Source organism: Macaca thibetana, chromosome 2 (genome assembly GCF_024542745.1).
Source record: "Macaca thibetana thibetana isolate TM-01 chromosome 2, ASM2454274v1, whole genome shotgun sequence".
Taxonomy (NCBI): Eukaryota; Metazoa; Chordata; class Mammalia; order Primates; family Cercopithecidae; genus Macaca; species Macaca thibetana.
In genome coordinates this window covers 2,825,815-2,881,606 of record NC_065579.1, presented here as the reverse complement: position 1 = coordinate 2,881,606, position 55,792 = coordinate 2,825,815, and the positions used below count along the sequence as shown (strand labels likewise).

Genomic DNA, 55,792 nt, shown 5'->3' with positions numbered 1-55,792 from the left:
CTCACCATGTTACTTAAGCTGGTCTTGAACTCTTGGCCTCAAGTGATCCTCCTACCTCGGCCTGGGATTATAGGGGATTACAGGGGTGAACCACTGCACCCAGCCAAAACACTGTTATTAACTATAGTCACCATATTTAACACAATAGATTGCCTAAAGTTATTCCTTCATCTAACTGAAACTTTATGCCCTTTGACCAACATCTTTCCAACCCCAAACCCCAGCCACTGGCAACCATCATTCTATTCTTTTTTTTTGACGGAGTGTCGCTCTGTCACCCAGGCTCTTTTTTTTTTTTTTTTTTTTTTTTTTTCGATACAGAGTCTCGCTCTGTCGCCCAGGCTGGAATGCAGTGGTGCAATCTCGGCTCACTGCAAGCTCTGCCTCCTGGGTTCACGCCATTCTCCAGCCTCAGCCTCCAGAGTAGCTGGGACTACAGGTGTCCGCCACCACGCCTGGCTAATTTTTTTTGTGTTTTTAGTAGAGATGGGGTTTCACCATGTTAGCCAGGATGGCCTCGATCTCCTGACCTCGTGATCTGCCCACCTTGGCCGCCCAAAGTGCTGGGATTACAGGCCTGAGCCACCGCGTCCGGCCCATTCTACTCTTCTGAGTTTTTTTTTTGTTTTTTTTTTGAGACGGAGTCTCGCTCTGTCGCCCAGGCTGGAGTGCAGTGGCGCTATCTCGGCTCACTGCAAGCTCCGCCTCCCGGGTTTACGCCATTCTCCTGCCTCAGCCTCCCGAGGAGCTGGGACTACAGGCGCCCGCCACCTCGCCCGGCTAATTTTTTTGTATTTTTAGTAGAGACGGGGTTTCATTGTGTTAGCCAGGATGGTCTCGATCTCCTGACCTCGTGATCCGCCCGTCTCGGCCTCCCAAAGTGCTGGGATTACAGGCTTGAGCCACCACGCCCGGCCTACTCTTCTGAGTTTTACTTTTTTAGATTCCACACATAAGTGAGGTCATGCAGTATTTGTATTTCTGTGCCTGACTTATTTCACTTAATATATGTCCTCCAGATTCATCCACGTTCTTGCAAATGACAGCATTTCTTTTTTAAGTCTGAATAATATTCCACTGTGTATATACACATTTTCTTTATACATTCAACTGTTGGTGGACACTTACATCTCTTCCACATGCCAGTTTCATTTGCGTTGGATATATACCCAGAAATGGAATTGCTGGATCATACAGTAGTTCTATTTTTAATTATTTGAGGAACCTTCATATGGCTACCCATAATGGTTGTACCAATTTATATTCCCCAAACAGTTTACAAGGGTTCTCTTCTCTGTACATCCTCATCAACATTTATCTCTTATTTTTAATTCTTCAGAAAACTCTCATCAACATACATAATATTATTTTTCTGGAGTCTGGGCAAAAAAGAAAACTAAATGTTCAAAGTACAGTTCTCAAAATTCATTCAAGAGAAAGAAAACAAGCCACAGACTGGGAGAATATATTTGCAAAAGATTTATATGATAAAGGACTGTTATCCAAAATATACAAAGAACTCTTCAAGCTTAACAATAATAAAACAACCAGCTGGGCATGGTGGCTCACGCTTGTGATCCCAGCACTGTGGGAGGTGTGAAGATTGCTTAAGCCCAGGAGTTGGAGACCAGCCTGGGTAACATAGTGAGACCTTGGCTCTACAAAAAAAAAAAAAAAAAAAAAAAAATCTAAAAATTGGCTGGGTGTGGTGGCTCACATTTGTAATCCCAATACTTTGGGAGGCTGAGGTGGGAGGATTGCTTGAGCTCAGGAGTTCGAGACCAGCCTGGACGACATGGTGAAACCCCATCTCTACAAGAAAAACAGAAATTAGCCAAGCACAGTGGTGCATGCTTGTAGTTCCAGCTACTTGGGAGGCTGAGGTGGGAGGATTGCTTGAGTCTTGAGGCTGAGCCTGTGCAGTGAGCCGTGATTGTGCCACTGCACTCCAGCCTGGGTCACAGAGCAAGACTCCGTCTCAAAAAAAAAAAAAAAAAAAAGGACTGGAAAGCTGGGCGCAGTGGCTCATACCTGTAATCCCAGCACTTTGGAAGGCTGTCGCAGGAGGATCACCTGAAGCTAGGAGCTCAAGACCAGCCTGGGTAACCTAGCAACACCCCCTCTCTACAAACTGTTTTAAAATTAGCTAGGCATGGTGGCACATCCCTATAGTCTTAGCCACTTGGGAGGCTGAGGTGCGAGGATCAATTGAGTCCAGGAGTTTCAGGATGCAGTGAGTTATAATTGTGCCACTGTACTCCAGCGCGGGCAACCAAGCAAGACTCTGCCTCTTAAAATAATGTTTTTTACAAAGTGTGATGGCTTGACTAAGGTACCTACAGTAGTGACTGATGATGGTAAGAGATTTAGATACATGATGAAGGTACGGACTGGCTTTGAGTATTTGAGAGAAAAAAATGAATCAAGGTAGACAATGTGGTGCTAAATTATTGATTTTGGGAGAATGTTTGGAGTGGGGGATAGAGCTATTAAGAATAGTTTGGAGGGCCCAGGCATGGTGGCTCACACCTCTAATCTCAGCACTTTGGGAGGCCGAGGCAGGAGGATTGCCTGAGGTCAGGAGTTCGAGACCAGTTTGGCCAACATGGTGAAACCCCGTCCCTACTAAAAAATACAAAAAAATTAGCTGGGCATGGTGGCACGCACCTGTAATCCCAGCTAGTCGGGAGGCTGAGGCAGGGGAATTGCTTGAACCAGGGAGGTGGGGGTTGCAGTGAGTCAAGATCCTGCCACTGCACTCCAGCCTAGGCAACAGAGCAAGACTCTGTCTCAAAAAAAAAAAAAAAAAAAAAAAAAAAAAAAAAAAAAAAAGAATAGTTTGGAGGAAAAATAACTCAGTTTTGAACATGATGTTTATGATATATGTAAGACATGTAAGCAATAGACATCGTGATTCTTCTGTTCTCCCTCTTTTATATATAATTTGCTTTTTGTCACAGTGATTATATACCTTTGTTCTAAGAACCATTTTTTAAATTTACCTTTTCAATGTGTATTCCCCAGCAAAATTCCTGAGCACATACTTGGTGCTTAGTAAATATTTAATAATGTTCTAAAAAACAAACATCTTTTCCTCTCAACTTTACACATTATCAATGTGTCCTCATCTAGTTCATAAAATTTCAGACTCTAGGTCTACAGAACAATGTTTGAAGCTTAGAATAATACAGACTATTATTCTGGGTTCAATTCACTTAGTAATCTGGTCAGTTCCAACCTCCTCTCAGGCCTGTTGAGTCCTAGATTGGATTATATACTTTGTGATTTACCATGAAAAACTAACACTCAAAAGCTAGGCATAGGGCCAGGCGCGTGGCTCACGCCTGTAATCCCAGCACTTTGGGAGGCCAAGGTGGGCAGATCACAAGATCAGAAGATCAAAACCATCTTGGCTAACACGGTGAAACCCTGTCTCTACTAAAAATACAAAAAAAGAAAAAAAAAAGTTAGCTGGGCGTGGTGGCGGGCGCCTGTAGTCCCAGCTACTCAGGAGGCTGAGGCAGGAGAATGGCGTGAACCTGGGAGGCAGAGCTTGCAGTGAGCTGAGATTGTGCCATTGCATTCCAGCCTGGGAGACAGAACGAGACTCTGTATCAAAAAAAAAAAAAAAAAAAAAAAGGCTGGGCATTGGCCGGGCGCGGTGGCTCACACCTGTAATCCCAGCACTTTGGGAGGCTGATCACTTGAGGCCAGAAGTTCAAGACCAGCCTGGCCAACATGGCGAAATGCCATCTCTCCTAAAAATACAAAAAATTAGCTGGACGTGGCGGTGCGTGCTTGTAGTCCCAGCTATGTGGGAGGCTTGAGGTGGGAGGATCACTTGAACCTGGGAGGCAGAGGTTGCAGTGAGCTGAAATCACACCATTGTGCTCTAGCCTGGGTGACAGAGCAAGACTCTGTTCTCAAAAAAAAAAAAAAAGCTGGGTGCAGCTGTGTGTACTTGTAGTCCCAGCTCCTGGGGAGGTTGAGGTGGGAGAATCACTTGAAACCAGGAGTTGAGTCCAGCCTGGGCAACACAGTGAGCCTCTGTCTCTAAAATACACACAAAGACTCAGACACTCTTACTTGGGGAAGCAGGAACCAGTTTGCTTTTCAAAGTTAGCAGTGAACCAAAGCACAGTTCCTAAGATAGTTTCAAGCTAAAGCAGGACTTCCATATTGTGGTTTTGAGCCAGCCCTTCCTTCCCCAGCCCCTTGTCGCCCAGTAAATCAACTTAGGGATTATTAAGACAGCAGCACAAGCTTAAATGGCAACAATCCACAAATCTGCTTCAACTTCTGAAACCCAACATTTGTACTAGGCTTTTGTGTTAAAAAAAAAAAATCATTTGACATTTCTGATTTTTGTGAGAACTAGCTTGCTTAGTAAAAATTTTGAGGTAGGTGACTAGAGACATTGTATTAGTGTGTTCTCACACTGCTATAAAGAACTACCTGAGACTGGGTAATTTATGAAGAAAACAGGTTGAATTAACTCACAGTTCCACAGGCTTAACAAGAAACATGACTGGGAGGCCTCAGGAAACTTACAATCATGGTGGAAGGCAAAGGGGAAGTAGGCACATCTTCACATGATGGCAGGAGACAGAGAGAAAAGGAGTAAGTGCTACACAATTTTAAACAACTAACTCTCCTGAGAACTCACTCATTATCACAAGAACAGCAAGAGGGAAATCTACCCCCATGATCCAATCACCTCCTACTGGGTCCCTCCTGCGACAGTGGGGATTACAATTCAATGTGCTATTTGGGTGGGGACAGAGTCAAACCACATCAGAGATCTTATTTTGGTATTAAGAAAATCCATATAAAACTGATCAATAGTAGTGTCTCGTTAGCCTACCCTTCTCAGTCTCACCTACCAGAAAGGCCTCCTGAGAATGGCTGCAGAGGGCGAGTGTCTCCTTACTCCTTCCTTATTCTTGCAAAGCAGTGCTCTCTCTCTCTTCTCTGCACACCTAAGCTTGAAACTCTTTAAAGCCAGGGAAATAATCTGATGTTCGTATTTCCTGATTTAGCTTGGCACAATGCCCTACGATCAAGTGCTTGCTTATTTTTCAATTGGGAGTGTCTTTTACATAGGAAGATAAAAATACAGAATTCTGACGCTAAGTAACTGCTTACATAGGGATACTTCCGAGACCAAGGAGCCTAACTAAACAAGAATGTAAACGTGGCTTCTTATGGTCATTAGCTCTATTATTGGTAACACTTTTTCAGACTGAACCATTTTATTAGAACAAGGCTTCTATTCAGAAAAAGCTGCTTAGAATCCTCTTTGCTTAATAAGTGAGGTCAAATGATATTAAGATATAAAAAATGAGCCTGCAGAATCCTCTTCTATTTCTAGTCAACACTGTCATCAATCCACACACAATTAAACAGATAGGAACAATTTATAGGAGTTATCTTCCAATTGCAACAATTCCCATTGGTAATAGAACTGAAATGCTAACCACTTGGCAGACTTCACTGAAAAAAATTTCAGGTTGGGCAGTTGGGATAAAATCATGACTCAACACTTGCCAAATCCACCCTCATTTACCTACTCGCAGCATTACCTCCCCCAAATAGTTCCTCAAATAAAAAACCAGATGAGTCAAATCCCAAAACCACTTGGCTGGAGTAACCAAGTTTGGGGGTATGAGCCACAGACCAGAGACACTTGTTATCTGCTCTTCTATTTTCTTGATGGGTAGCAGATGTGCTCTTGCCAACCAGCTATGCAAAGAGTTGATAGTGAGCACAAGACATTCCAGAAAACGGCTTGAGCAGCAGGTCTTTGGAATAATAGTTCTATCAGTACAAAACCACTGCAGCTTAGAACCAACCACAACTACAGATTCATCTGTCCTGAATATATAGTTTGCAGTTTCTTGCATAACTTACCAAAAATTAAAACCTTATGTTTGGCAAGTTGTATCCAATCCATCAATCCTCTGTGGTTATTGCTACCATGTCTTCCTTCTTTCACTGATAAACCATTCTCTTCCTTCTTTAGAAGGAAGTCCAAGTTTGATATATTAGAGACCCTGGCCTATTGCCCTACTTGGGATGTTATTTGATGGGCAAAGTGGGGTGGCTATAGTGAAATATATTTGAAAAAGGTAAAACTAAGTTTTAAATCGTTTCCTATAAGCAGAACTGCTCAGACTCTTTATTATAATAATGTACATAAGTTTCCAAGGGGTAGGGGAATAAAGTACATAGTATGTGCAAAGCTTATTTCTCATACCATTTTCATGGAACACTTTGTGGGATAAGGGTTTGATGGAACACACCGGGAAGTCCTGGGTTAGGTACATGTTGGTTTTTATAGGCGGGCATGGTTCTTGACTTGTTAAGACGTATTCTATGAAAAAAATCATGTTACGAGCTTGAAACAGTCTGCTAAGAAACAAACTCGCAAAACACAACCAAATGACATGCATTCATCTCCAGCCACTGGCTATTTGTGCTTTTGAGCGATTTTTCCTAGATGGCACACAAACTGCAAACAAAATTAAATTATTTCCATTTTTTCAGATTTTAAAAAATCCCAGAAGCTCAAACACCTGAAAAATGCTACTCCTAAAACATACAGTTATGTATCAATAATCCATATACATTTATTTGTAAGGTACAATTTCTAAAATGTTTTCTACATCTAAAAATGTATGAATAAAGACCATGAAATTTAGATTTGGATTTAAATCCTGTCATTTAGCACATGTGAGGCACTAAAACTATTAATATGTAAGTGACCAAAAGCATTTTCCTCACTTACAAAGTGTAGATAAGAATGCTTGCTTTGTGTGGCAGTTTTGAGGATTAGATGTAAGGGACTGAGCACAATGCCACTACGAATAAAAAAACTACTCTGCCACAACGTAATCCATGATCCACTCCTGGTATCCAGAACACTTGGTCAATGGATTATGGTCTTGAGATAGTTAAGTAACAATAAAACAAAATCCACACACAGGCAATTGTCATATTATTGTATTTTATTACAGTATGTGTAGTGTATACTAACTTAAAGGGAAAAAAATGTAAACAAAATGAAAGTCATTGGGAAAATGGCATCTTGCTTTAATCTTCAACTGAAAGCTACCTTTAACAATCCATGTATATCATTATGTCAAATTTTAGTCTTCTCTGCAGAATTTTAGACAAATGAAAATGGACAATGTAACACCAAAGAGTTAAGCACAGAAAGTGATACTGATCAAAAAGCTGAAAGTAAAATCTACCTTGGCTAGAACTGAACATTCAGATCTGTCTCTCCAGAGGAAAATCTAACTTGAATCATAACGGTTCATATTTTGACTAGTTCATACCCTATCAATTAGCTACTTATGACTTGAACATACCTTTTCTCAGCTGCACCTGACAACCTAAAACCCCACTGGGCAATGCTGCTTGGCATGTCTTACTCCTCTGAAATCATCTACTTTCTAAAAACCAGAAAACGAGTTCGCTTGTGATTTAAATTTCAAAAAATAGTTGGTAGAAAACACAAAAAGAATCAACCGTTTAAAGTCTTATCCTTTCCTTCACTCTACAACAGCTACTTCTAAAAAAAAAAAGAGTATGTGGATACTTTCTAAGAACTCAGAAACAAGAAAACCAAAATCAGAGGGTGCATGAATATATGTGCACTTATACAGACTGAATCTCTAATCCCCCAAGACAGATTTAAACAGGTAATCCCAACATTCCAAATTCAGAAAGCAGAGATAAACAGTTTTGTTTCTAAATCAGTGGTATTACTAGCTGAAATGTTTAGTAGAATACTGCACTTATAGTTCAGCAGTACTTTGATTATATGTCATTTAAAAAATCAAAATAATAACCATATTCCTCTAACAGCAAAGAATTCTCCCACTTTTTATTTTGAAACACTGGTATTTCCATAAACCTGCAAGTGGAAGATAAGCTGTTCAATAAAAGCCTTCATATATATGCATATATATACATATATATATATAAAATACAGACATTATTTTAGAAGTCTGTTCTGTTCATATAACAGATTATTTTGGTACTAACAAAAATTGTATACAATCCATCAATTGTATGGCTAGAAATGAAACCATCACTAAACCAAGACACACAGGGCTTTCCTGCACTTTGTTTAAGGAAAAAATTCCACATAATTCTTACTGTGTTAGAAGAATAAAGTACATTTGTCATAGTATACATTATCGTATTCCCTTAAAGCAGGGACTATTTAAAGTTTTTAAATTAAACAATGTCCAGGCTTACTTCTGTCTGTACATTCAGGAATAATCATGTCACTGGTTACATACAATTCTCATGCAAAAAAAAAAACCTCAAAAAACAACCCCTCAGTTGTTTTCTTAAGTCTAATTAAGCCAAACTAATAATAGCAATTTAATTAGTAAGCTTAAATCAGAGAGGTATAGAAATTCAGCAGTTAAACTGTTATTTCCTGCCTATAGTGCTGCTGCTACTCAATCTATTTTCTTCACGTTTAGAAGAATTCATAGGCATCGATGGTCAAAGTAAGAATTTCAACATTGCAGCAAACAACAGAAGAGTGACAAAGTCCCTAATGTCGTGACAATCTTAATGACCTTTAAAAGGTAAAGGATTGTGTGCGTGTGTGTGGAAAGGACTCTAGGAAATAAAAGGTAAAGGATTGTGTGTGTGTGTGTGGAAAGGAGTAGGAAATAAAAGGTAAAGGACTGTGTGCGTATGTGTAGAAAGGAGTAGGAAATAAAAGCAGGAGGTTAAGACCGGTATTTAAAGGGAATGGTGAGATAGCTACATTAGAATATTTATTTTTTAAAAAACTGCTCTGAAGTCTGCCCAGTGTACCAAAAAGGTAAAAAAAAAAAAAAAAAAGAAAGAAACCCAAAAAACAGAGCAGACATTGGTGAAAGTTTAACCTGATAATTTATTTGTGGGGAAAAAAGCTAGTTTTGATGAGAAAAAGTTCAGTCCTTTCCTTGTAAATACAAAGAAACTCAACAGGAATTTTAAAGGTAGTAGGCCAGAAAATGCGACAGTAACTCTTATACTTCTTTTCAATTAAACAGATAAATCAAGTTGAAGACGAGTGTTAAAATACTATTCAGCCTGAATATTTATCAGTCTATATATCCTGTTGTTCAATTGGCTTTTGATTTAAAAAAAACAACAGATCAACAAACTTTATAAGAGCTACCACCACAGTTAAGAGTGATGAAAATAAATTAGTCCCCCCCCGGAAAGATACTGTTTAACTTCTAAAGCATAAAAAGCTATATATCTTATACAAATTAACCAGTGTTTTTACAAAAGTAATGCAGTTTTGGACTGATGATATTACACTGTATTTGTGGTAAAGTACTAGGCACAAGAATATATATATCAATTAGGCATTTTCAGTCTAATCAGTCTCTAAGTTTATCATTTAATTCTTGGCAATATATAATAACTGGTATGCATTTTGGTACTTAAGTCATGAATTGTGGAGAGCAAGAAGCAATGTATTACAGTCACAGGGTTTATATCTAACAAACAATTGCAGTGTTGAACAAATCTCTTCTATGAACTTCGTAATTTGTTTTGCTGTTGGTCACTTGGAGTAGATCCTGCAAAGATAAAAGAAAAAGTCAACATAAATTGTTATATTTTGTCAACCCCGGCTAAAGTTCCCTTCTACTAGCATGCGTGATAAGCAAATATAAAAATTTTAAAAACAAATAAGGTGTATTTCATGTAGGCTGATTTAGACTGAAATAGAAGAATCTATATACTCCCCTAAATAGTCTAAAGAACAGAAGTGTCTACTTTCTGATAAACAGGTTTCAGATTGAACATTTCTGTAAATCACAGTTGGAAAGGTAAGAGTTTACGACAACTCAAATGTCCAGAGCTATAAAAAGATATATATTTATTACCTCAAAGCTATGAAATATCACCTAAGAGTCCAAACATGTCATTTTTCTCCAATGAATTGTGTGAATGGGGGAAGAAGGGGGGAAGGGAGGAGACTGACACTGCCCAAAAACTAATGGGTTCTATAGAACTCAGAGATCTTAAAAGCTGGTAAAATGTTAAGGGCCCAAAAAGGGTAGGGGATAAATAAGGTACTTATTTCCCTAAGTCTTATCCTATTCTTGTGGGTTTTGTAATGCTAAGCAGGATATACTCCTTTGCAAGGTGTACTTCATCTCCAGTTAAGAAAAATCAGGCACTGAGCTAATACAAAATTTTAATCCTCCATTAAACTTAAACAAAAAAATACATTTATGTACTAAATGTGTGAAATGTAATATCTTATAAGCAGAGACGGACAAAATGCCATAGTTATTTTTCCAAAGAAATGGCGTTAAACAAAAAACCCTACCTCTGTAACAAAAAATAAAATAAAAATGAAAATGGATAATAGAAACATACAACAGCTACTACTTAAGATGAAATTTGCTCAAATTAATATAAGTTAAACAGACGATGGAGTATATAATGGAAATGAAAGGCTATATGAAATAGACTAAAAGGCTGAAGCATATTATGGAATAACAAAAAGGACTGTGACCCTGACACTATGAGACAGTGACTCATCAGGCTGTATCATAGAATTATTCATATTTCATACAATGCTTACCAAAATGGTAATATAATAATAATTTAATTTCCTCAGACTTAACCACTCTGGGCACCACAAATAAAATGTTACACCTCCACTGAAAAGTATGAAGTTTGTAAGTACAAGGAGTAGATAGTGGGCACAAAATTTTTTTTTTTTTTTTTTTTGAGACGGAGTCTCGCTCTGTAGCCCAGGCTGGAGTGCAGTGGCTGGATCTCAGCTCACTGCAAGCTCCGCCTCCCGGGTTCACGCCATTCTCCGGCCTCAGCCTCCCGAGTAGCTGGGACTACAGGCACCCGCCACCTCGCCCGGCTATTTTTTTGTATTTCTTAGTAGAGACGGGGTTTCACCGTGTTAGCCAGGATGGTCTCGATCTCCTGACCTCGTGATCCGCCCATCTCGGCCTCCCAAAGTGCTGGGATTACAGGCTTGAGCCACCGCGCCCAGCCGACAAAAATTTTCATTAGTGGTGCAGAAGATTCACCTTCATTAAATACCAGAATGACGGTTCATAAAAGTTAACTAAAGCCTATTTCCTAGGACAGATTAGGAGTTGCTAGGCTGCAGGGGCTGGGTGTCTAAGACTGAAAAATAAAAACAAAACCAAAAACAGTTAAATAACTGTGAATCCAATAGTCAAAAGAATCCACATTAGAAAGATATGACATATTTTGTACCTAAAGGGATGTAAAAACAAATATTCCATACTAAAAACATGCTTCATTTAAAAAATTTTAAACGTTAGATCATTATGACAAATACAACATGACCTAAAACATTCAAAACAAAATATAGCCTAATATGAAGACAAACATCCTGGCCTAAAGGCAAGTAAACCATAAGAAAGCCATATAATAAAACATATGGTCTAAAATCAAATCAACTCTGGGTATAAAAACTTTATTATTCTGAAATTGGCCACGGGGGTTAAAATTTTAGAAGTATTTGGTATAATAAAGTGAATCTCAGCAAAATTTTGTTTTTTCACAAGTTTAAAGCAAAATAAAGTCTATGATCTTAGACACAGAGCATCACAAAAGTCTCAGTGACATTTTCCAAACATCTAACCTTGATTTGATTCTTCCGTATTCATGCTTTCTCCATCTGCAGTCTCTAACATTTCTTCATCTTCATCATCATCATGTAGGTCTTTTGAAATTAATTGTCTAGCTAGTTTGATATTGAGTCCTTCATTGTAGTGAAGCTTCCTTTTCATTTCAAATTGTCGCTTTTTTTCTATAAGATGAAAAATGTAAACTTAGGAAGTTTGATCTCAAGGATTGGCCCACACCTGTTTTATAAATAAAATTTTATTGAAACAGTCATGCTCATTTGTTTTTGTCATGCTTAAGGTTGCTTTTGTGTTCAATGGCAGAGTTGAGTAGTTCGTAATAGAGACCACTGGACCTGCAAAATTTAAAATATTTACTATCTGGCATTCATCTCGATGGAAAAACAGGAATATATCCAGCCATTAGAAATTGTATTTGTGAAGAAAGATTAAAGCTATGGGAAAATCATCCAGAAAGAGTTAAATGGTGAAAAAAAAAACGAGTTACACCACCATATACTATATTTATTATGTACAATGCCTGTCACATACACACACACAGAGAAAAATAAGACTCAGCAATTAACAGTGGTTAACTCTGAGTCAAGGAACAATGAAGTAGTTTTAATATTTTATTATCTTCTATTATTATAATTAAGAAAAAATCTTTTAAAACAATTCTTACCTGTTAAGAAAGTGCCATGATTTAAGACATTGCTGGCTAAAAACATAACCTCATTTTCAGAGTAATTTTAAGAAAAACCTATTATAAAGTAATGATGAAGTGACTCCAAATTATTCTTTCATTCTAGTCTTCACCATAGAAACATAAAGCTGGCAGCAATTCAACACAACTGATCACATTTTATTAATAGTTGCTCTTTAAAGAGGAACTATTTATGAATACATCATTTTAAGGTTTTTAACTTCCTTAGATCAGAAAATTAAAAAAAAAAAAAAAAGCAACAACAGAAAAGGGGGGGCCAATATAAAATTGCCAGCTATTTAAAATCATTCACCGTTGTTTTCTTTTTTTCTCGATGGAGTTTCACTCATTGCCCAGGCTGGAGTGCAATGGCGCGATCTTGGCTCACTGCAACCTTAGCCTCCTGGGTTTAAGTGATTCTCCTGCCTCAGCCTCCCGAGTAGCTGGGATCACAGGCATGTGCCACCACTCCTGGCTAATTTTTGTGTTTTAGTAGAGATGGGGTTTCACCATGTTGGCCAGGCTGGTATCGAACTCCTGACCTCAGGTGATCCACCTGCCTTGGCCTCCCAAAGTGCTGGGATTACAGGTGTGAGCCACCATGCCCAGCTTCACCATTGTTTTATTAAAAATTTCATTAAAATATTTCAATGTCAAAAAAGCACGGAGGCTGGATGCTAGGGCTCATGCCTGTAATCCCAGGAGTTCAGGACCAGCCTGGGCAACAAGGCAAGATCCTATCTCTACAAAAAAATTAAAAAAAATTAGCTGGGCGTGGTGGTACACGACTGTGGTCCCAGCTACTGGGAAGGTTGAGATGGAAGGATTGGCTGAGCTTAGAAGGCTGAGACTGCAGTTAGTCGCAACTATGCCGTTGCACTCCAGCCTGGGTTGACAAGCGAGACCCTAGCTCAAAAATTATTTTTTAAAAAGCAGAGACATCCCTCAATAAAGGTATTTAAAGTACTTTCTTCTTTTTTAAAAATTTTAATTTTTAGAGATGAGATCTCACTGTTGCCCAGGTTGGCTTCCAACTTCTAGGCTCAAGCAGTCCTCCCACCTCAGCCTCCCAAGCAGCTGGAACTACAGGTGCATGCCGCCACACCTGGCCTCCAAAGTACTTTCTCTTTGTTTGTTTTTTTTACCAGAGATGGGGTTTCACCATGTAGGTCAGGCTGGTCTTGAACTCCTGACCTCAAGTGATCCACCTGCCTTGACCTCCCAAAGCGCTAGGATTACAGGTGTGAGCCACCGCACCTGGCCAGTACTTTCTTAATTCCCTAAGCTTTTATCAATATCTATACTTATATTTTTAAAACTTATACTAAAGGCCAAGCGCAGTGGCTCATGCCTGCAATCCCAGCACTTTGGGAGGCCAAGGCAGGCAGATCACGAGGTCAGGAGTTCGACACCATCCTGACTAACACGGTGAAACCCCGTCTCTACTAAAAATACAAAAAATTTGCTGGGCATGGTGGCACGCATCTGTAATCCCAGCTACTCAGGAGGCTGAGGCAGGAGGATCACTTGAACCCAGGAGACAAGAGGTTGCAATGAGCAGAGATCACGCCACTGCTCTCCAGCCTGGGCAACAGAGCAGGACTCTGTCTCAAAAAAAAAAAAAAAAAGAACTGTAATAATTACCCAGTTTAGACAATAAAGTATATGAACATACAGTAAACATTCTGCCATGGACATAATGATTTATATAGTTTTTAAATCATTACAAGTTGAGTTATAATTTAATTCCCTATTCTTGGTTAAAGATTTCTGATTTCCCCCCTTTATGTTTTCAATGTTTCTTTTGGTTTGTTTTTATTTTGTGAAGGTACATCAGCAATTTTCAATGTTTGTAAGACATATATATATATAATATGTTGTGCATTTGTTCTATTATTTTCTCAGTATGAGCCAGTGTTTTTCAAACTGTGCATCATGATTATTTGTTTATTTAAGATAAAGTCTCACTCTGTCACCCAGGCTGAAGTGCAGTGGCATGATACCGGTTCACTACAACCTCCACCTCCCAGGTTCAAGCGATTCTTGTGCCCCAGCCTACCGAGTAGCTGGGATTAGAGGCGCACAACACCATGCCCGGCTAATTTTTAATAGAGGTGAGGTTTCGCCATGTTGGCCAGGCTGGTCTCAAACTCCTGGCCTCAAGAGATCCTCCTGCCTCAGACTCCCAAAGTGCTGGGATTACAGGCGTGAGCCACCGTGCCCGGCCATCATGATTCTTTATTAAGTCATAACTAGCATTTAAAAAGGTTAAGGTAGACTATTTATATGAACACAACAAGTGAATTATTCTTTTTATACCTACTTTTACTTTTTATGGGGGAATATCTGAAGTTGTTAAAAGTTAACATTTAGTGAGTCCTCACAATATGCCAAGATCAGTGCTAAGTGCTTTAATTGTTTTAACTCATTTAATAGTCACCAAAATATTTTTACAGCTCCCAATTTAGAAATGAGGAAACCGAGGCTCAGAGAAATTATGCAAATTAGCCAAGTAGCATACCTGGAGCACAAACTTAGGTTTGTCTCCATAGACAATAATCTTAATTGCTATGTTGTGAGTTACAATTTTCTCCCTAAGCTGTCTGCTGTCAATAGACAAACATTTTTCAGCCATGTAACATCTATATAATTCAATAACAACCCCACCAGTGGAACATGAATGAAATTATAATTAGTCAAATGGCTCCCCCTGCCGGTTGACTCGTGGAATTACAACTTGAGAAAAAGATCCCTCAATTAAAACTGACAGTATACATTCACAAAAAATTCCTTATTCTCAAAAATTTTTACGATTCCTATTTCAATAGATCATGTTCAAAGTTGAAGAGAGATAATCAACTTAAATTTCTCTCGTACAAATATTAGGCTCAGACCACCATAGCTCTGTTGAACAGGCTATGTTCAGAAGATGACAGGGAAGACTAGCAAATGATACCTTAGCAGCTATACGACCAAGATCCAGAGACTTCGTTCTAAAGCTTCTCAGTTTCTTCCCAGGATAGGTAGTCCCTACGCTGCAACACTTGAGGTAGGTTTCTACCGTATTTTCCTTCTTCCTCTTTTTTGTGAGTATGTGCTTTTCTTGTATCTTTCCCCTCTACTCGAAGGCTTGGATTTTCCTTTAAAAATAGTTGCAAATAAACTATATACAATTTTTTAATTCTTGAGAAGATTATACATTCACATGAATCAAAAAGTATAAAATGCAACAAGATAAGACACATTCCTTTTCTCCCAGCCTCCACAGGTAACCACTTTTACTTGTGGAAACAGAAAAGCATGAGCAGGCAGCAATGCCTTAAATGTGTATGTGCTGAATGGCGTGAGAGGTCACTATCCTCCTCTCCACTGCTTTCTTGTTCCTGAATCCGATACTTTGGCTCCAAGCCTTCAGCAGCAGCTAACCTATGCAACCATCACGTAAAAAGACATTAACAGTGATGTTTTGGTATTATTTAAGAGCCTTATTCAACTGTTCATTCTTACAAAAACATCTGAAGATCATTATGTGCTAGCTATAACCTGATGAGGAAAATAAAAAGCAAGAGAGCAGAAATGGGCTGGGCATGATGGTACACGCCTGTGGTCCTAGCTACTCGGAAGGCCGAGGTGGGAGGACTGGCTAAACCCAGGAGTTTGAGGTTGCAATGAGCTGTGATTGCGCCTCTGCACTCCAGCCTGAGTGACAGAACAAGGCCCTGTCTCAAAAAAAAAAAAAAAAAAAAAAGGAATAAAAAGAGTAGAAATGGGCATAGAAACGAGTAAGCAACAAGAACAGTGGAATGGGTGTTAGAAATCAATAAGCAGTAAAGGAAGAGTGCTTTCATGAATTAACTTATGTTTGCCTTTCTCACTGCTACCTTTAAAAACAGGAGGCAGGGGCCAGGCATGGTGGTTCACCCCTGTAATCCCAGAACTTTGGGAGGCTAGGCCGGTGGATCTCTTAAGATCAAGGGTTCAAGACCAGCCTGGCCAATATGGCAAAACCCCGTCTCTACTAAAAATACAAAAAGTAGCCAGGCGTGGTGGCATGTCCCTGTAACCCCAGCTACTACTGGGGAGGCTGAGGCATGAGAACTGCTTGAACTTGGGAGGTGGAGGTTGCAGTGAGTTAAGATCACACCACTGCACTCCACCCTGAGTGACAGGGCGAGACTCTGTCTCAAAAAAATAAAAATAAAAACATCCACAAGGAAGTGACACATTTCAGTATCCCAAGTTCAGGTAAGCTGGTCTTTCTGCCACCTACATACCTTGATTTTAATCAAGAGACAAGATGATAAAAGTTGGTGACTCAGAAGGTGAAAAAAGGGGAAAAAAAGAAAAAAAAGGTTGGCATAAAAAAGTTGATAAACAGCCTTTTCTTTCTGCTTATACAGGAAAAGCAATGTAGAATGCTTTTAACTCTGCATAATTAAAAACAGCCTAAGTGAAACTGTGCTCCAGTCATTAGTACTTACTTCTTGGCTAAGATGTCTGGCGCCATGGCTTCAGTGGTCTCAGTGTCACTACACACATCTTCATCATCACCCATCATACTAGTATGACAAGCATATTGTAATTAATACCTGAAACATAAATTTTCAGCCACAAAAACAAGGTAGAAAAACAATTCTATCAATCTACTTAACATATCAATGTATTTATAGCTCTGTTGTTATCTTTGAGGTTTAACTTTATATAGTTCCTATTCAATACAAATACTTAAAAGTATAGCACCCAATCAAGAAAAGACTCCAAATGATGGAAAAAAAATAACAAATACAGTCTGCCTGCGATATCCATAGGATCCACATCCATAAATTCAACCAACTGTGGATTGAAAATAGCCAGAGAAAACAAAAATTTCAGCTGTACTAAACATGTAGGCTTTTTTTATATCATTATTCCCTAAATGGTACAGTAACAACTATTTGCATAGTATTTACATTTTATTAGGTAATATAAGTAACCTAGAGATGATTTAAAATATAAAGGAGGATGTGCATAATTATATACATCTACAATGCCATTTTATATCAGAGACTTGACTGAGGATTTTGGTATCTGAGGGAGGTCCTGAAACCCCCATGGATAATGAGGAAAAACTGTACTGAAAACATAAATGATCTGGAAAAAAAAAAAACACTACAAAGTTCCAATTATTTCATCCAGTGGGAAGGAACAAGTAATGCAAAGTAACTCACTGTCTGGTTTTAGAACATGCATTTCTACATCAATCTTAAGATAGAAACAAAAGATCTATGCAGATACAAGACTGAGTGAAATAACAAAATTATATCCCAAAGACCTAGTTCTGGAAGTTTACAAGTGATTTAGCTTTCTCACTCTACCCTCTAATGAAAAATTTGCTCCACACTTCAGTGCAAAAATGGGCATCCTTAATTCTTAAGCCACTGGGAAGTATATAAAGCAGAACTCCGCTATTTATAAAATACTGCCAGTTTATACATTTCCTGGTTAATGAAGGTGACAAGTCCTACAGTTTAGATGATGCTTTTTCTAAGGGAAGTTGAAATAAACTGATCTATATTATTGAGTTTAATTAAGCAGAATAGGGTAAAATAAACATTTTGTTAATTCATAGAATTGTTGTATAGAAAATTCTAGTTGTAAAATTTACTGAATTATGTTTATATATATACATGTATATAGAAGCAATAACTTCTTGTATACTAACTGTAAGATTCTTAGGTAATAAGACATGATGTTTCTATAAAAAGTATCTTCAGTTAAATAAAACTTTTTTTTTTTTGAGACAGGGTCTCACTCTATCACCCAGGAGTGCAGTGGCACCATCATGGCTCACTACAACCTCGACTTCCCGGGCTCAAGTGATACTCCCACCTAAACCTCTTGTGTAGCTGGGACTCCAGGCATGTGCTACCATTCCTGGCTTAATTCTTTTTATTTTTTGTAGAGACAGGGTCTCTCTATGTTGCCCAGGCTCATCTCCAATTCCTGAGCTCAAGCAAACCTCCCACCTCAGCCTCCTAAAGTGCTGGGATTACAAGGGTGAGCTACCATGGCTGGTCAAATAAAACTCTCAAAAAGAAAAAAAAAGTCATGGAAAGAAATGATAAAACCGAGTGATGAACTGATAAAAGCAGGACACAGGTATCTCTGCATACACACAGCCTCAATTACTTAGGGACCAAATAACTTCTCTGGTTATTTGAATGGCAAATATCTACCATTCAAATTATATTTATAAAAAGTCAAAAAATAATGGCCATAGCTATTTTGAAAATCTTTTTTTCTTTTTCTTTGGAGACAAGGTCTCCCTCTGTCATCCAGGTTGGAGTGCAATGATGTGATCATGGCTAACTGCAGCTTCAACCTCCTGGGCTCAAACAATCCTCCTGCCTCAGCCTCCTAGGTAGCTGGGACTACAAGTACACACCACTACCTCTGGATAATTTTACTTATTTTATTTGAGACAGTTTCGCTCTGGTTGCCCAGGCTGGAGTGCAATGGCGCGATCTCAGCTCACTGCAACCTCTGCCTCCCAGGTTCAAGTGATTGTCCTGCCTCAGCCTCCCGAGTAGTTGGGATTACAGGCGCCCACCACCACACCTGGAAATTGTTATGTATTTTCAGTAGAAACAAGGTTTCACCATGTTGGCCAGGCTGGTCTTGAACTCCTGACCTCAGGTGATCCACCTGCCTCGGCCTCCCAAAGTGCTGGGATTACAGGCATGCACTGCTGCGCCTAGCCAAATTTTTAAAATTTTTTTGTGGAGGTAAGAGTCTCACTCTGTTGCCCAGGTTGGTCTTGAACTCCTGGGCAAGAGTTCTTTGGGGAAGGGCGTGGTGGCTCATGCCTGTAATCCCAGCACTTTGGGAGGCTGAGGCAGGTGGATCACTTGAGGTCAGGAGTTCGAGACCAGCTTGGCTAACATGGTGAAACCCTGTCAATACTAAAAATACAAAAATTAGCTGGGCGTGGTAGTGGGTGCCTGTAATCCCAGCTACTTGGGAGGCTGAGGCACGAGAATCTCTTGAACCTGAGACACAGAGATTGCAGTGAGCCGAGATTGTGCCACTGCTCTCCAACCTGGGTGGAGAAAAAAGAGTTCTTTGGGAGGCTAAGTGATCCTCCTGCTTCAGGCTCCCAAAGTGCTGAGATTATGTTGAGCCACTGCAGCTGGCATCAACTATTTTTCTAAATCATGTCTGATCTTAATTCTCTTAGGATACTTATCCCCAACTAACACAAGTGAGGACAGCCACTACATTTAATAAAAAGAAAGAACACTCTGATTTTGGATTCTGGCACAATAAAGGTTTTAACACATGTTTTAGAAGTCAGGCACGCTGGTGTGTGCCCACAGTCAGCTACTTGGGAGGGAGAGGAGGGAGGATCACTTGAGTCGGGAGTTCCAGGCTGTAGTGTGCTATGACTGTGCCCGTTAATAGTCACTGCACTGGGTAACAGTGAGATCTTGTATCTTTATTTTTTTTTTTGGAAGATTTTTAAAGTATATACCTGCAATTTAGGAGAAAAATAAGAATATAAACCTCTTTTTAACATGCGTATTTTTTTTTAACTAATTGTAATTTTATTGTTTTTCCTCCCCTCTATTTTTATTTCAATAGGTTTTTGGGAAATAAGTAGTGTTTAGTTACATGGGTAAGTTCCTCAGTGGTGACTTCTGAGATTTTGGTGCACCCATCACCCGAGCAATGTACACTGTATCCAATGTGTAATCTTTTATCCCTCTCCCCGCTTCACCCCTCCCACCCCATCCCCAAAGTCCACTGTATCATTCTTATGGCTTTGTGTCCTCATAGCTTAGCTCCCGCTTATAAATGAGAACATATGAGGTCTGGTTTTCCATTCCTGGGTTACTTCACTTAGAGTAATGGTCTCCAACTCCATCCAGGTTGCTGTGAATGCCATTATTTTGTTCCTTTTTATATATATTTCATGGTATATACATATATACCATAAAAAATGTGTATTTTTTCACTCAGATTTCATTAGTATTGAGTTTCAGCATCTGTACCTATTTCATGTTTTTTATTTTTACTGTTTTTGTTAGTAACAGGTTATTTCAAATTATCTTCCAAAGTCTTCACCCACTGACTTAAAATACGGTAGTTCTTAACTCTTTCTTCTTTCATTACAGAACAAATGGAAAACTGCAGTTAACTCTATTTTAATGGTAACTTCTGGATTTATGCTGTCTTAATTCAATGACAAAATATTTTAATCTTGGAAATCTTTTATTTTTTTCAATACAAGGTAGGTAGGGCATAACTTTTTTCTTTCCTTTTTTTTTTTTTTTTTTTTTTTGTTTGTAGACAGAAAGAGTCTTACTATGTTGCTTAGGCTGATCTTGATCTCCTGGCCTGAAGCAATATTCCCACCTCTGCCTCTGTAATCTCAAAGTGCTGGGAGTACAGGCATGAGTCACCATTCCCAGCCAAGGTATTATCTTTTTTTTTTTTTTTTTTTGTTTGAGACAGTGTTTTGCTCTTGTTGCCCAGGCTAGAGTGCAATGGCGTGATCTTGGCTCACTGCAACCCCCGCCTCCAGGGTTCAAGCAATTCTCCTGCCTCAGCCTCCCGAGTAGCTGGGATTACAGGCGCCCGCCACCAAGCCCAGCTAATTTTTGTATTTTTTTTTTCAGTAGAGATGGGGTTTCACATATTGGCCAGGCTGGTCTCGAACACCTGACCTCAGGTGATCCGCCCGCTTCGGCCTCCCAAAGTGCTGGGATTACAGGCATGAGCCACAGCGCCCGGCCCAAGGTATTACCTTAATTAGGTATCTACACTTATTTAGAATCTTCATCTTCTCATAATGCTTATTGCATTATTTTTGTCTTCATACTCGTTACTGCTGCATAATGTAATTTCACAATTCGTTTAGAAAATTCTGAGACTTGAAATTGCCAAAAATTACATGTAATATCTGAACAACAGTATTACATTAAGTTAAAAAATAAAGACATAAACAGTAATAATGACCACCTATCTTTCAGTGGGTTAAAAACGAGTTACCATCCATGCAGTTATGCTTCTCTGCAAAGAGACTGAGTAAACCCCAGATTTCTACTTGGGAAGCAAACAAGCCCCTATCTCATCTTCCTTTCATGGAATTTAAAACTAATATGTGCACTATTAGTAGCTAGCAACCACTGAGGTGCAACAAATAAACATTTACTACTATCATTATAATGTAAAGAATGGGTTCCATAATTTTAAAGTTAGACATCACTTATACAATTACTAAACAAATTGCAGTTAGGTTACTGAATTCACCAGTGCTCCAGTAACAAATCTACAATAAAACAAATTCAAATAAGCTGTTATCCAGAAGTTCATATTAAATGTAAAATGGAAGTAAGTCACAAGAGGAATGATATCGATGTGACATTACCTATGGTAAGGAGTGCTTGGTTCATCTATTTTCATTAAACCATAGTCTTTGTCTGCTGGATGATACGTCGCCAAGATGTTCATTTCATCCCACTTCTGGGATTTTTTGCTAAAATTAAAAAGAAAAAACGTTTTTCATGCAGAAAAAGATAAACCTGAACGTCAAAATTCACAAATGTTCAAATTTCACATTTCAACTTCTATTTGATGGCTAACCTTTATTTTCACATATACTTTCTTAGAATAGAAGCTGACTCAGGGTAAAAACCATTAAGTAACTACAATAAAATGTCAGTAAATATAGAACACTTACTGCCCAAATATTAAAAACACAGTATTTAGTATCTATATCAGGCATTCAAAACATTACTATGACGTGCTTAGTCTTCATTTGGCCTATAAAATAATGCAAGTCAAAATCTATACATTCGCTGATGACAGTAGGCATTTTTGATCTATATACCAGTAACTGTTTGGTAAAAAACACAACAGGAGTATTTCATTGGCATAATTTCTTTCTGAGATATCTGTTAACAGTCAGAACATAAAGATTCAAAGCATAAAACTACAGAGAAAACCTCATCAAACTCAGATACCACTAAATCATTAGATTGCAAATAAATTACAGCTCTGTTTATTTCTAATCTAGAAAAATAAAGGTGTGCTCAGGAATGGTGTATTCAGATTTATTTGAAGAGCAACAGAAGTTCTCTATAAGTACTCCATTATTTTTGTTTTGTTTTGAGATGGAGTCTCACTCTGTTGCCCAGGATGGAGTGCAGTGGCATGATCTCGGCTCACTGCAACCTCCACATCCCCGGTTTATGTGATTCCCGTCTCAGCCTCCCCAGTACCTGGGATTACAGGCGCGCACCACCACGCCTGGCTAATTTTTGTATTTTTAGTAGAGACGGGGTTTCACCATGTTGGCCAGGCTGGTCTTGAACTCCTGACCTTACGCGATCTGCCTGCCTGGGCCTCCCAAACTGCTGGGATTCCAGATGTAAGCCACGGTGCCTGGCCTATAAGTACTTTAGAAACATCTGTTAAATTTCATGCAATGAAGTATTTAAACAACTATTAAGTTGCTCAATACTCAAATGCTTTAATTTTAAATTCTTACATACTCATTAAAAAAGACCTCAAAGACCTTTCTACACGCCAACATTATTTTGTTACATATACAGTTTGTTACTTAGTATGCACTTGGAAAAATCTGCTTTAAAAAAAATCAATGTAAATGTTACACTGATTTAAATAATCCTTTCTGCATTTGGTCTAAATTGTTAAGGTTTTACTGTAGGTATTTTCAATTTTCCAGATCCTGAAATAGTCTTTAGGAATAACATACTTAACATTTTAATAACATATTCCCTTCTCCATACTCTCAAAATGGTTTGATGAGTTACCTTAAAAATTACAGCCGGGCACAGTGGCTCATGCCTGTAATCCCAGCACTATGGGAGGCCAAGGCAGGAGGATTACAAGAGATCAAGACCATCCTGACTAACATGGTGAAACTCCGTCTCTACTAAAAATAGAAAGTTAGCTGGGCGTGATGGCGGGCGTCTGTAGTCCCAGCTACTTGGGAGGCTGAGGCAGGAGAATGGCGTGAACTCGGGAGGTAGAGCCTGCAGTGAGCCGAGATCGCGCCACTGCCCTCCTGCCTGGGCGACAGAGCCAGACTCCGTTTCAAAAAAAAAAAAAAGAAAAAAAAAATTATACAGGCAGGTGACTTCATATTCTTTTGCTTTCTACCCTAATATACCCACTGTGTCCCCATTTTTGACTAAGAACTTTTTTCCTTCATTTTTAAAAACTGTGGTAAAACATACATAACATAAAATCCACCATTTTAACCTTTTTGTGTTTTGGTTAATCTTCCCTGTATCATTCCAATTTTAGCATATGTGCTACTGAAGTAAGCACTAGCCATTACGAAGTGTACAACTCTACGGCATTAAGAACATTCACATCATTGTGCAAGCATCACCACCATTCATCTCCAGAACTTTTTTGTCTTCCCCAACTGAAACTGTACTCATTAAGTACTAACTCTCCACTCTCCCCAGCCCCTAGACCTGGCAACCACCATTCTACTTCTCATCTCTAGAAATGTGACCACTCTAGGTACCTCACAGAAGCGAAATCATAAAGTATTTGTCCTTTCGTGACTGGCTTATTTCACTAAGCATAATGTCTTCAAGGTTCATTCATATTGTAGCATGTGTCAGAATTTCTCTTTTTTTAAGAGCCTGGGTCTTACTCTCTCACCCCAGGCTGGAGTAAAGTAGCATGATCATAGTTCACTGCAGTCTCGAACTCCTGGGCTCAAGTGATCCTCCTGCCTAGCCTCCTGACTAGGTGGGACCATTGGTATGCACCACCATGCCCAGCTAACAATTTTTTTTTTTTTTTTTTTTTTTTTTTTTTTTACAGGTGGGTCTTACTATGTTGTCAGGCTCGTCTCAAACTCCTGGCCTCAAGCAATTCCCCGGGCTCAGCCTCCCAAAGTGCTGGGATTACAGGTATGAGCCACCACACCTGGCCCTAATCAAATTAATATGTCTTTAGTATTTGAAAAAAGTCACCTGCCAGGAGTGGGCCTGTGTAATTTTTAAGGCAACTCATCACACTCTTCTGGGACTAAACTAGACTGGGTAAACAGGGCTTGCTTTAACAATATTGATTTCTTTAAATGCCTAGGCTTCTGCCTATCACAGTAATAGTTGAGCTTGTGGCAGAAAACAAAAAACAAACTTAATTGGGAGACAGACATTGAAGGTTCAGGTTTCAGTTACCCTTTACCTATAGAGAAGCAAAAAAACATCTTCTCTTGGACTCTATTTATAGTTGACCCTTGAATGTTATGAGTTTGAACTGTGTGGGTTCACTTATATGCAGATTTTTTTCAAAAAATCTGCTGGAAAATTTTTTGGAGGTTTGCGACAATTTGAAGAAACTCAGATAAACCACATAGCCCAGAAATATTTAAAAAAAACTTAAAAGTTAGTTATGTCAGTTATGTCATAAGTGCAAAATATATATGTAGAGAACAGTCTCCTTTATCATTTACTACCATATTAACAAGCCTAGTTAAAATGTAAAGTTAAAATTTATCAAAACATGCACATACAACACGTGGTGCCTCTGCAGTTGGATCCTAACTGCATAAACTTAACTACAGTACATACTATTCTGTGTCACAATTTCATAGCCATCTCTTGGTTGCTACTGCGGTCTCCTCAAGTGTTGCAAGTTTGCTTAAAATGCTCTATGATGCAGCCAGGCACGCCTGTAATCCCAGCCCTATGGAAGGCTGAGGCGGGTGGATCACTTGAGGTTAGGAGTTCGAGACCAGCCTAGCCAACATGGTGAAACCCCGTCTCTACCAAAAATACAAAAAATTAGGCATGGTGGCTTGCGCTTGTAATCCCAGCTACTCAGGAGGCTGACGCAGGAGAATCGCTTGAACCTGGAAGCCGGGGTTGCAGCGAGCCAAGATCATGCCACTGCACTTCAGCCTGGGCAACAGAGTAAGACTCTGTCTCAGAAAAAAAAAAAGCTCTATGACGCTAGTTGTTTCAGTGTGAGTAGTTTGTTGCTCCAATAAATTGCCTATTGCAGTAAAAAGTGATCTCTCTTGGTTTTTGAGTATTTTTTGTCCTGTTTAGTGCAATACTGTACACTCTGAGTAACATCATGGGACCATTACAAAATGCCACTAGAGATGCTGGAAGAGGTCCCAAGAAGCAAAGTTGTGACATTACAAGAAAAAGTTGAATTGCTTGATGAGTACCTTAGATTGAGCTCTACAACTGTGGTTGCCCATCATTTAAAGAAGAATCCATCATAAAGACCATTGTAAAAATAAAATAAAAGGAAATTCACACAGCTGTCACTGTAGTAGCTACACCAGCATGAAAATCTTGCATATTTTGTGAAATACCTTTTATCTTGTATTGCCAATGCATCTTTTATGTGAGTGCAGGATTGCTACAAGACTATAGACTCTAAAATGATTTGAGAAAAAATGATGTCACTATACAATAACTTAAAGCAAAAAGAAGGTGAAGGATCTAAAGTTGAAGAATTTAATGCAAGCAAACGATGGTTTGATAATTTTAGAAACAGGTTTGGCTTTAAAATGACAAGATAACAGAGAAGCAGCTTCTGCCAACCAACAGGCTGCAGATGAGTTCCCAGAGGCCATTAGGAAAATCATTCATGAGAAAGGGCCAGGTGCAATGGCTCACGCCTGTAATCCCAGTTTGGGAGGCTGAGGAAGGAGGATCTCTTGAGCCCAGGAGTTTGAGAACAGCCTGGGCAACCACAGTGAGACACTATCTCTACAAAAAATGTTTAAAATTAGTCAGGCATGGTGGCGCGCACACACCTGCAGTCCCAGCTACTTGGGGGTGGCCTAAAGTGGGAGGATCACCTGAGCCCAGGAGGTCAAGGCTGCAGTGAGCCATCTGCGATTGAGCCACTGTGATCCAGCCTCGGTGGCAAAGTGAGACTGTCCAGAAAAAGAAAAAATTATTAAGGAGAAAGGATATCTGATCTGCCTGTACAGGTTTTTAATGAGAATAAAAGTGCCCTATTCTGCAAAAAAAATGCCAAAAAGGACACTTATTTGTAAGAAAGAGAAGAATGCATCAGGATTTAAGGCAGGAAGAGACAGGTTAACTCTACTGTCTTATGCAAATGCAGTAGGGTTTATGATCAGGACTGTCCTTAACTATAAAGCTGCAAACCCCGGAGCCTTGAAGGGAAAAGATAAACACCAGCTACCAGTCTTGTGGTTGTACAAGGTCTAGACAATGAGAACCCTCTTGGTTCCATCAATGTTCCATAAGGAAATACCTTGCCAATACAGAACTGCTTAAAAAAAAAAAAAAAAAAGCGAGACAGGGTATTACTCTATCGCCCAGGCTGGAGTGCAGTGGCACAATCATAGTTCACTGCAGCCTCGAACTCCTGGGGTTCAGTGATCCGACTATGTCAGCCACCTGAGCAGCTAAGGCCATAGGCGCAAGCCACGTGCCTGGCAGTAAAGTACCTTTTAAAGTTGTTTTGATTCTGGACAATGTGTCTCTCTGGCCACCTATGAACCCTATGAGTTCAACCCTATGGAGGTGTCAAGGTGGTTTATTTGTCCTCAAACACAACATCTCCAATTTAACTTCCAGATCGGGAGTCACAGAGGACTTTTAAGATTCAGGACACATGGTGCTCTATGCAGTGGTCCCCAGCCTTTTTGGCACCAGGGATTGGTTTTGTGGAAGACAACTTTTGCACAGTGTGGGGTCGAGGGAGAAGGTTTCCAGATGAAACTGGTCCACCTCAGATCATCAGGCATTAGATTCTCATCAGGAGTGGGCAACCTAGATCCCTCACATGCAGAGTTCACAATAGGGTTCGCACTTCTGTGAGAATCTAACGCTGCCACTGATCTGACTGGAGGCGGAGCTCAGGCACCTGCCACGTGGCCTGGGGTTTGGGGAACCCTGCTCTATGGAGAACATCATGAAAGTCTGGAAGGGTTTCACCACTGCCTATGCCATTGTTGTTATAGAAAAAGCTAAGAAAGCTGTCAAGTCTGAAACAACGAATTCCTGCTGGAGAAAACCGTATCCAGATGTTACGCATGACTTCGCAGGATTTATGACAGTGTCAAGCAAGGAAATAATGAGATTGTGGATTATTTGGTGGGGGGTGAAGGGTTTCAAGATATGGATATTGAAATTCAAGAGCTAATAGGCATCACATCAGAGGAATTAACAGAAGATGACTTGATACCAGAGGAATTAACAGAAGATGACTTGATAGAGGTGACTGCTTCTGAATCAGTGCCAGAGGAAGAATATGTGGAAGAAGCAAAGCCAGGAAACAAATTGACATTAGACAATCTGACAAAGAGTTCTATTTGAGATTGCCTGACTTATTTTACAACATGGACCCTTTTATGATATGGACGCTGAAACTAAACAGTAGAAGGAAGATTATTAGTACCACATAGAAGCATCTTAAGAGAAATGAAAAAGCACAAAAGTTAGGCATAAATTATGATGTATTTTCGTAAAATTACACCAAGTGTGCCTGCCTCTCCTTCTATCTCCTCTACCACCCGAGACAGTAAGACCAACCCCTCCTCCTCAGCCTACTCAATGTGAAAGACACCAGGATAAAGATCTTCATGAAGATCCACTTCACTTAATGAACAATGTATTTTCCTTCCGATTTTAACATTTTCTTCTCTCTAGCTCACTGTATTATAAGAATGCAGTAACAAATACATGTAACATACAAAACATGAAGTTAATCAACTGTTTATGTTATCTGTAAGGCTTTCAGTCAACAGGAGGCTACTAGTAGTTAACTTTTGGGGGGCTGGGCATAGTGACTCATGCCTATAAATCCCAACATTTTGGGAGGCCAAGGTGGGAGGATCACTCGAGCCCAGGAGTTTGAGATCAACTTGGGCAACATAGGGAGACCCTGTCTCAAAAAAAAAAACAACAAAAAAAAGGGCTGGGATTATAGGTGTGAGACACTGCACCCAGTCAGTGTGTGCTTTCGTAACAATTTCTGACACTTTAAATTTATTCTTAATACACTTTTCTGTATGTGTATTACACTATAATAAAATATTTTAAAAATAAACACATATTAATGTTTTGGGGTGCCTCCTAATCTCAAAGTAAAACAAGTTATTCCCTAAATGATGTTAACAATATTGAATTAAAAATGACAATTTAGGAGGTGGGCAGATCACCTGAAGTCAGGAGTTCAACACCAGCCTGGCCAACATGATGAAGCCCTGTCTCTACTAAAATACAAAAGTTAGCCATGCTTGGTGGCACACGCCTGTAATCCCAGTTACTCAGGAGGCTGAGGCTGGAGAATCGCTTGCACCCAGGAGGCAGAGGTTGCAGTGAGCTGAGATTGCACCATTGTGCTCCAGCCTGGGCGACAAGAGCGAAACTGCGTCTCAAAAACAAACAAACAAACAAAAAAACCAAGGCAACTGATCATCGTTGCTTAGGATAAAAAAAGAATGAGGAAAGACCTTTGGAGTTTCAAAAGTATCTCTACTGGGAAAGAAAGAAGTCCACACCCTGTAAGTATTTTTTACAAGATAATGATAGAAAAAGAACTACAGAACACAAGCAGAAATTATGTTTTCTTGAAATTAAAAATAAAATTTAATAATCACAATCCCAGCATCCCGTCATTCATAATTTTGATTTCTGCATATTCTTTCCTTTGTATAATACATATAAATATGTATAAGCTATCAAAACATATAAAAATATATACAACTATACATATAAAAAGTACATACAGTATATATAAAATACATATGCTGATATATAAGTTGTAAGTATGTGTGTAGTATAAGTTGTGTGTTTTCTTTTTACCTTTTTAATGACTGTATTTTTTAGATTGATAAATAAGTTTTCCTACTTAAAATAAGGCAGACATGAACATATTTGTACATATGTTATTCAATAACGTTTTAAAGAAAATGTGCTAGTGTAAGAGCCTGAATTAAAGTTTAAGAACTTTATAGTTCACTCCATGTTGCCATATAGTTATTTTTTTTAAAAAAGAGGACTGTTTGTAATGTCCCCAGTAAATTACCAAACCATTGCTAGGATTAGGTATTGTGTGTGTGCGTGTTTCCATTTCAGCAGGTATAAAATAGTATTTAAAAACTGTTGTGTTTCTTTGACTAATATTATTTTACTTTCCTCATGTGAATTATGTTTACATCCTTTGCCTATTAGAAATCTCCCCATAAATTTGAGCTCTTTAGATTTATATAAACCACATTTTATGTAACTTCAATTTTTCCCAGTCTGTTTGCCACTTAGTTTACTTTCTACTGTAAATGAAATTTTAAGTTCTAAATATTCAAAGCCTCACTCAACTTGTTTTCTCAACAGAACACTAAGAGAAAAAGAAATTAGTACAATTATTCAGATCCAAAAAAAGACAACAATATCTTGCAAAAATAAGCATTTAAATAAGGGTATTACAAAACAGACTCCAAAAATGCTAGGAAATCTTAGAAAGTTAGTGAAGTAGAAGAAACTGTTAGCAGAGGACACTGGATATGAAAGTCAGCGTCTCTAAAGTGATGGTAGAATTAACATTAGTTGTGGAATAACAAAACCCAAGGAGTGAGCCTGAGCTTAATCCCAGTATCATCACGAACTGTATGACCTCCTCTGGGGTCAGTATCCCTGCAGACAAAAATAGGGGCACCACCATTTCCATGGCAGATCTGCCATGATGGTGAAAGCACCTGCTGGTTTCAGTTTTCCCCCTCCCTCTTGGGTGACTGGTTTTCCTACAGCCTAAATCTGGTGCTGAAAAAGTCACCGCTTCTCACTTTTACTTTGTTAGCTCATATGGTGCCACCTCAAAGACCTACTGGAACTTCTTGTTGCTTGTGACTTGCTCATTTGATAGTTGTGACTGTGTCTGGAATGGGAAGCAAGATTTTGCTTCAAGGTGTTTTAACTTTAATTGCATATTTCAAGAACTGGTTCTTTCTTTAAATGAAGACTCCACTTACATAGATTGACACAATATAACAATATAAGACTTCAAAGCCTGGTATCATTACTGAACAATTAAAGTAAGACTTAACAATAAAAGTAATTACAAGTAAGCAAAAAGAAACTTTTAGAAAACAAACTTTTTATTTTACTCAGTAAACCTTTGACTGTAATATTCCACATCCCTTTATAGGCAGAAAACGACAAAGTTGAAGCGTGTTTATTTCTTAAATTATATCAAAGGAAATTAAATAAGGCATATTTTTTTCAAGCAGAATTTGCCTGCATTATCTAAGACTACTATAGAATTTGAATTGAACAGAATAGTAAACTCCAAAGCAGACTGTGTAAAAAACCCACTGAGATGTGGAAAAAATGAATTTCTATATTTATTTCTATCACAATAAGACTAACACTTGAGGGTAAGGCACTGGGTTAAACACTTTACATTTATTAATTCATTTACTATTTAAACTAAGGCACAGATAAAATGAATAATTCACTGAAAATCACAACTAATAAAGTTTGCGAATAAGCAGCAGACAAGATCCAAACCCAGGCAATCTGGCACCAGATTAACCACTAAACCATAATCCTTCTCAAGTGATAGGCTTTAGCAATATTTACTGTCATATTTTCAATAATTCCCAAAACACATTTTTTACATTTTCATATCTCTGAAAAAGAATATGTCTTAAAAGGATGGCATCTTATAATCATAATTGGCAGTATTTTTTCTTTCTTGATGGTACATCTTAGAATCCAGTGTCTTGTTTTCAGTAAGATACACATATGTACTCACTAGGCCTGCTAAATTAGACCTTCATAAGTTGTGCCCTATATTCAAGGTATCCTGAAAGAATGGGAATTCCACAATCATAGAAGATGACAGTGGTGTTTAAACTAGCTGAATGCTGTGCTGCAATGTACTGAGATTTATCTATACTTATGTGGATTTATGGATTCTATCCAGTTTTAATTTAACCCTCAAAACTTGGTATCTGACAAATGGTACCTGTAGAAACCACTCCTTAAAGACCTAAGTACTGGTGGGGCATGGTGGCTCTCACCTGTAATCCCAGCACTCTGGGAGGCAGGCAGATCGCTTGAGCCCAGGAGTTTGACACCAGCCTGAGCAATATAGTAAAACTTATCTCTACAAAAAATACAAAAATTAGCTGGGGGTGGTGGGCTGAGGTGGGACAATCATTTGAGCCCAGGAAGTGGAGGCTGCAGTGAGCTATGATCGTGCCACTGCACTCCAGCCTGGGTGGCAGAGTGAGCTCTTCTCGCAAAAACAAACAAACAAAGACATAAGCACTAATGCAAAGTATCAACAATGAAGAAAATAACAGCACTGAGTCATCTAAAAAAATAACCGCCCTGCTCAATGATGGTTTGATCGGTCCTGACAACTGGATAAAAAAATAGAAATGCTAAGACTATTTGAATATGGCTTTATATAAACCTCACTTTAAGTGTACACTGAGTTTTGAGCCTTATCTAATGATAGTAGTATAAACATATATGAATTATAAACATATATCTGAAGTATGTTTGAATTTTATTTTTTAAAATTGCTTGGCAATATTTAGGTAAAATAACATCCTCTCACAACTGGGGGATGGATAGAGTCAAACTATCATCACATTTTACACAACAAAGACACCGATAAAAGGTAGGATTCATTCTCATTATTCTCTGATTCTTTCTTTGCAAGTTTACTTGCTAAAATCTGTAATCCCAAAACCAGCACTTGAGGTCCGTTTAGCAGTTGCTCACAGACTGCCACAGAGCAGAGCAAATTTTGAGTTGCCCAGTGCACATGTTCACAGCTGAGGCGGCATCTTCCCAGAGGGGGTCAAACAAGGCGATGCTCTGCTTTCTTGTTTCGGCTCTTGTGCTGTAAACAAGTGTCCTTTTCGTGGGCTATTTAGTGCTAACTTTCTTGCATTTTTGTTGGTGAATTTGGTGTGTAAAATGGCTCCCAAGTGTAAAGGGCTATCTGGTGTTGGCTGAATTCGTGGAGGGGGCCAACTGTATACTTTCATTGTTTCTGTTCAAAGAGGATCTCATAAAGTTAATGATACTGTTTGCATGAGTTGTGACATAAATAATAATGTATATTTGGTATGGTTTGAACGTTTGTCCTCTCTGAAACTCATGCTGAAACTTGATCTCCAATGTAGCAGTGTTGCGAGGTGCAGCTTTTAAAAGGTGACTGGGTCCTGAGGGCTCTGCTCTGATGAATGGATTAATCTATTCATGGATTAATGGATTATCAAGTGAGTGGCTCTGGTGGCTTTATAAGAGAAGCAAGAGAGACCACAGCTGGTATGCTCAGCCCCCTTGCCATGATGCCCTGCACCACCTTGGAACTCTACAGAGTCCCCACCAGCAAAAAGGCTCTCACCAGATGCACCCTTTCGACCTTGGACTTCCAAGCCTCCAGAACTATAAGAAATAAATTTAGTTTCTTATAAATTATCATTACAGGCATTCTGTTATGACCAACAGAAAACAGACTAAAACAATATTGTATTACTAGTAGAATTAGTTGATTTGCTTTACAGTCACGTAACAATGACCATTAAAAAACCCATCCTTTTTACCACTTGGAACCAAACATCATGAACTTCAATGAATTAGGGTTTGATAGTTCTCTTTAAAAGACAGGAATATAACTCTAACTAGACAAGTCAGTCCCTTTTAAGTGAATCTACCCTGCCACAGATACTACAGAAGAGGCAGCTAGCCCTATGTAGAGTCAGTTTAGTATAGTGGCTTTTGAAGCAGAAAGACCTCAATGTCAATTCCAACCAATTACAGAAAGAGAGGGGTCAATCCATAGATTGGGACCATGGGAAATTACAGTAGATCCAAGTTGAGAATAAACAGAAACTAAAGAAGCAGAGATAAAGAATAAGTCACTTGGTAAATGGACCAAAAGAAGCTCACACTGGAGAATAGCTAAATAACGTAAATGCCAGTGAGGACCACATTGCTGCGGCTGAAAACCGTGAAGCTACATTTGAGCCTTCTGTAGTCATGTTACTTATCTTTTAATTCGTTTTCTTTTCTTTTATTCTTTTTTTTTTTTTTTTAAGAGATGAGGTCTCACTATGTTGCCCAGGCTGGTCTCAAACTCCTGGGATCAAGCAATCCTCCCACCTTGGCCTCTCCAAGTGCTGAGATTACAGGCGTGGCCACCACACCCTGCCGTTATTTATCTTTTAACTAACTTGGTCCTCCTGCTTCAGTTATGTTCTGGTGAAATTTTGTCTTCTTAATTCCATGACCTATCCATCACACTCCCCCAGCACTCCATTTAACGTGGCTTAGCCCAAATAGAGGTTGGAAAACTGTGTGCGAGAGAATGTTAACATTCAAGCATTCATGAGCGTGGGAGTTGCTAGACAAAACTAAGGTCCTTTCCAGCCCTAAAAGGCCACGATTCTAACTTGTGAGCCTACTCAATATTTTCTTCAAGGTAACACAAATCCCTAAAATTTACCACCACCAAGCAGTACTTCCTTTTATGGTCCTAAATAAGATCCTTTATACAGGAATGCCCTAGGTTCCTATATTCTGAGATTTCACAAACATCCTCATTTTAGCTTCAAGACTACCAATTTCAATGGTAACTTTTCTTAAGCCTTATTTTCAGAAAGTAGAGTCCTTATATTTTTAGTATCTTGCAACGCCCAAGCCCCCTTGCACTTCTAACCCACTACAGATACTGTACTGCAACATTTTCTCTATGCATCAACGCCTCTTTTTTTTTAAAAGGCTGGTATATTGTTCCATTATACAAACGTACCGTAATTAATATTTCACCAGTTCTTACTAATAGTTCTTACTAATGGACTTCGGGTGGTTTCCAATTATATTACTATAATTATTACATACAACGCTCAGGTCCACAACTTTTTACATGTGTATCTTTAGTGTATGCAAGAGCAACTAAAATATCACTGGGTCATTTCAAGTTGCTCCTCTTTGAACTGTTTTGAGCCTAGATCTATTTCTGAACAGGAACAAAAATCAGAAAGAACCCAAAACTCTGGTTGCAGATGCAGAAATACAGTGTGGCACGATGCTAATGGGAGAAATGGTCTCTTTTATTAGCTTGAGACTAGATCTTCAAGGGTTCCCAAGAAAAGAAAATACACTGTAATTATCGAAGAATTTTAGATACCTCAGAGATGAGGTTAAGAAATAGTAAAAGCTTAACAGTCGAAGATCTGAAGCTTCAATTTCATTCTTTGATGTTCCCGATTACAGAAGTTCAAAGATGATATCTGTTTAAAAAATTATATATATGCACATATGCTAAAAAAAAAAAAAAAAAAAAAAAAAGGAAACACGATAAACGTCATCGCCCAGGCTTCTTAAAGATCGCTCCCACCCGCGGCTAGCCGGGCAGGACAGACCCGAGCGGCACCCGAGCCGCATCCACGCCGCCCGCCCGTGCATGGGGTCTGGTGGGTAACGGGCCCGGCGGGAAGGAGGGGCTCCCCGGCCGTCCCTCCCAGCTCTCACCTCAGCTCCTCGTCGACACTCCCGCGGGGCTGTTCGGCCGACGCCACCATAGAGGAAGTCGTAGAGGTCTTGTTCTTCAGGATCCCCTTGATGGGCCGGTGCGAGGCCGTCGAGGCCGCCATTGCCGGGCGCTCCGGCTGTCGGCTCAGGGTCGCTGCTTGGCGTGGGGTCCGCGAAGAGAAGGGTCGGCACAGCAGAGACTCGCAGGCAGCCGCGGAGCCCGCTCAGGGCTAAAGCGGCCCCACCTGCTGCCTCGGAAACGGCTACCGGAGCGGTTGTCACGACACAACGACCCCGACGCCAGAGCCAACGCCGAACGGGTGGCTGCTCCTCGCGCTCCCTTAGCCGCCAGCACTTGACCCGCCGCTCGCGGAGAGACGCCGGCCTAGAGCTCCAGCGCGGGCGCGACGCCGACGCCGAAGCCAAGCGGGCCCGCCCTCTCGCGATATCTAGGGAGGGGGCGGGGAGGGGGCGGGGCGAGAACAGAGCCGACCTCCTCGCCCCGCCCCCTCCGTCCCGCCCGCGCTCCTCGCCCGCCCCCGCGCGGCGCTGTGAGGCGGGAGCTGTTTCCGAGAGCCCGCGGGAGAGCGCCCGGGCCTGCTGCTGCCCGGACCCGCGCGTTTCTCGAGCAGCCTCGTCCCACCACCTTGGGAGGCCGTAGTGTTATTTTTATTTTTCGGATCAGCAGCCTGAGACTCGGTGACGTCACTCCGCAGAGAGGTTAGCTGACTTGAAGAAAAGGGACATCTCTTTCCGTTTCCCCGGTGTAAAAAGCCGAACTGCCTGGGATAAAAGCATGCACTGCCAACACTGGAGTGGTCCTTCGAGGCCTATTATGGAGTCATAGAGTGTATGCGTTGGAATCGCTTCACCTCCTTTACCGTTGGAGAAGCCGACGGACGGACGGGCGGCGAATCCCGCCGTCGCACAAGCCGTCCAGGCAGAGAGCGCAGGAGGCGGGAGGGCGGCAGCGACACGTCTCCCAGCCAAGGACCCCCTGGGCCCGCAGAGGCCGCGACAGATTCCCCCCACAGAGGGAACCAGCTCTGCCGCAGATCGATGTGGACTTCAAGCCTGCAGAGCGGAGAGCCCGTTTCCATCGCTTAAAGCCACCCCGTGTGTGGTACTTGTTATGGCCCCTGTACCCCCCCACCACCCTCCCCAACTCCAGTCCGCAGCTGGCTCCTCACCAGGCTCTTTTCCATGGCTCTTTCTTGACCAGGGCTTTTTATTATTCTCACCACAGGTTAGAGCACAGCAGACTGAGCCACCCAGAACTGGCCACTCCGGTGGACCAGCCCCTGCGGATTCACAGACCACAGGGCCTGGAAGGGACCTTGTCAAGCAGGCCCATGAGGTGGCTCTTCAGCCTCTTTCTCCAACAACCCCAGGGGCTAGAAGCTCGCCACACCCTTGTGCAACTCATTTTATCTTTGGACAGCTCTGACTCAGGGAGTTCTTAGATTGAGCTGACACCTGGCTCTCAGTAATGTCTGTCCACTGCTGTGGGGGGTGAGAGGAAGCGTTTTCCCCCATCTAACCCCTATAGCAGCAGTCTCGCTCCCATGGCTCATCTCTGGACCACAGTCTCATCTTCTTTAACACAGGCTCTGTGCCTTTTGAGGACGACCCTGTTCTGTGTCCTTAGGACTCTGCCCCTCAGGGATGACTGTAGGGTTCTGATTGTTTTTATTGTCTGGCCCCTAGCCCCTAGCGAATTCCTGGCACAGAACAGGGCCTCAGTATGGGAATGGATGTGGATGGAGATAATGGAGGGGAAGTGAGCTGGAAGGGGAGAAGGGAAACAGGGTTCCCCAGGGATTTGCCTCAGCCAGGGGCCTGCACAGTCACTCTTGGCACTGGCCCCACCTTTGTTCCCAGTCAAATATCCACTGGTGCCGTCTCTCCCTCCCAGGCCAGGACTGCTCAGTGAATCTAACACTATGCCCTGACAGCCCTGTCCAGCCCATGGAGCAGAGAGAGAGTTCTCAGCCAGGGGAAGCAGGATGGCCACCTCCCTTCCTTTCCTGAGTTCTTTCCACCCGTGTTCAACACCTGTGTTGCGTCTCCTGCCCTGTCAGCAGGCGCCTAGGTCAGTGATGGCAATCCTGTTTTCCGGGGAATACACAAACTTCCCTGTATGTTCTAAATTACTGGGCAGATCTGCTTTGTTCCTGCTTGGCCTGGGAAGCGTCACTGAGTTCAGCATCCCTGAACTCAGCATCCCTGAACTCAACTGTGACTGGGCCCTTAATTAAGCAACAGCTTGCTTTCAGGCCCTCTGATGAAAGGAACTATGATCGTATGGCATAAAGTGTTTTATTACAGTTAATAAACAAACATTGGAACAGGAGGTGATGAAGAGTTCTCTGAAGAACCTTGGAAACGCATTTCCCTCATCAAGAGTTAAACTTTTGTCTCTGGTACTGGTTCTTCCACTCCCAAACCCACAACAAATGAAAGCAGATGATGACTTTGGTAGCCCTTAAAAAAAAAAAAGTTTGTAAAATTGTAGGGGCCAGTACTGCTCTTTGTTTTTTTGTTTTTTTTGTTTTGTTTTGTTTTGTTTTTGTTTTTGAGACGGAGTCTCGCTCTGTCGCCCAGGCTGGAGTGCAGTGGCCGGATCTCAGCTCACCGCAAGCTCCGCCTCCCGGGTTCACGCCATTCTCCTGCCTCAGCCTCCCGAGTAGCTGGGATTACAGGCGCCCGCCACCTCGCCTGGCTAGTTTTTTTGTATTTTTAGTAGAGACGGGGTTTCACCATGTTAGCCAGGATGGTCTCGATCTCCTGACCGTGTGATCCGCCCGTCTCGGCCTCCCAAAGTGCTGGGATTACAGGCTTGAGCCACCGCGCCCGGCTTTTTTTTTTTTTTTTGAGACAAAGTCTTGCTGTGTCACTCAGGCTGGAGTGTAATGGCACAATCTCCCCTCACTGCAATCTCTGCCTCCCGGGTTCGAGTGATTCTCCTGCCTCAGCCTCCCGAGTAGGTAGGATTACAGGCGCCCACCACCACACCCAGCTAATTTTTGTATTTTTAGTAGAGATGGGGTTTCACCGTGTTGGCCAGGCTGGTCTCGAACTTCTGACCTCAGGTGATCTGCCCACCTCAGCCTCCCAGAGTGCTGGGATTGTAGGGGTGAGCCACTGCGCCTGGCCTGCTTTTCCTTATGTTTCAGAATAGTTGAACCACTTTATTCCTCAGTGTGTCCCAAATAAGATTTTCAAATGCTTCTAAACAGAGATCTCCTTCTGTGCCTCTGCGTCTGCTGAGGTTTGCTCCTGTAGGAAGTTATCTGGACCAAACAGCCCAAGCACTGAATTTAGCTTTACTGGTGTTACATTTCCTGTGTGTTGAGGGTTTGGCTGCCAAGAGGTGAATTGTAGATGGAATCTTTCATTCTGGTTTCAGTTTCTGGAAGTAGCTATTGAGCTCAAGGCAAATAATACATTTAAAGAGATATACATGATTTAAGGATAATCTGGCATTTATCTCTGCTCTCTTTTTGAAGACTTCATCATCATGGTTGCCTGACCCAACACAACGTATTTGGAGGAGGAGAGGGGACACTTTTATTGTACCCCATCACGTGGCTGAGTCATTTGGCTCTCCATTCACTGGAACAGACGACTGTGGACAACACCATTGGGTTTCCCACCAAGGACAGAGTTCCAAAGCAACAATGGCTTCCATGGTTAGCTCACCCAGCCTGCCCGAGTCATCAGCTAGTTCCACAGAGAAGTGGGTAGTGCCCCCCCACCTAACATCTGGAAAAATTCCCAAAAGTTGTGACTTCAAGACCACCGAGTCAGCAGCAACTCTTTTCCTGCCAAGAATAGCACATTGTTCTTTTCCTTTTCACGTAATCCCTCCCCGGAAAGAGAAGATCACAGATTTTGTAGTATTAAATACGTTGTAGAAATTCATGGTAGCAGGGGCAAGATCATTTAAACAAAATACAGAAAGTATCAAGAGAGAAAAAGCCAAGGACAAAGATTAATCATTTTCTGCTTAAAAAAAAAAAAGGCTTTGATTTGCAACCATAGAATGCTCCACTGTTTCTCTTCTCTTCAAAGACATCTACTGAAAGGATTCCTTAACCTTACCAAGTGGCCAAAATACTTCTCTGAGAAGACTCACAGAGCATAGGCCTCCCTAGGGTACACAAAGATTTCATTAGTCCCTGGATGTTTCCTGATCCTTTCAAAAACTGATTAAATTCAGAGACTCTAGGCAAATACTTATTTCAGAACCTATGAGGCAAAAAACAAAAGAAGAAGGCAGGACATGCAGTGTGACAAACCTTGGAATGGTAAGTAGGAAATATGAGTTAGTTTCTTGGCTAAGCTATGAATTTACCTTGTGCCTGCCAGAAATTAGTCTTTTGTGACTGTAAATTTTCTGTGTTAACTGGTTTGGTTTATAAATTATTGCAAGAAGTAAGGGAGCAGTGTCATGTATTGTAATTTCATTGTGTCAGTTTTGCCAAGTTCTCTTGCATTTTGTTATTCTATGAACTCATAATGGGATAAGGAGTATAGGGTTTGATTCAGAACATATGTGATATTGGTATAAACGCTTCATGGAAAACCCTAAATATATTTTGAAGCCGACATAGTTAAAAGTCACCATTGGAAGACTTTTTTACTTTAATATTGTATTTATGCTCGTTAGCACTCATCCTCATTTGAAACTTCTCAAATGTGTTATTATTTTATTTGACTGTTGTCTCCAGATTTGTCTGAGGACCTCCACTTTCTTCACTGTCCATTCATCTTCGTACTGCTCTCATATTTTTTTTTTTAAATTGAGCTATGCAATGATCCTTAGTTTATAAATTCAACTCCACTTTGCCACACACAGTATTAGGCTTGGGCAAACAATTAGAACTTGCCCTCCTTGCCTGGGCGCTGTGGCTCCCACCTGTAATCCTAGCACTTTGGGAGGCCGAAGTAGGTGGATCGTGAGGTCAAGAGATTGAGACCATCCTGGCCAACATGGTGAAACCCCATCTCTACTAAAAACACAAAAATTAGCTGGGCATAGTGGCCCATGTCTGTAGTCCCAGCTACTTGGGAGGCTGAGGCAGGAGAATCACTTGAACCCGGGAGGCGGAGGTTGCAGTGAGCCGAGATCACGCCACTGCACTCCAGCCTGGGGACAGAGGGAGACTCCGTCTTTAAAAAAAAAAAAAAAAAAAAAGAACTTGCCCTTCTTTTTTTTTTTTCTGCTCAGGGAACTCAGTCTGCAGTGGTTGCTCATTGCCTAGGATAAAGTCCAAATCCTTTGGGCCTTCACAATCCAGCCCTATCTGTTTTTCTAGTCTCCTTTACTTTTTACATCCACTTGCTTTCCTCTATGTTCTTCACACCAGTCGCACTGCCATTCTCAAGGTGTCATATTCTGTCCCTTTTTCATGCCTTTACTAATTTGTGTGAAATGCCATCCCCTATTCTTGCTCTTAAATTACCCCAGTTCAAAGGTTACCTCCTTCTCCGCCTCCATGCAGGCAGTTAGTCTTCACCTTCACCGAGATGCTGAGGAACTGTTTGCATTCTTCTCATTGTATCACCATTATCTAAGGGTCCATCCCTCCGCTGTGGCCTCTTTGGGAGCAGGTGCATGTCTTCCTCCTCTTTCTCTCCCGACAGCATGACTGAATGAATACAGTGTCTCCCATAAGAGGCCCTTGATACGAGTTGGTTATGTAAATCAAAGAAAGTGACCAAGGCGAGTCTCGATCATTTGGGTTTATTTGCCAAGGTTAAGGAAGTGCTCAGGAAAGAACACCGATCCACAGGAAAAACTGTGGCCCATGCTTTTTCCAAAGAGGGTCTGGGGACCTCAATATTTAAAGGGAAAAGAATGAATATTGTAGAAAGAGAAAGAAAGTTTTTTTACAAAGAGTAAATAAAGGGTGGATAAGAGGGAAGCCATTGCATTCTTTTGTCTTTGATCAGCCATTTACATGTGAGAGGGTGGTAGAGGTACAGTCACTTACACATTCGACGAATCTGCATTTTTTACGTAACGTAAACATAGGGCAGAGGAAGCAAACACGTACGCCTTTGTCTCAGGTAAGCAGACGGATGTGAGTTCTGTCCTTTGCCCCATACCTGCAAAGATAAGCTATCAATGTACACTGCCAGGGTGAGATTCAACAGAATTGTTTTAGAGTAAAGATCTGGGAGCCCACAAGGAATTTCCCTATGGGCAAATTGTGAGAGAGGTCTATAGCTTTTTTATCTGGTAGCTATCTATCTATTTAGAACACAATGGGAGACAGGTTTGCAAGACCCAGTTCCCAGCTGGATTTTTCCCCTTTGGCTTAGTGAGTTTAGGGTCTCAAGATTTATTTTCCTTTCACAGTTGAATAAGGGAATAAATGAGTTAACTGTTCCTAAATTCGACCTCCCCAGTAATGGTGCCCATAACAACATCAATTTCTTGGAAAGCAATCTGACTACATATCTTGTTCTGCATGGCTAAGGAAGGCATTAGCAGCTATAATGCTAGCAAGGAAATAATAGAAATAAGAAAGACTGCTGAGTCGGTAGAGAATGCATTAAAAAGAGGAAGTTGTCCTGTTACCAGTCAGAAATCTTCATTGAGGTCTGTTACGTGCCAGGCCCTTTCCTAGGTGTTGTCTCTTGCTTTTATTGCATAAGTAAACTACAGCAGGTACTGTATTTCCTCTTTTTATTTTAATTTCGTTTACTTTTCTTTTCTTTCTTTTTTTTTGAGATGGAGTCTCACTCTGTTGCCTAGGCTGGAGTGCAGTGGTGCAATCTTGGCTCACCACAAACTCTGCCTTCTGGGTTCAAGAGATTCTCTTGCCTCAGCCTCCCAAATAGCTGGAATTACAGGCGCACACCACCATGTCTGGCTAATTTTTGTATTTTTAGTAGAGACAGAGTTTCACCATGTTGGCCATGCTGGTCTCAAACTCCTGATCTGAGGTGATCTACCCACCTTGGACTCCCAAAGTACTGGGATTACAGGTGTGAGCCGCCACGCCCGGCCTCCTCTTTTCATTTTAGGTTCAGAACCCTTTCTTTAAAAATTTCATTGTTAGGCCGGGTGCAGTGGCTCATGCCTATAATCCTAGCACTTTGGGAGGCCAAGGCAGGTGGATCACCAGAGGTCAGGAGTTCAAGACCAGCCTGGCCAACATGGTGAAACGCTGTGTCTACTAAAGACACAAAAATTAGCCAGGCGTGGTGGCGTGCACCTATAATCCCAGCTACTTGGGAAGCTGAGGCAGGAGAATCACTTGAACCTGGGAGGCGGAGGTTGCAGCGAGCTGAGATCATGCCTTTGCACTCCAGCCTGGGTGACAAGAGTGAAACTCTGTCTCAAACAAAACAAAACAAAACAAAGTTTATTAGATACACATATACACACATAACACACACACACACAAACACACACGCATGCACACACGTCCACCCCTCGCTTCGTGTGTCTCTCCCAGCTCTGGCTCTGGGCTCCAGGAGAATGCTGTTGCTGTTTTCACAAAGGCATAGCTTCCTGTGTCATCAGGTGCACCTGTGTTATCACGTGTTTTTATCAAGTGGTGCCCTAGATAGGACTCAAGACCCTCTTTGCTCTCCCGTGGCTGAGGCAGGTGGGAGGAATCCCTCAGCAGGAACCACAAGGCTCTCACAGGATAAAGTGCTGTCGCGTTGGTTTCTCCCCCAAGGACTTCACCAGACTTCATCAGAAGAAAGCAGTGCCAGAGGGGACTGCAGAGGAAAGCTGGGGCTTGGGAAACCAGCAGCAGGGGCCACGTGGGCAGGTGGTTTCTGTGTGAACCTCTGATCTGTGAAACATAAACAGGAAATGTTGAAGGCTTCTCATGCTCTTTTTTGATATCAAGAACATTCTACGGCACAAAAGAGTTTGCCTCTCACTGTTTCTCATACATGGAGGTTTTCTAACCAGCATCCTGAACAGAATTGAAGTACAAATAAAACCAAAGTAAAAACTAGCTTTATCTCTAGATTTTAAATTTTTCATTTTTTTTTTAAATGGTGGCACCTATACTGTTACCTTGTAGGTACCAACTAGAATGTACTTTTTAACCGCCTGTCATTCATGGTTTACCTACTTGGAAGCTCAACCCTGTCCAAGACTGGACCCCAGTCGACTCAAATTTTATCTTAATTTTATGAAGGTCTATCCCACCCCTAATATTCTGACATTCTTAAATACGCTGCTCAGCTGTGCTTGTCAAAGGCAATTGCGTTTGCTACATTTCAGAACAGAGTCCACACAGACCCCATTTGGCTCTGTGCTAGGAATGGCAGCAGTACAAGACTGTGGAGCTCTATGGTTGACCACAACTTTGATCTTGCTAGGTGCCGCCAAGTTGGAAAAAATTAACTAAGACTGCAGGGTCAAAGAGAACACATCAAAGCATTACCTGCTTTTGTTTCATGTTTCCTCTCCCTCCTTAGAGGGACACAGAAATTAAGAAAATTGCCGGATGTGGTTGCTCACACCTGTAATCCCAACACTTTGGGAGGCCAAGGTGGGTGGATCACGAGGTCAGGAGTTTGAGACCAGCCTGGCTAACATGGAGAAACCCTGTCTCTACTAAAAATACAAAAATTAGCCGGGTGTGGTGGTGCGCCCCTGTAATCTCAGCTACTTGGGAGGCTGAGGCAGGAGAATCCCTTGAACCTGGGAAGCAGAGGTTGCAGTGAGCCAAGATTGCGCCACTGCACTCCAGCCTGGGCAATAGAGTGAGACTCAGTCTCAAAAAAAAAAAAAAAGAAAAAAAAGAAATTAAGGAAATGTATACAGAGTAGGCAGGAACAAAATCTTCTGGTGAATCAAGTCTGCAGGCTTATTAAATGTGACAGTATGCTTCCTGAAGGATTAGAAATAAAGTACAGTGAAGTCAATGCTATAATAGCTCTAAGCAGAGCCAAGCACAATGTCTTTTCCTCCCCTCACAAGTACTGAACTCTTCTTTCAATCTGCTCAGCTCTGGGACTAGGCCAAGCCTTGTCCTCCTGGGACAGCTGCTTTAGGAGCCAACCAGGCGAGCCCAGCCAGTTCTCAGGGAGTTGAATGGCATGGTGGAGAAGTCCTTTCACACCCAAGGCCAGTCTGCGTACCAGGCCTCCCATCCCTGTCCCCCTTGGGGCCTTGAATGTGCAGCCTCTTTCACCACTGTCATCTTCTGGCCTCTCCATGTAGCTTCTCCTCGAATGCCTGCTGGGCATGCCAGCCTCCATTCCTCACAAACTGCTTATGTGCAGGGTGATACTCAGGATATTTGAAAACCAAAACGGTGTGGGCAGGCCGCAACTAAGCAGGAAGGAAAATGGCTATCACGCAGGCATGGCTCCATGTAATTCAGAGAAGCCTCTGCTACCAGGTGTTACCACTTTAGTTTTTGGGCTCACTGGGGAGCCCCAGGGGTGGTCACGAGATGGGGAACATTCTGGAGGCTCAAAAGAGTGGCCGTGCACAGAGTACAACTGTTGTGCGTTGGTACACACCCACCTGTCACGTCAGCCGGTCTGAGACCCCACATGCCTTCCCAGAATGTTGCCTGCACTCCTCGCCTTAACAGAAGTCTGGGTTTTCTGTCCTACGCAACTCACAAATAGTGGCCAGCAGTTCTGTGCCATGGAGCACAGGACTGGGCAGGAGTTAGGTTTCTCCTTGACTCCCAAGACTGCTGCTGCGGTTATCATCGTTCCCTCTGTCCTGACCCACGGCCCAGGGTAAAAATTTCTTGAGGCTCATGTCAATGCCATCCCCCTGTGGGCTCCTTCCAGTGGCTGCCATCTGGTAAAGCTCCTGCTGATCTCTAAATGCCATCAAGAACTTTGGTCCATTTTTTTTTTCTCATTTAAGAAATATTTCTTAAGCATTCACTGTGCCAGACAACTTGCTGTACGTCCAGAGATGTATAAAACATGATTCTTGCCCTTAAAGGTAAGCTCATCTTTTTTTTTTTTTTTTTTTTTTTTTTTGAGACGGAGTCTTGCTCTGTCGCCCAGGCTGGAGTGCAATGGTGCGATCTCGGCTCACCACAAGCTCTGCCTCCCGGGTTCCAGTGATTCTCCTGCCTCAGCCTCCTGAGTAGCTGGGATCACAGGCGCATGCCACCATGCCCAGTTCATTTTTGTATTAAGTAGAGGTGGGGTTTTACCATGTTGGCCAGGCTGGTCTCGAACTCCTGACCTCAGGTGATCTGCCCATCTTGGCCTCCCAAAGTGCTGGGATTACAGGTGTGAGCCACTGCCTCCAGCTGTAAGCTCATAATTTAATAAAGAAATATAAAACAAAGAATGACCAGACGAGGTGGTAAATGCCTAAGTGGACATACAGTGTTTACAAATGTAGAAACGTGGGCACATGGAAATGATGATGTACTAGTTTCCTGTGGCTTAAAACAACAGAAACGTATTCTCCCACAGTTCTGGAGGCTAGACATCTGAAATCAAGGTGACAGCAGGGCCATCCTCCCTCTGAGACTCCAGGCAGAATCTTTTCCTGCCTTCTCCTAGCTTCCAGTGCTGGCCATCGATCCTTAGCATTCCCCGCTTTCGGCTGCATGACTCTGGTCTCTGCTGTCGTCCTGTGTTCTCCCCATGTGTTTCTGTCTTCGCGTGCCATTTTCCTTTCCTTACGAGGATATTAGTCGTATTGTATTAGGGCCTACCCTCATGAACTCATTTAATTCAATATGCAAAGACCCTATTTCCAAATAAGGTCACATTCCCAGGTACTGGGAGTTAGGACCTCAACATATCTTTTTAGGGGACACAGTTCAACCCATAACAGTTGGATAGTCAGGAGAGCAGGGGAAGGACCAGAGAAGGCTGGCCAGACAGGCTTGGCGAGCTGGTAAACAGGAGTCAGCAGAGCAGGGAGAAGGGTGTTGTGTTGTCTGGAATGATGTATGTAAACAGACTGGGGTCCGAGAGGGTGACACCTTTGGAAACTGCAAGGTGTTCAGTCTGACAGGCATAAAGGATCTATGCTCGGTAGTGGCAAAAGATAATCCTACAAGTTGGCAGGAGCCAAGTCATGAATCTCACCGTCTCCCCACACAAACGTGCCTGCACTCCTTTACTCCCCCTTGCTGGCTGACTTTAACCAGTCATCTCAAACCCCTACTTCCCCCTCACTTCCCACATGCAGTTGATCCCTCAGACCACCTGATTCTGCCTCCTAAAAATCTCCTAAATCAGGCCAGGCATGGTGGCCCATGCCTGTAATCCCAGCAGTTTGGGAGGCTGAGGTGAGTGGATCACCTGAGGTTAGGAGTTCGAGACCAGCCTGGCCAACATGGTAAAACCCCATCTCTACTAAAAATACAAAAATTAGGCCAGGCACAGTGGCTCACGCCTGTAATCCCAGCACTTTGGGAGGCTGAGGCAGGCAGAGCACGAGGTCAAGAGATCGAGACCATCCTGGCCAATATGGTGAAACTCCATCCCTACTAAAAAAAAAAATGCAAAAATTAGCTGGGTGTGGTGGTGCACACCTGTAGTCCCAGCTAGTCTGGAGGCTGACGCAGGAGAATCGCTTGAACCTGGGAGGCAGAGGTTGCAGTGAGCCGAGATCGCACCACTGCACTTCAGCCTGGCAACAGAGCAAGAGTCCATCTCATAAAACAAACAAACAAGGCCGGGCGCGGTGGCTCAAGCCTGTAATCCCAGCACTTTGGGAGGCCGAGACGGGCGGATCACGAGGTCAGGAGATCGAGAGACGATCCCGGCTAACACGGTGAAACCCCGTCTCTACTAAAAAATACAAAAAAATAGCCGGGCGAGGTGGCGGGCGCCTGTAGTCCCAGCTACTCGGGAGGCTGAGGCAGGAGAATGGCGTAAACCCGGGAGGCGGAGCTTGCAGTGAGCTGAGATCCGGCCACTGCACTCCAGCCTGGGTGACAGAGCAAGACTCCGTCTCAAAAAAAAACAAAAAACAAAAAACAAACAAACAAACAAACAAACAAACAAACAAAAACCCAACAACAAAAACAAAAATGAGCCTGGCCTGGTGGTGGGCGCCTGTAATCCCAGCTGCTCCAGAGGCTGAGGTAGGGAGAATCTCTTGAACTGGGCGGTGGAGGTTGCAGTGAGCCGAGATCACACCTTAGTACTCTAGCCTGGGTGACGAGCGAAACTAAACACCATCTCAAAAAATAATAACAATAGTTCTCTTTGCCATCATTTCTCTTCCTGTGGAGCCGCTGTCGTGAAGGTTGAGCTGTGCAGTTTCAGCGGGTACAAGATCTAGCCAGGACACGGAAAGCGCTACGCCAGGACCCACGGGAAGGTTTTCCAGTTTCTTAATGCAAAATGCAAGTTGGCATTCCTTTCCAAAAGGAACCCTTGGCAGATAAACTGTACTGTCCTCTACAGAAGGAAGCACAAAAAGGGACAGTTGGAAGAAATTCAAAAGAAAAGAACCCGTTGAGCAGTCAAATTCCAGAGGCCATCACTGGTGTATCTCTTGCTGCTGTAATGACCAAGAGGAATCAGAAACCTGAAGTTAGAAAGGCTCAAAGAGAACAAGCTATCAGGGCTGCTAAGGAAGCAAAAGAGGCTAAGCAAGCATCTAAAAAGCCTGCAATGGCTGCTGCTAAGGCACCTACAAAGGCAACACCTAAGCAAAAGATTGTGAAGCCTGTGAGTTTCAGCTCCGTGAGTTGGTGGAAAACGATAAACTGGCAGATTAGATTTTTAAATAAAGATTGGATTCTAACTCGAAGAATAAGAGGAAGAACAAGAGGAAGAAGAGGAGGAAGAGGGAGGAGGAGGAGGAAGAGGGAGGAGGAAGAGGAGGAGGAGGAGGGGGAAGTAATTCTCCTAAATCTGCCTTCTCGTTTCTACTTCCACTTTCTAGTTCAGGCCCTCGTGATGACACAGTGGAGCACTGGCCATCTCACGGGTCCTCCTGCTGTCAGGCCCGCGCATCTCCTCTCAGTTCTCAGGGGTCCTCCTGCTGTCAGGCCCGCGCATCGCCTCTCCATCTCCTCTGCCGCTAGAGCCGTCACTCAATGCTCTGGACCGTACCCCTCCCGGGGCAGGAGGTAGGTGGATCCCCATAGTGTCATGAATGATGCTGTTTTAGTCAGCTACCTGAGCTTCACCAGCTGCTTCCTCATCAGATCCCGGCATTCTCCGTGGCCAGCCTGAAGACAGAGCGTTTGCTTTCAGAGAACTCCAGCCTCGATTTGCTCTTTAGTGACTTTTTTCCTACTGTGAATTAACAAGTTGATTTTCAGATTTCATTTTTAAGATGCAAGTTAAATTCTTTCCTAGAATTGAGTCCTTGAATCAATTCACCTTCAGATTGCAATCTGAGTTCCATGTCATGGTTTACAGCTGTCAGTGATCTGACCTTTGGCCACCGGTTCTACTTCTCCTCTACAGGATTTCGGACCCTAGGTGCTATGGAATTATTTGAGTTCCTACTTGGTGGCAGTCTTTCCTCTGCCTGGGATACCGCCTCCTCCCCCTTCTATTTTCTTTTCTTTTCTTTCTTTTTTTTTTGAGGTGGAGTCTCGCTTTGTCGCTCAGGCTGGAGTGCAGTGGGGCGATCTCAGCTCACTGCAACCTCTGCCTCCTGGGTTCAAGCGATTCTCCTGCCTCAGCCTCCCAAGTAGCTGGGATTACAAGGGCACACCACTATGCCTGGCTAATTTTTGTACTTTTAGTAGAGAAAGGGTTTCACCATGTTGGCCAGGCTGGTCTCAAACTCCTGACCTCGTGATCTGCCCACATCAGCTTCCCAAAGTGCTGGGATTACAGGCATGAGTCACTGCGCCCAGCTTCCCCCTTCTATTTCTGACTACCTCCAGCTTGTTTTTCCAAACGCAGCTCAGGATTTGCTCTGGAATGAAGCCTTCTCTACCTCTTCAGGGCAGCATCAGGTGGCCCTCCTCTGTGCTCCCGGAATCCCTCATTCTACCATCCATTACGGCCTCTCATCTTATTTGATTTCCACACCTACATGGTTGGTTTTCTTGTTTATGTTTCCCTCTAGACTCTGAACAACTCCAGCAGGCTCCAGGTCAGTTCTCCCAAAAACACTGTACCTAATCATTGCTCTTTTGGCACCTATTGGGAGTATCCTATCCTTTTTTTTTTTTTTCTTTTCTTTTCTTTTTGCCTAATGTTGGCATTTTAATTTTGCGTTTTCTTGATAGAATGGGTAAATTTCTATAGCCATTAGCTGTGGACTCTAAGGCACTCCTCTCCAAAGGCATAGTGTTTGTACCTACTATGGATGCTGCGCCATGAAGACTGAGTTGGGGATGGAGCAATCAGCAGGCAGCTGGGGGCGTTGCTGTGGATGAGATGTTGAGCTTACTGGGGGCGTTGCTGTGGACGAGAAGCTGAGGTTACTGGGGGCGTTGCTGTGGACGAGATGCTGAGGTTACTGGGGGCGTTGCTGTGGACGAGATGCTGAGGTTACTGGGGGCGTTGCTGTGGACGAGATGCTGAGGTTACTGGGGGCGTTGCTGTGGACGAGATGCTGAGGTTACTGGGGGCGTTGCTGTGGACGAGATGCTGAGGTTACTGGGGGCGTTGCTGTGGACGAGATGCTGAGGTTACTGGGGGCGTTGCTGTGGACGAGATGCTGAGGTTACTGGGGGCGTTGCTGTGGACGAGATGCTGAGGTTACTGGGGGCGTTGCTGTGGACGAGATGCTGAGGTTACTGGGGGCGTTGCTGTGGACGAGATGCTGAGGTTACTGGGGGCGTTGCTGTGGACGAGATGTTGAGGTTACTGGGGGCGTTGCTGTGGACGAGATGTTGAGGTTACTGGGGGCGTTGCTGTGGATGAGATGTTGAGGTTACTGGGGGCGTTGCTGTGGATGAGATGTTGAGATTTACGTGGAGACTCTAAAGATGATCTTTTCTGGATGGATCCCAGTTGTAAATGCTTGAAATAACTTGCTTGCAGTCACCTGTAATATTTGGTACAAATTAGGACTTGTAATTTATAGGGTTTATAATTAATACTTCAGAATTTGATATATAATTTTGTGATTTTTGAGCTCTTGATTAATAATAGCAGAATAGTAACAGCTCCAAGGGAACTAAACAACACCATCATTCATCAAATGTTGTGAACCTGTTATGAGGTAATTTGAAATATGGAGCCTACGGTGTTTTTGGTAAAAAAAAAAAAAAAAAAAAAAAAAAAAAAAATTCTTTGGAGACAGAGTCTCACTCTGTTGCCCAGGCTGGAGTACAGGGATGAAATCATGACTCATTGCGTCCTCAAGTCCCCAGGCTTGAGATCCTCCCACCTCAGCCTCCGGAGTACCGGGGACTATAGGCACACACCACCACACCTGGCTCATTTTAGTTTTTGTAGATACGGGGTCTCCTTCTGTTGCCCAGGCTGGTCTCAAACTCCTGGCCTCAAGATCCGAAGTACTGGGATTACAGACATGAGCCACCGCACCTGGCACTAAAAATATTTTTAAACTTCCTTAAAATGCCAAAAAGATAGGAACAACGAAATACTCAAAAAAGGATTGATTTTTAAGCCCGGCTCCACACCAATTTTTATTAACTTCATTTCTCTGTATTAGAAGTGAGGAATACAAAGATGAATGAAACAGGGTTCCTATCACCATCTAGTGGGAAGGACAGGCTGGCAAACCAACAGTTAATCAAGGAGGTAATTTAGGTAAATGATTTAGAGTTGACACGTTGGATTTATCTTTGGAGGCAGTAATTCCAAGGACAAGAACTAACAACTGCCTTTCTGCCAGAGCTCACGTGAGGGTCGGAGTTCTTAGGCATAATTCAAATAGTGAGTTGAACCAGTCCTCAGAGCAGATAACTGCAAACATAGGTTTGCTTAGGTTACCAATCACTGTCCCGCAGGCAGAAATCCACCATACTATTTCTTGCTGGTATTGAATTTGGTGGCGTTCATGCAGTATTTTCTGGGGTGTCCTATGAATTCTGTTTCTGGAGACTCTCTCTACTGCCTGAATAGTTTCCTTTGAATATTATTCTAAACTAATTATTTTTCATTATGAGTTGCTTTGCTTTGTCCTTTTTTTTTTTTTTTTCAGTTTTTTTGTTAAACATTATTTGTGTGGAAAATTGTCCCTTAGGAAGCCATCCATCATTTTCTTTTTTTGATTTTCAAGGAGATGCTTTTCTATGAGATGGTGGTGGAAGTGGATGCTACAATACTAGACATAGGGCCTGGCGCAGTGGCTCACGCCTGTAATCCCAGCACTTTGGGAGGTTGAGGCAGGTGGATCATAAGTTCAGGAGTTCGAGACCAGCCTGGCTGACACGGTGAAACCCTGTCTCTACAAAAAATACACAAGTTGGCTGCGTGTGGTGGTGGGTGCCTGTAATCCCAGCTACTCGGGAGGCTGAGGCAGGAGAATTGCTTGAACCCAGGAGGCGGAGGTTGCAGTGAGCCGAGATGGCACCACTGCACTCCAGCCTGGGTGACAATGGAAGACTTCGTCTCGGAAAAAACAAACAAAAAACACAATACTAAACATAATTAATGAATAATATTAGTTAACAAGAGATTTGAGAGCTAGCAGAGATTCTCTAAGGTTATTATTTGATAAATCACTCGTTTTCACAGAGTCACTACTTACTGTGGGTAATATGTTTGCTGTTGGTTGACAATGAACCTACTTAGGAGAAGATATGATCCTTCAGGGCTTTTATTTGTTTGAAATGAAAAAATTCTTTCTCTTTTCAATAACAGACAGTGATGCTTTTCTGTTATAATTCAAAACAGGTTTCGGAACGCATGTCATTTTCGGGGAGACGGGAAGGATGAATGAATGAGCCGGAGTGCACTTTCTATAACATATACATGGGAAATGGGAGCTGGATGCAGATAAGTCTTTCATGCTTATTAAGAACATTTTAATGTTTCTCAGTTGATGTATGAAGTACTTGCAATCAGCGTTTGCTTCTTCAATCACAAGGAGGCAGCATAGTCTCATGGGAGGAGGGGAAGTGGGTATATTCAAAACACTTGTTCTTCCTGCTGCCTGTGCTGTTCTTGTCCAGAAGGCCCGCGGAGCCGGGAGTGTCTCATGGAGTCATTCAGTTCCTTGCTTCCTGGTAGAGTTGCCCCTTAAACATATGAAACAATATCTCCCTAATGCTAAAAATAGCCAGGGTCCGAGTCCAGGACTTTCATGTTGACGGTCTCATGTACCTGGTGGCCCTGGGAGCAGGATGTCCTCATCTCACTCATCTCTGATACTGTGAGTCCTACCAAGCCTGGCCAAAGTTGCCTCCTTAATAATTAGTCCTTGAATAGAATCCCCGAGGTAGTGGTTATTGATTTGCAAAATATAACACTGACTTTATACCATGTTTTTTTGTCTCATGGAGACAAAAACACTTTTCTCATAGAATATATTGTTTGTGAGGAAATGAACAAAATGAGGCAAAAAACGCAGATCATCCTATGAGTAAGTTATTTTTCTGATAGAAATCAGGGTCCAAGTTCAAGTTATAACTAGTCACGTAGTTTCACTTAAGTCGTTTCACTTCGCTGGGCTTCAGTCTCCCCAGTTGGAAAATGAATGAATGTGCCTGTGATATTCTGGTTTAAGTTGTGGGAACATACCAGATATAGCAGATGGGGAAGCAATCGTAGCTAGATATGTTGAGGCATGTAAATATAAAACATTTTTTATCTGGGTCCTGTTTTCACTTCTGTAACTGATTCTTTCTGGGCCCTGGGACATTTATATTCAGCCTCTGCATTTGTACATTAATTTATTCATTGACCCACTCATTTATTCAATAAATATTTATTGAGTACTTAAATATGTGCCAGGAACTGTCCTAGGTCTGAGGATATAAGAGGGTACCAAAAAAGCAGGATCTTTTTTTTTTTTTTTTTCCCCAGAGGACCTACCTCCTAGTGGGAGAGATGGACCAAAAATACATAAGCAAACACAAAATCATTGCAGATTATGAAAAGTGATAAGAAAGAGATTTAAAAGTGTGACAGGATGGCAGGTAACTGGGGCAATCACTTTTAGGCAGATGCCTCTGAGATGCCATCTGAGCTGAGACTTGACAAATGAAATGCCAGCAATCTCAGCCTCTAAGCCTGCCAAGTTTGAAATGTTATTTTTATTAGTAATTTACAGGTGCAAATGACCCACCTAGATTGTTTCTAGTGCACAGTATGCTTTGTTGACAAAATGCCCTTAAGCAAAATGCCACAGATGTCAGCTTCAGTTTTGTGGATTTTCATAGCATCTTCCAGTAAGGTTGGTCATTGTCATTAGCAACCACTCCCCCGTTTGGGGAGGGAGGACACAGGGTGTACTCTGACTCTGGTGCACACATGAGCTCTCACCAGTCCTGCTGGGACCAGGCTGCAGGCAAAGAACAAACACCTACTTAGTGAACTGTAATGACAAAGGAGTGGCCATTTACTTCCTCCAGTGCTGTCCAGGACAGCACCTGAGCCCACTTGTCACTTCCTGGGGACAGAGCTGACTCACAGAGCACTGGCAGGAATTTTGGCCTGGGAGGGGTGGGAAACAGAAGGCTTGGATTAAAAGCAGGTGGAGCTGGTGGCTGCCTAGGTAATATGACGGGAATTTTTGTCCACTGACCTGTCCACAATTCTTGGAATTCTGCTAGAAGTTGGTATCCAATCCACTTGGTTCTGAAAGGGGTTTTTGATTTTTGATCTTCAGGTCTCTTGCTAATGTGAATGTTTGGAGGAGGAGACCACTGTTTAGAAACGTAATTTAACATCTTAAAAAAGACTCACACAAAAAAATCTGAAAATGGCAAAAGTCAGGTTATAGGTGTTAGGCCCTGGATCTCATTTTATCCAGAATTGTCCTATGTCTGAAATGACAAATTCATACACTTTACTTTTAGAGCATGACATGTGGTCTTCTAACCTTCCTACTGAGTTACCCACATCACACTGCCTTTCAGCCTCCTGGAGACCTCTTTTTCTTTTTTTAAAAAACTTTTATTTTAGGTTCAGAGTATGGAGACCTCTTTTTTTATGAAAGGTTCACAGTCTGTATCTGCGTTAAGATATAGTCATAGACAACTGTTATTCAAAGTAAGGGGCCATGAGATTGGACACAGTGGCTCACGCTTGTAATCCCAGCATTTTGGGAGGCTGAGACAGGTGGATTGCTGGAGCCCCAGGAGTTCGAGACCAGCCTGGGCAACATGGCAAAACCTCATCTCTACAAAAAACTACAAAAGTTAGCTGGGCACAGTGGCACGCGTCTGTGGTCCCAGCTACTCAGAATGCCAAGGTGGGAGAATCACTTGACCCCGGGAGGCAGAGGATGCAGTGAGCTGTGATTGCACCATTACACACCAGCCTGGGCAATAGAATGAGACCCCGTCTCAAAAAAAAAAAGGTGAAGGGCCGTGATTCTATGTCTATTTGTGTGTGTATGATTTTATCACTTTATTTGACAATCGGTGGTTGGCTCTCACCCACATTGACTGTCTATAGATTTTTGAAAGTGGTAACAGGTACATAGTTAAACCAAAGTGTAGAGTTTGTTTGGTGAACTTTCACCTCATGATGTTTTCTGCATGATAAACATGGATGTGGTAGGGCCCTTCCTTTCACCCAACATTTGTTGAGCCTAGTATTAGTGCGTACATCTGGAGTCCCCATCTCCATCAGCAGATTTCTGGATCTCTCTTGAGTGCCTGAGGGGCATTCTTCTTGAAGCCCACTCCGTGGATGCACCTGTGAATGTTGATGGTGTATCCTCAGGTCACCACCTCATTGATGGCAGAATGACCCCCCTTCTTCTGGCTACCCTTTTTGCAGGAGTCATTCTGCTGGGCCCAAGTGGGAAGTCACATATCTTCTATTACCTGCCTCTCAGCTTAAGAAAATATTACTGTGATAGACTGAAAAATGCTCTTCCAAAGCTACCAGGTCGTCATCTCTGAAGCCTGGAAATGTTAAATTTGGAAAAAATGTCATGGCAGATATGATTGAGTGAAGGTTTTTTTTTTTTCCTTTGAGACGGAGTCGCGCTCCAGTCACCCAGGCTGGAGTGCAGTGGTGCAGTGGTGCGTTCTTGGCTCACGGCAACCTCTACCTCCTGGATTCAAGCAATTCTCCTGCCTCAGCCTCCTGAGTAGCTGGGATTTCAGGCATGCACCACCATGGCCAGTTAATTTTTGTATTTTTAGTAGAGATGGGGTTTCACCATGTTGGCCAGGCTGGTCTCAAACTTCTGACCTCAAGTGATCCACCTGCCTCAGACTCCTAAAGTGCTGGGATTGCAGGTGTGAGCTACTGCGCCCAGCAGAGTTAAGGCTTTTGAAGTAGGGAGATTATCCTGGATTATCCAGGTGGGCCCTAAATGTAATTACATGTATTCTTTTGGAGACAGGCAGAAGATTTCACACAGCGCGCGCGCACACACACACACACACACGCACACCATGTGGAGACAAGCAGATTTGAAGATTGGAGTGTTGTCACCACAAACCAAGGAATGCCAGCAGCCACCAAAACATCAAAAGTTGGAAGAGGTAAGGAACAGATTCTCCCCTAGAGCCTCCACAACCCTGCCCACACCTTCATTTTAGCCCAGTAATACTGGTTTTGGACTTCTGGCCTCCAGAACTATGAGAGAATAAATTTCAGGTGCTTTAAACCACTGAGTTTGTGGTTATTTGTCACAGCAGCCACAGAAACTAATGCAGTTACCCATGCGATGAAAGCCACTGGTGTTCCTCTACCCAAGTGCAACCCTCTCCCTCCACTCTCTGGAGGGAACCAGGATCTTGAATTTGGCGTTTATTATTTCCTGCATTTCATTATACTTTATTGCATATTTATGTATTCTGAAATAGTCATTTTATATATTCATACTGTATCCTGTATATTGCTTTTTGCTCAACATATTTTAT

General features: G+C 42.0%; 1 protein-coding gene, 1 long non-coding RNA gene and 1 pseudogene across 3 annotated transcripts; 2 read left to right on the top strand and 1 right to left on the bottom strand.

Annotated features, from left to right (window-relative positions):
* Positions 1–6,989: 6,989 nt before the first annotated feature.
* Positions 6,990–35,322, bottom strand: PPP1R2 (protein phosphatase 1 regulatory inhibitor subunit 2). The gene is made up of 7 exons (XM_050779242.1): positions 34,878–35,322; positions 21,767–21,874; positions 16,839–16,916; positions 15,701–15,783; positions 15,345–15,356; positions 11,669–11,836; positions 6,990–9,602 (listed from the first exon to the last, which is right to left on the bottom strand). Exons 1-7 carry the CDS (start codon positions 34,997–34,999, stop codon positions 9,556–9,558), a joined length of 618 nt encoding a protein of 205 aa, XP_050635199.1. The 5' UTR covers positions 35,000–35,322; the 3' UTR covers positions 6,990–9,555.
* An 8,995-nt stretch (positions 35,323–44,317) lies between these two features.
* Positions 44,318–47,571, top strand: LOC126947848 (60S ribosomal protein L24-like; annotated as a pseudogene).
* Positions 47,572–48,605: 1,034 nt separating this feature from the next.
* Positions 48,606–50,073, top strand: LOC126948013 (uncharacterized). Of its 2 annotated transcripts, none has more exons than XR_007723310.1 (2): positions 48,606–49,531; positions 49,672–50,073. It is a non-coding gene; the product is annotated as an uncharacterized LOC126948013 (long non-coding RNA). The 2 variants fall into 2 exon arrangements; XR_007723309.1 differs by having other exon boundaries at positions 48,606–49,566.
* Positions 50,074–55,792: the final 5,719 nt, after the last annotated feature.

Excerpts from the sequence above, each read along its gene's own strand:
- PPP1R2 (XM_050779242.1), bottom strand. The coding sequence starts at position 34,999 with ATGGCGGCCTCGACGGCCTCGCACCGGCCCATCAAGGGGATCCTGAAG. Across the intron at positions 21,875-34,877 it reads AGTGTCGACGAGGAGCTGAG|CAAAAAATCCCAGAAGTGGG; the intron begins GTGAGAGCTGGG and ends TTTTAATTTTAG. Across the intron at positions 16,917-21,766 it reads CCAAGCACTCCTTACCATAG|TATGATGGGTGATGATGAAG; the intron begins GTAATGTCACAT and ends TTGTCATACTAG.